Source organism: Ornithorhynchus anatinus, chromosome 6, assembly GCF_004115215.2.
Source record: "Ornithorhynchus anatinus isolate Pmale09 chromosome 6, mOrnAna1.pri.v4, whole genome shotgun sequence".
Lineage (NCBI taxonomy): Eukaryota > Metazoa > Chordata > Mammalia > Monotremata > Ornithorhynchidae > Ornithorhynchus > Ornithorhynchus anatinus.
Window position 1 is genome coordinate 49722996 of NC_041733.1, and position 72089 is coordinate 49795084.

Sequence of the window (72089 nt, forward strand, 5' to 3'; positions counted from 1 at the left end):
CCCATTTTTTCCCTCTGCTCCCTCTACGCCCCTTCACCTCTCCACAGCTGAACTCTCTTTCCCCTCTTCTCCCCTCTTCCCTCTCCTCCTCCCCCTCTCCCATCCACCCCCTCAGCACTGTACTCGCCGCTCGACTGTATATATCTTTACCCACCCTATTTATTTTGTTTATTTTGTTTAATGAGATGTAAATCGCCCTGATTCTATTTAGTTGCCAATTGTCCTTTTCGAGATGTTCTTCCCTTGACTCTATTTATTACCATGTTCTGTCTGCCTGTCTCCCCCGATAGACTGCAAGCCCGGCAGGGACTGTCTCTATCTGTTGCCGACTTGTTCATTCCTAGCGCTTAGTACAGTGCTCTGCACATAGTGAGCGCTCAATAAATACTATTGAATGAATGAAAATGTATTTTGCTAGCTCAGAGATAGCTGCCATTTTTGTAGACTTGGATTTCATCAGCGGAGTCATTTCTCTTTTGGGTACCTCAGTTTCCTCATCTATAAAATGGGGATTCAATCCCTATTTTTCTTCCCCTTTGGACTGTGAACCCTGGGTGTGTTTGGGGGGGGGGGCGGTACAGACTGTGTCCAGCCTGATCATTTTGTCTCTACCACTGGGCTTAGGTCAGTGTATTATTGGCACATAACAACGACCCCAGTTATTACCTAAACCTTGAAATACTAAAAGAAGAAGGAGAAGAAGCTGCTGCCCCTTAAATGGCAACACCTGTGGATCCTGCCTGCCCCTCCCCACCCCACCCTATATAAGTTCACTGATTGGCTGGTCCACTACCTTTAGCGTTGGTTCAATTAATGGCTTTGATTGAGTGCTCCTTGTGAGCTGCAGAGCACTGCTTTAAGCAGTTGGAAAAGTTCAATACAACAGTGAACAGACACATTCCCTATCTGCAACAAGCATGCACTCTACAGCCTCCTCTTTGCTGAACACTTTTAATGATCTGCTGCCCGAGTCAGGTGAGCAAGTGTGTGGGGGGTGGTGTCCGGGGGGAGGGGGGAGGACAAGGGAAAGGGAGAGGGAGAAAGAGGTGCAATGGAGGAGGGTAGGGGGCAAAGAAGGAGGAGGAGGTAAAAGAGGAAGAAGCGTTAGGGAAGAAGGGGGGGCAGGGAGGAGGAGGGGGTTAGATGAGGAACTGAGTCAGGAAGTAGAAGACAAGGGAGGAGAAAGAGGGGGCAGAGAAGGAGGAAGGGTTGGGGGGCAAGAGAGGAGAATGAGGGGCAGAGAAGGAGGAAGGGTTTGGGGGCAAGAGAGGAGAATGAGGGGCAGAGAAGGAGGAAGGGTTGGGGGGGGCAAGGGAGGAGAAAGAGGGGGCAGAGGAGGAGGAAGGGTTGGGGGGGCAAGAGAGAAGAATGAGGGGGCAGAGGAGGAGGAAGAGTTGGAGGGGCAAGGGAGGAGAAAGAGGGGGCAGAGGAGGAGGAAGGGTTGGGGGGGGCAAGGGAGGAGAAAGAGGGGACAGAGGAGGAGGAAGGGTTGGGGGGCAAGGGAGGAGAAAGAGGGGGCAGAGGAGGAGGAAGGGTTGGGGGGGCAAGGGAGGAGAAAGAGGGGGCAGAGGAGGAGGAAGGGTTGGGGGGGGCAAGGGAGGAGAAAGAGGGGGCAGAGGAGGAGGAAGGGTTGGGGGGGGGCAAGGGAGGAGAAAGAGGGGGCAGAGGAGGAGGAAGGGTTGGGGAGGGCAAGGGAGGAGAAAGAGGGGGCAGAGGAGGAGGAAGGGTTGGGGAGGGCAAGGGAGGAGAAAGAGGGGGCAGAGGAGGAGGAAGGGTTGGGGAGGGCAAGGGAGGAGAAAGAGGGGGCAGAGGAGGAGGAAGGGTTGGGGAGGGCAAGGGAGGAGAAAGAGGGGGCAGAGGGAGGAGGGAAGGGTTGGGGAGGGCAAGGGAGGAGAAAGAGGGGGCAGAGGCGGAGGAAGCGGTATGGGGAGGGCAAGGGAGGAGAAAAGAGGGGGGCAGAGGAGGAGGAAGGGTTGGGGAGGGCAAGGGAGGAGAAAGAGGGGGGCAGAGGAGGAGGAAGGGTTGGGGGGGGCAAGGGAGGAGAAAGGGGGCAGAGGAGGAGGAAGGGTTGGGGGGGGCAAGGGAGGAGAAAGAGGGGGCAGAGGAGGAGGAAGGGTTGGGGGGGGCAAGGGAGGAGAAAGGGGGCAGAGGAGAGGAAAGGGTTTGGGGGGCAAGGGAGGAGAAAGAGGGCGAGGAGGAGGAAGGGTGGGGTGGCAAGGAGGAGAAAGAGGGGAGGGGAGGAAGGAGGAGGTGGGAGGAAGGGGGTGAGGAGGGGGGCAAAGGGCAGAAGAGGAGGAAGAGAGGGGAGCAAGGGAACAGCAAATCACACTGCAAACAAAGGGCATTGTTGGGGGTGGAGAAAGCCCAGGGCCTCTGACTCCCAGTCCCTGTGTTTTTTTTCCACTAGGCCACGCTTCTTCTTCCGCACTGCTAAGGACCATAGTCCAAACCTGCTTGCTTTAGTCTTTGTGGAGCACTTCCAGTGAACTGTTCCCTGAATCAGGTGAGCAAATGTTTGTTGGAACTGGGGGAGGGAGAAGAGACAAGGGTGAAGGAGATCTAGTACAGATAGATGCCAACATTGAGACAACTTGCCTCAGTGACTTGTTTTCCACTGGTAATTGTAAATATCTCCTCCAATTTTTAGTACCTTCTAATGCTGTAAGCCATTATTTGCTTTCCATAACTCCAGAAATGGTTTCTTTACTATTTGCTTTTTCCCCCATGCACTTGCTTGACATGTTGCTTTCAATCTGCAATTTAATCAGGTAGATATCAAGTCAATTGATCAATCAGTGGTATTTATTGAGCACTTAGTATGTGCAGAGCACTGTACTAAGCTCTTAGGAGAGTACAATACAACAGAATTAGCAGACACATTCCCTGCTCATAAGGAACTTTCAGTCAAGGATGAGGGTAGGATGGCATCAAACTTGCTATTGCTTAATCTCAAAGTAATTGTTTGGGGCTAAGACCCCATTTTAGGTATTAAGTGGAATCCTATCATCACCACAGCATCTTCTTGCACTTCCCTCTTGTCTCTTATCATTTCTTATACATATGTGTATTTTTCTAGTGACCCTTTGACTTGTAGAAGTCTCTGGTGTGTGTAGGTTGTGGGAATCTTGCAGAAGGAGTTGGTGTGGTTTTTGGTGGTTCTTTTGACACTGCTGAAAGTGAAGGGAGAACTGTAAGACAGAGGAAGTGGGTTTCATAGGGCTGTAGGCCTGGCTTGGCCATGGTCCTCTGGTTAAGGTTGATTAAAAGGTGTAAGATTGATTACCAGCTTGGGAAAGAAGCTCTGTGGGTGAAAAACTTTGGCTGGTGTTTGGAGATGTGCTGAGGCCCTGTCTGCTGCCTTACTCTTGAGCTTGGATTCCGGGGCTTCTACTGGCAGGGGTGGGATAAGGCAGTAGTGCTGAGCCACCTGTGGATTCTCTCATTAATTTCTCCACCTGGATTGTGGGGCCCAAAACCCAGGTGGTGTTCTCAGTCCTCTTCTAGGAATTTCTCTTGTGGTGGTGGTGGGGTTTTTTTGCTTTTTTTGGTAAATCACTGAATTATTTCCTCAGCTCTGCAGCTGATGAAGTGCTTCCCAACTCCATTGGCTCCAGGCCACACCAATCAGGGGTGAACTTTTGCAGTGAATTATTTTTTTCTGGCAAAAACATGCAGGCCATATTTCCCCACTCCACAAGAAACTCCACTGATTTCCCACCCACCTTGGCATTACTGTGAGCCCTTCATTGGGCAGGGATTGTCTCTATCTGTTGTTGATTTGTACTCTCCAAGCATTTAGTACAGTGCTCTGCACATAGTAAGTGCTCAACAAATACTATTGAATGAATGAATCAAACTCCTCCCCATTGGCTTTAAAACATTCAATCACCTTAATAATAATATTAATAATAATAATGCTATTTAAAGTGTTTTACTATGTGCTAAGTGCTGGAGTAGGTACAAGGTATTCAGGCTGTCCCACGTGAGGCATTAATCCCATTTTTCAGATAAGGGAATTGAGACTCAAAGAAGTGACTTGTCACAAGGTTACATAGCATTCAAATGCCAAGAAGGGATTAGAACTCAGTTCCTCGGAGTCGCAAGCCCGGGCTGTTGCCACTAGGTCATGCTGCTTGCCCCCTCCTACCTCACTTGGCTGCTCTCCTACTACATCCCAGTCTGCACATTGAAGGTGCTTTCAATAAGGCTTTGAAAGAGGGAGAGCAAGTGTCTGTTGGATTTGTGGAAGGAGGGGGTTCCAGGCCAGAGGAGGAGGTGGGTGAGGGGTTTGCAGAGAGACAGATAAGATGGAGTTACAGTGGGAAGGTTAGTATTAGAGGAGCAAAGTGTGTGGGCTGGGTTATAACAGGCGAGTAGCGAGTTGTGGTAGGATGCAGCTAGGTGATTGAGGGCTTTAAAGCAGATGGTGAGGAGTTTGTGTTTGATGCGGAGGTGGATGTGCAACTACCGGAGTTGGTTGAGGAGTGGGGAAACATATCCTGAACTTTTTTTTGCAAAAAAATGATCTGGGAGGCAGACTTGAGTAAAGCCGGGAGTGGGGAGAGACCGGAGACTGGGAGGTCAGCAAAGAGGCTGATGGAGTAATTAAGGTGGGATGGGATAAATGATTCTATTAACATGGTAGCAATTGGGATGGAGAGGAAGGGCAGATTTTAGAGAAGTTGTGAAGTTGGAATGGCCAGGATTCAGGGACAGAGTGAATATGTGGGTTGAATGAGAGAGGAGTCGAGGATAATACCAAGGTTATGGGATTGTGAGACAGGAAGGATGGTCCTGTTGTCTACAGTGATGGCAGAGTCAGGGAGAGGACAGGGTTTGGGGGGGAAGATGAGGAGTTTTATTGTGGACAATGTTGAGCTTGAGATGATGGAAGGACATCCAAGTAGAGATGCCTTGAAGGCTAGAGGAAATGAGACAAGCAGAGAGGGAGGGAGAGAGATGGGGACTGGAGATGTAGATTTGGGTGTCATCAGCATAGAGATGGTAGTTGAAGCCATGGGAGCGAATGAGTTCTCCAAGGGAGTGGGTGTAGATGGAGAAACGAAGGGACCTAGAACAGAAGCTTGAGAGATCCCAAAGGTTAGGGGGTGGGAGGCAGAGGAGGAGCCCGTGAAAGAGCCTGAGAATTTAATCCCCACTTTAACAGATAAGGGAACTGAGGTACAGAGAAAGCAAGTGGTTTATCCCAGGTCACACAGCTGACAAGTGGTGGAGTGGGAGAGTACATATCTGTAATTCGTTTCATTGTCTGTCTCCTTGCTTCTGCCCCCCCTGGACTGAGTTGTGCGGGCAGGGAATGTGTCTATTGTTGAAGCAGCAGCATGGCTCAGTGCAAACAGCCCGGACTAGCGAGTCGGAGATGATGGGTTTGAATCCGGCTCTGCCGCTTGCAGCTAGTGACTGTGGGCAATTCACGTCACTTCTCTTGCTTCAGTTTACTTCATCTGCAAAATGGGGATGAAGACTGTGAGCCTCATGTGGGACACCTGATTACCCTGTATCTACCCCCAGTGCTTAGAACAGTACTCTGCACATAGTAAGTGTTTAACAAATACGCAACATTATTATTTCTCCCAAGCACTTAGTACAGTGTTGGGCACACCAGTAAGTACTCACTAATACAACTGAATGAACCCAGGTCCTTTGACTCCCATTCCTGTGCTTTTCCCACTTGGCCAAATTGCTACCCCCTGGGTTCTGCAGTACTTGCTGTGTGACCTTGGCAAGTCACTAACTTGTTTGTGCTTTAGTTTCCTCAAGTGTAAAATTAGGGATTCAATACCTGTTCTCCCTCTTACTTGACTGTGAGCCCCATGTTGGACAGGGAGTGGGTCTGCTTTGATGAACATGTATCTAGCCCAGTGCTTAAAATAGTGCTTTACCCATAGTAAGTGCTTAACAAATGCCATAAAAATAGTAGTAGTAGTAATAATCTGTTCCTCTTTCCAATGTGGAAATGGAAGACAGAGTTGCCAGAAGTTGATAGAGTGATACAGAAGGGATTTGGCTTGTGATGAGTATTGTATGATGCTGTATTAGTGGCAAGGATAATAATGCTAATAATGAATATTAGCACTGGGATGGAGGAATGATCAGGTCTCACATGGGGCTCACAGTGTAAGTATGAGAGACAGGTATCTTATCCCCATTATGCAGGTGAGGAAATGGAGGCCCAGAGAGGTGAAATGATTTGCCCAAGGTCACACAGTAGACAAGTAGTGTAGCAGGGATTAGAACCCACCTCCTCTGACACCCAGTCCCGTTTCTATCCACTAGGCAACCCTGCTTCCTGAAGAGACTTGGAAAGTGTAATCCTATATCATTATTTGGGGAATCAAATCACTCAATTGTTATTTACACAACACTTACTGTGTGCAGAGAATTGTACTAAGGCCCTAGGTAGGAGTACAGTACAGTCGTTAATTGATACTTTCCCTTCCTATAAGCAACTTAGAGTCTAGAGGGAGTGTCAAATAAAGAAATCCTGAGACCTCTCCTTCAGGTTTTTCTATGTTTCTACCTTCCTGGGTAGATTACTGTGGGATTTTTACTATTTAATATATACTACTACTATTATTACTGTGGGATAGCAGCCATTATTGGGCTGCACAGTTGTGCTGAGCAATTGAAGTTCAGAATGAAGGCATCACCCATTTCCTGCCCCCAGGGAGCTTGCATTTTAGTCAGTTAAGAAAAGAAACATGGTAGGGAGGTAAAAGTAAGCTCGTTGTGGGTAGGGAATTTTTTTTTTTTTTTTGCATTGTACTCTGGCAAACACTAAGGCACTCAAAAACAAAATGTGCTTGATTTGGCCCTAGTCATGGAGCCAGAACACTGCATTGGATGGTTCACTTATTTTTGGCAGATGAGGCAAGTGTAAAAGTTATTGTCATGGTATTTGTTGAGCACTTCTTTGTGCAGGCACTGTTTTAAGCACTGGAGTAGATGGAAAGTAATCAGGTTTGACACAGTCCATGTCCCACATGCGGCTTCAGAGACTACATCCCCATTTTACAGATGAAGGAACTGAGGCTCAGAGAAGTGAAATGATTTGCCCAAAGTCACACAGACAACATTACAGGGCCAGGATTAAAACCCAGGTTCTTCTGTCTCCAGGCCGGTGCTCTCATCCAATAGACCACACTGCTCCTCTAAAGTATTCAATTTTGAAGGGGAGTACCTTTATTTTCTTACCTCTCCTCATCCCTTTGGCTCTCCTGTGAAAAGAAATCATCTTGTTTTACGCAAAGCCAAACTGGTTAGGAAAGAATCTCTGGGTGAGAGATTGTCATCTATTCACCATAGTATTTGGGAGTAGTCTCCTGATTGGTTGAACATGGATTTCAGCGTTTTTCCCAGGCTGAAGAGGACTCCCTTTTTAACAAAAAAGGAGAAAAATTTTAAAAAGAAAGTAATCAATGCAACAGCAGTGGCCTTGCTCCCCGAACTGATGTTGCTAATCAATCTGTCACATGGGTATAGGTGGTTTATGAGGTAAAATGCTGAGGAGTTAAACTTTGCTGTGGAGAATCAGAGTAGGGTACCTCAGTCACACTTCAGTTACTTGTTCTGACCAGATTTTTGCGGCCTAGAGGCTTGGACAAGAATAAGGAGTAGTAGAATTTTTTTTTAACGAATTCTGTGGTCTTGTACTTTGTGAATTGCTGAGTACAGTGCTCTACACGCAGTAAATGTTCACTAAATATCATTGGAAGATTGATAGGATAAACCAGCTTAATGTCCTTCCTTTGAAGCTCCCCACTTTTTTTTTTCGGTACTTAAGGCACTGCATTCATTCATGACTTAATGAGCGCTTACTGTGTACAGAACACTGAAACTGAGCACTTGGGAGAGAACAATACAACAATGCACAGACACATTCCCTGCTCACAGTGAGCTTAGAGTTGAGGGGAGACAGACTTAATATAGAAATCAATTACAAATATGTCCATGAGTGCAGTGGGGCTGGGAAGGGGGGAAGAACAAAGGGAGCAAGTTGGGGTGACCACAGAAGGGAACAGGAGAAGAAGAGGGGGGGCTCAGTAGGGAAGGCTTCATGGAGATGTGCCTTCATTAAGACTTTTAAGTGGGGTGATAGTAATTTTCTGCAAAATTTGAGGAGGGAGGCGTGTTCCAGGCCAAAGGGTGGAGGTGGGTGAGGGTTCGGCAGCAGAAATAGGTGAGATGGAGGCACAGGGAAAAGGTTAGCATTAGAGGAGCAAAGAGTGAGGGCTGGGTCATAATTAGGAGAGTAGTTAAGTGAGATAGGAGGGGGCAAGGTGGATGGAGTGCTTTAAAGTCAATGACAAGGTGTTATATTTGAGGGTGGATGGACAACCACTGGGGTTTTTTGAGGAGCAAGGAGACATGTTATGAGAGTTGGTTTAGTAGAAAAAGGATCTGGGCAGCGAAGTGAAGTATGGATTGGAATGGAGAGAGGCAGTAGGCTGAGAGGTCAGCATGGAGACTGATGTAGTAAAGCAGGCGGTTTAGGATGAGTGACTGTATTAATATGGTAGCAGTTTGGATGGAGAGGACAGGGTGGATTTTAGTTTTGTCATGAAGGGAGGACCGACAGAATTTAGTGATGGATTGAAGGAGAGAAAGGAATCAAAGACAGGCCAAGACTAGGGCCTTGTGAGGCAGTAAGGATGATGGTGCCATCTTCAGTGATGGGAAAGTCAGGGGGAGGTCAAGGTTTGGGTGAGAAGATGAGGAGTTTTGTTGTGGACATAGTAAGCTTGAGGTGACAGGAGGACATCCAAGTAGAGATACCTTGAAGGCTAGCGGAAATGCGAGAATGCAGACAGGGAGAGAGATCAGGGCTGGAGAGAGAGATTTGGTGATCATCTGCTTGTTTGAAAGCAATGGGGAAGAAGCCATTGGAGAGTGAACAGTTAGAGACGGCTGTTAGGGAGGGGGCAAGTATTTAGATAAGGTACAAAGGAATGGGGTCCGATGCAAACTGTACTACACAGTGCAATAGAAGCTAATCAAGTTGCACACAATTCATGTACCACGTGGGGCTCCCAATTTTAATCCCCGTCTTGCAGATATGATAACAGAGGCCCAGAGAAAGGAAGTGACATGACACCCCTAAGGTCACATAGAGAAGTAGAGGAGTCAAGATTAGACTTCCAGGCCAGTGCTCTATCCACTAGGCCAGTCGGCTTCTCATTTCTCCAAAGACTCGGATGTGGGCCGCGAATATGTCCACCAGCTCTTTTATATTGTACTCTTCCTCACACTCCTAATATAATCTCTACATAGTAAGCACTCAAATATGATGGATTGACTTAGCTTGGCCCTAAAGGAACAGCTGGATTTTTTTTTTAAGGGGACTGCCAATCAATCAATGAAGGATATCTATTGAGCCCTTATTGTTGGCACTGTACTGAGCCAGAATTGGAAAAGAATCATACAACATAGTTGGCAGAGAGAAATGCCAAAATAGTAGACTGCAAGCTAGTTGTGGGCAGGGTATGTGTTGGTTATATTGGACTTTTCCAAGTGCTTAGTGCAGTGCCCTGCAAACAGTAAGCACTCAGACAGTAATGAATGCAAGACTAGATGGTGATATAGACTGTTTTGCTTCCCACCATGATGATGGCTCTGGAGAAAGTTGACTTGTGTGTTGCGGGACCCTGAAAAATCCATTTTCAGGGAACTTTTCCCAAATCATGTGGATTATTTCAACAGCCACCTGGGAAATGAATGGCATTAAATGAGTGCTTACTATGAGCCAAGCACTGTACTAAGCACTTGGGAGAGAAAATATGACGTTCCCTGCCCACACTGAATTTATAGTTTAGAGGGGAAACAAATATCCAAATTAGTGAAGGATCTACCATGTGTTATCCATAGGCCTTCCAACTAAAGGCTCATATTCTCTTATCTCACTTCCTCCTGCAACCCCCTTGCACTTGGATTTGCACCCTTTACCCCAACTTCAGCCTCACAGCCCTTAGGTCCATATCCATAATTTTTTTTATAATAATGTCTGTCTCTCCCTCTGAATTGTAAACTGTTTGCGGGCAGGGATTATTTGGAATAAGTCTGTTATATTACACTGTCCCAAGTGTTCAGTGCAGTGCTCTGCACACAGTAAGTGCTCAGTAAGTATGATAGGGGCTGGGGTAGGCACAAGGTTATTGGATCAGACCAAGTCTCCATCCAAGAGTGGTTTCACGGTTTGTCTTCTCCCTGTTTTACAGTTGATAACAGAAGGCCCAGAGTGTGCAAGTGTCTTGTCCAGGGGCACACAGCAGGTTGGGATGTGTTACTACTAAAACCAGCTTTCTTCTGATGTCTGGTCTCGTGGTCTTTCCATTAGGCCAATTCACCTCCCCTACTGAATCATTTTGCTAAAGAAAAGGGTTTTGTTTTTTTAAAAAAAAGTTATACATCGCCCTCTCGTAATTTCACAAACTGTGCCCATGCTAATTGCTAGCAATCAAGAAGAAAATGGGAGAGGGGGAGAAATGGAATGGAGTTTACTTTTGTTTGATATGTTTCTCAAAAAGGGATTTAAAAAAGAATGTAGTTCACCTGCCTTCCATAAAAGGCTAATGGATGGTGTCATTAAAATGCACCAACCTCAAACTTTCTTGTAATAAAGATGAGAGCTTTAATATATGCTTCAGTGTATTAATTTACTTGTAATTACTGTAATCACCAAGATTTCCACACGGTTGAGTTCAAAAGCAGATAATACAAGTCGGCTCCTTGGTATCTCATGTGGTCCTGACTAATTTCTTCTGATGAAGCTTGTCTTAAAGGAGCAGGAGCCCTCTTAGAAACTTGGGGGATTATCTTCTAAAATCCGGCCTAGTAATGTTTTCTTGTATGCAAACTATGCTAAATTGCTTAAGAAGAAAATCATTCTTAACCTTATTTTAAAGGAATAGTGCCATAAACTCTCTTTGCTGATTTGCCTTATTATTGTGATTGGACAGTATGGCCTAATGGAAAGAGCCCGAGCCTGGGGGTCAGGGGTCCTGGGTTCTAATCCCACCTCGTCAACTCATCTTCCAGTCTCTTCACTGCTCTGTGCCTCTGTTATCTCATCTGTAAAAGGGGGAATAATAATAATGTTGGTATTTGTTAAGCGCTTACTATGTGCAGAGCACTGTTCTAAGCGCTGGGGTAGATACAGGGTAATCAGGTTGTCCCACGGGAGGCTCACAGTCTTAATCCCCATTTTACAGATGAGGTAGCTATGGCACAGAGAAGTGAAGTGACTTGCCCACAGTCACACAGCTGACAAGTGGCAGAGCCAGGTTTCGAACCCATGACCTCTGACTCCCAAGCCCGTGCTCTTCCCACTGAGCCACGCTGCTTCTCTAATAAGGGGAATAAGACGATGAGACCCACATGGGGGCATGGACTGCGTCCAACCTGATTGGCTGGTTAATAAAGGTTTAGTTCAGTGCCTGGCACATAAAAAGCACTTAAATTCCATTTTTTAAAAATTTCCATGGAACATTTGTTGGAAGGGGTGGGTTGGAATCCTTTTCCAGGAAGGAGTCTTGATTGGATTGCAAAGAATGAAAAGTCCTCAGGTGGTATCTTGCCAAAATAAATATAAAGTTCCTCTTTGACAGTTATTCTTAGTTCCTACCATGAATACCAACCATTTGTCTCAAAGGTGCTGACTCTGAGGAATAAAAAGTCTTTGGCAAGCATTCTCCTACATGTCCACTTCTGACACTGCATAGGTACTAATTCAATTCTCAGGCACGAGGTGGAGATGCGAGGGAAACGACAAGACCTTTAAGTTTCATGTTTTTCCCTCAAAGCTTTTATTCCTGCCCAGAGCAGTGTGGTCAAGTGGAAAGAGCATGGGTCTGAGAGTCGGAGGAAGTGGGTTCTCATCCAGGCTCCTCTAGACGGTAATAATGTTGGTATTTAAGCGCTTACTATGTGCAGAGCACTGTTCTAAGCGCTGGGGGTAGATACAGGGTAATCAGGTTGTACCCCGTGGGGCTCACCGTGAATCCCCATTTTACAGATGAGGTAACTGAGGCACAGAGAAGTTAAGCGACTTGCCCACAGTCACACAGCTTGCCACCAGTGGCAGAGCAGGGATTCGAACCCATAACCTCTGACTCCCAAGCCCGTGCTCTTTCCACTGAGCCACGCTGCTTCTCAACGGTAAACTCATTGTGGGCAGGGAATATGTCTGTTTATATTTTACTCTCCAAGCACCTAGCACAATGCTCTGTATACAGTAAGTACTCAAATATGACTGACTCTGCCAATTGCTTGATATATGACCTTGAGCAAGTCACTTAAGGTCTCTGGGCCTCAGTTTCCTTATCTGTAAAATGGGGATTAAATTCTTGTCCTCCTTCTTACTTAGACTGTGAGGTCCATGTGGGATAGGGACTGTTTCCCACCTGATTAACTGCTCTCCACCCCAGTGCTTAGAACTGTCCTTGAAACATAGTAAGCGCTTAAGAAATGCTACCATTATTGTCTTACCTTGTGACTAAAACTACATTTTACATGTGAAAATTTGACCCTTTCATGAGTCAATATGACCTCAAATATGTTTTGTGCTGGCTCACTCTGTTTTCAAACTAGGCCCCTAAAGGTAATGTTGAGGACTTGCTTGTCACACAGCAAGCTGTGAATATCATGGTGATAAAATGAAAAAACACAACTAACTTGCCACTTGATGAGATGGCTTTAGGCTCATCAACTGCAAACTATATTTGGGAGAGAGCTTCTCTAAGCTCCACCAAAAAAATTAGACAAAAGGATGGAAATGTTTTTTTAAGAGGAAATGATGAAGTAGCAAGATGGAGGGGAAAGCATGGGACTGGCAGTCAGGTCAGCCGGTTTCTAATGCAGGCTTAGCTACTGGTTTGTTTTATTTTTCAAGTTGCCACAGCGGGGGGGAAAGAACAGGTTTTTGTCATGTGTTTCGGAAGTTTTAATAATAGGCCAGAATCAAGCCAATACGCAGAATCCACCAGACCAACAATGCCCACACTCTATGGTCTTTGTCGTTGGCTCGTTTCTTTCCCCAGGGAGAGTGTACATTCGGGATCCTCATGGTACAGGAATGGGAAATGATGTTTTCACTCTTGGGGTTCACAGTGTCCCCCAAGAACCGCCATGTCTGTAGGGGTGAATGAGTGAGGGGAGGCCAACTCTGCCCATCTTGGGACAACCTGCTTATTGAAACAGGTGGCTCAATCAACAGATGTTACTTTTTTTATGTTATCGGTTAAGCGCTTACTATGTGCCAAGCACCGTACTAAGATCTAGGGTAGATAGAAACTAATCAGGGAGGACACAGTTCATGTCCCTCATGGAACTCATAGCCCTATTGCTCATTTTACAGGAGAGGTAACTGAGGCACAGGGAAGTGACTTCACTTCCCAGTTCATGCAGCGGACACAGGCTGAGTGAGGATTAGAACCCAGATCTAATTGACGACTGATTATGTGCAGAACACTGTGTTAAGCCCGCTGGAGAGTACCGTACAACAGGCTGGGGAGATGGGATGGTGCTTAGGAGAAGCAGTGTGGCTTAGTGGAAAGAGCACGGGCTTGGTAGTCAGAGGTCATGAATTCTAATCCCAAATCCACCATTTATCTGCTGTGTGACCTTGGGCAAGTCACTTGACTTCTTGGTACCTCAGTTCCCTCATCTGTAAAATGGGGATTAAGTATTTGAGCCTCCCTTGGGACAATCTGATTACCTTGCATCTACCCTTGCGTTTAGAACAGTGCTTGGCACATAGTAAGCGTTTAACGGATACTATCATTATAAGGACCTTCCAGGCTAGAAGGGAGCTTAGAGTCTAGAAAGATGACGGCTCAGTTTTTGGAATATTCCTTTGTTCGTTTATAGAGAAATATTTCCCTGGACCCAAGCTGGGTGTCCAACATCGTGCTGGGCACATGGAGAAGCGATGATGGATTGTCCTCCCGATGGGGGTGCAGCTCCGAGCAAATGACACACTGTATACGTGCGGTGGGAGCAGATGGGAAAACAAAATTATACACAGTGACGCCAAAAGGGAGATGTAAACAACTGGATAGATGGGGAAAAAATTTATCTCTACATCGGAGAGGAGGGTGTCTGAAATGATGGGACATGTGGAGGTGCTAATTAGTTGCCATTATATTGATTAGCTGCTACTCTAGTGCAACTGAGAGAGGCAGTATCAATCTTTCACCAATGGTTCCCACAGTGATTGGAGCGGGTTTTTAGTGAGTTTTAAGTGGCATGTTTCACTCTGATCCATGAAATGGGCCTATAATGTTTCAGCTGATGAAATAATTGATGAGACCTAAATAAATAGCCTTATTTTGTAATTGGGTGCCAAGCCCTGGTTGGTAAATGAGAACTGATTCCTTTAGCACACAGACTGGACATAATAATAAGAATAATAATAATAATTATTTAAGTGCTTACTATGTGCCAAGCAATGGTCTAATTGCTGGGGTAGATATGAAGTGATCAGATCAGACACAGTCCCTATTGTATCTCAGTCTTAATCCCCATTTTAGAGATGAGGTAACTGAGGTACAGATAATTAATTATGGTATTTGATAATTACAGTATATTTTTAAACACTTCTTGTGTGCCAAGCTCTGTTACTAACTGAGGTAGATAGAAGGTAATTAGAGGGAAGCAGGGTGGTTCAGTGGAAAGAGCCCGGGCTTGGGAGTCAGAGGTTATGGGCTCGAATCCTGGCTCTGCCACTTGTCAGCTGGGTGACTGTGGGCAAGTCACTTAACTTGTCTGTGCCTCAGTTACTTCATCTGCAAAATGGGGATTAAGTGTGAGCCTCGTGTGGGACAACCTTATTACCCTGTATCTACCCCAGTGCTTAGAACAGTGCCCTGCACATAGTAAGCGTTTAACAAATACCAACATTATTATTATTATTGTCTCATGAGGGCTCACAGTCTTAATACCCATTCTACAGATGAGGTAAAGGAGAGGTGGAGAAGTTGGGTGGCTTGTCCAAGGTCACACAGCACACAAGTGTTCTTCCCCTTGATGCTGTTTATTGCCATCGTTCTTGTCTGTCCGTCTCCCCCGATTAGACCGTAAGCCCGTCAAACGGCAGGGACTGTCTCTATCTGTTGCTGACTTGTTCATCCCAAGCGCTTAGTACAGTGCTCTGCACATAGCGCTCAATAAATACTATTGAATGAATGAATGAACACAAGTGACGGAGTGGGGATTTGAACTCGTCCTCTGACTCCCAAGCCCGTGGTCTTTCCACCAAGCCATGCTGCATCATGATGTGTGATTCCATGTCAATGCCCAGAGACCAAACCCTTGAAACCAAAGGTTCTGGTGGGGAAAAAATGCAAGGATCCTGTATGGGTGGATGGTCCCTGTCACGACTTAATGGAGGAATGAAGCTTTGTTCTCTATTTGCTAAACTCTGAGTTTTGTTTAACAAATTTGGAACCGTGATTTGATAAATCTTAAAATCATTACTATTTTATGACAGCTTACCGAGAAGAGATCACTGTACTAAGTACTTGAGAGAGTGCAATAAAGTACAGTCTAGTGCTCGAGATGGAGGCTAAAATAAATTAGAAGTAAGGGGAAGCAATAGAGTAAGAAAATTCATTCAGTCATTTTGAGCGCTTACTGTGTGCAGGGCACTGTACTAAGTGCTAAGGAGAGGACAATACGAGAATAAACAGACATATTCCCTCCCCTCCTACAAGCTTACAGTCTAAAGGATGTGCTGCTCCAGAGGGGGTGTAAATAACCCAGTCCTTAAGTGACTTGGCAGGATGAATGGCAGATGTAAAATGCGAGGATAAATCAGGGAAAGCCTCTTGGAGGAGTTGGGATTACAGAAGAATTCTGGACGGATGACTGACGTAAAGCCCACCCTGCATAGTGTATCTGCTATGCAGTGTTAGGTTAAGGCTGAAAAGGGATCTGATGGAGCAGTATGGCCTTGTGGAAAGAGCCAGGGCCTGGAAGTCAGAGGACCTGGGTTCTAACTCCTGCTCTGCAATATTCAATAGTATTTATTGAGCACTTACTATGTGCAGAGCACTGTACTAAGCTCAATATGCCTACTGGGTGACCTTGGGTAAGTCACTTTACTACTTTGTGCTTCAGTTCCCTCATGTGCTAAAAGGGGATTCTTGTGAGATTCATATGGGATATGATTATTTTGTCGCTATCCCGGTGCTTAGCACATAAGAGCTTCACAAATACCACAGTTATTGTTACTTATCATCATTATTATTGTTATTTAGACAGCTCCTTGAGACACAGATTGTCTACCCCAATACTTACAAAACTCTGTGACAAATAGTGCTTAAATACCATAATTGTCAGTAATAAAAATAATTACGGTATTTCTTAAGCACTTACTATGTGCCAAGCACTGGGGTTGATTAGTTTATCAGGTTGCCCCACGTGAGGCCAACAGACTTCATCCCCATTTTACAGATGAGGTGGTAATAATAATAATAATAATAATCATGGTATTCAAGTGCTTACTATGTGCCCAGTACTGTTAGAAGAGGTGGAGCAGACACAAGGTAATCAGGTTGTCTCACGTGGGGCTTAATCCCCATTTTTCAGTTGAGGTAACTGCGGCACAGAGAAGTGAAGTGGCTTGCCCAAGGTCACACAGCTGTGAAATGGTGGAGTTGTGTTTAGAACCCCCATCCTCTGACTCCCAAGCCCCGCTCTTTCTATTAAACCACACAGCTTCAATAACTATTACGGTAAGGTGACCTTTTTCTCTTGTCTGTATGGTCATATTGCCTTTTGCTAAAAACCATCCCTAATAATAGTAATAGCAGTAATAATGTTTGAGTGATCATGTGTAATAAGCACTGTACTAAGTGCCTGGGAAGACAAAAGATATTCAGGCCAGGCATAATCCCTGAGGAAGCAGGAGAGAGCAGGTAACAAAGAATCAGTGATGTTTAGTGAGAGCTGTGTGTAGAGTAGTATATGAGACAGCTTGGGAAAGTGGGAAAGGACACTGTAACAGAGTTGATAGACAAGATATCTCCCTAAAAGGAACCTATAAGTGAAGTTAGGTGACTTGTCCAAGATCACAAAGGAAGTAGGTGATGAAGTGGGGATTTAGAACCCATGTCTTCTGACTCCCAGGCCCAAGCTGTTTCCACTAGCGCAAAGAGATTTTCCTCCCTAGCAGAAGATGGATTGTTGGAATAGGGTCTCTTTCTTCCAGATCATTTGGGGAAATGTTCATTAAATTGGCCCTACCACCATCGAGGGATCCCAATTATTTACACAGAGGCAAAGTGGCCTAATGGATAGAGCAGGAGCTTGGAGGGTCGGGGAGAAAAATATTGGTAAAAATGGCTCTAAACAATCTAAGGAGAAGTTAAGATTCTAATTTGGACATAACCTCTCTGCCGAAGGGCCACAAACCGGCACTGACTATTGACTACGGCTCGGGACAGAGACCTGTGGCCTGACCGTCCAACGGAACTTTCATTCATTCATTCAGTAGTATTTATTGAGCTCTTACTATGTGCAGAGCACTGTACTAAGCGCTTGGAATGAACAAGTCGGCAACAGATACAGTCCCTGCATTTGACGGGCTTATGGTTTAATCGGGGGAGACGAACAGACGAGAACGATGGCGATAAATAGAGTCGAGGGGAAGAACATCTTGTAAAAACAATGGCAACTAAATAGAATCAAGAACAGCCTACCGTCCATCTAGACGTCCTCCAGGACTTGAACATTTCATCCTCCATCTCCTGTGGCCCAAAGGCTGCTACTGGTTCACTTGCTTCACTTTCTCCTTTGGTCTGCAGCCGGTCCTGAATCCACAAGTGGAAAACACAGGTCAGGTGAGTCTGCCTAACCCCCAGGAGACAACCATCCAGATTTTTACATATCAACAGCTGCTTACCTGCACGGTCACCCAGCCCAGGCTTTATTTAGGTTTATTTGTAATCTCTTTTCTCTTGATTCTCTACGACCCAAGGACGGGCATACAATTCTAATATTCATTTAGGAAACAATGGGATTAAGCAATTATTGCTGTTGTTAATCTCACCTGTGACCCTTAAACTTTCCTAACCTCATTAGGACACCTCAATTCCTGCCTTCCAGTCAGCCTGCATCTCCCCACACCCCCAATCCCTGTCATCTTGTCCCCGTGTTTAAAACAGTGCTTGGCACATAGTAAGTGCTTAAATATCATCATCATCATCATCACCACCTCTGAAATCCCTCTATCTGACCAAAACCTCCTCCCCCATCTTCTATCCCACATAAGGCCTCCCCACCAATCTGTCCTGTTCCCCCACAGAAACCTCCAATCATTGGACCCCAACCAATTTTCTCAAGACATTTAACCCCTATGTCTAAACTATCTTCCTTCCATGACTAAATGGATGCCCTCAACACCACCACCTCTCCTCAACTCAGCTCACTCTCTCCCCCATTCCTTTTTTGGTCTCATACGGTCCACTTCCTCCACGGTCCACTTCCTTTACTCCTGTGCACGAGCCACAGAGCACGGCTAGCAGAAATCTGGATATCGGGCCGATCTTGTCCACCTCTAGTTGATCTTGTTGTGCTTTAATTCTGCCCTCTTCACCGCCCAGCAAAATCATTTCTTCATCCTTATTGACATCCATACCTGTTGTCCTTGCCACTTGTTCCAGACGTTTAACTCCCTGACTAAATCCCCTGTCCCCCCCCCAACCTCCTCCATTCCTTGCGCCTAATGACCTGGCTACCTACTTAATTTGAATGTTTTCTGACATCAGGCATGATTACTCTAAAATCTCTCCTGCCCCTACCCAGTCGCACTGCCCTCCTGCCGCTTCTTGAACTCTCCCATCTTTTCCAGTAGTTTCTCTAGAGGAGATCTCTTGCTTTCTCTCAAAATCCACTCTCTCCTCCTTTGGCATCCTACTCCATCCCTTTGCACCTCATCAGAACACTTGTCTCCTCTCTCCTTCCCTCCCTGACCACCATTTTCAACTGTTCCCTCTCCACTGGCTTCTTCCCAACTGCTTTGAAACACCCTTGTGTCTCTCCTATCCTAAGAATACCTTCCCTCGACCTCACTGCTGCCTCCAGCTATCGCCCCATCTCCCTCCTCCTATTCCTCTTCAAACTCATTGGGGGAGCTCTCTACCCCCTCTGTCTCAAGTTCCTCTCCTCCAACTCTCTCCTCAACCCCTTTGGATCTAGCTTCCATTTTCTTCACTCCACAGAAACAGCCCTTTCTAACTTAATCAGTGACCTTCTTCTCACCAAATTCAAGAGCCTCTACTCCATCTTGGACCTCTCAGCTGCCTTGGAGCACTCTTTTTCCATTAAACCTTATCTCAAACTTGGATTCACTTTGACTGTCGTCTCTTGGTTCTCCTTATATCTCTGACCACTCCTTCTCCATCTCTTTTGCGGGCTCTTGCTCTGCCTCCCACCCTCTGACGGCAGGAGTCCTTAAAGGCTCAGTTTTAGGTCCCTTGGCTTTCTCCAACTACACTCATTCATTTGGAGATCTTGCTCAGGGTCACACAGCAGACAAGTGGTAGAGCCAGGATTAGGACCCAGGTCCTTCTGATTTCCAGATTTGGGCTCTATCCACTAGGCTGTGCAGCCTCCCAGAATCCCACGTCATGAAAACCTAGCAGCCATGTCCTAGCATGTGCTTTTTATCCTTGGCACCTTGGTCTATGTGTTAATTTGGCTGCGCATTTAATTTTGATGTCTCCTTTTGTATCTGTCATCCCCTATTAGATTGGAGGCTCCTTGTGGGCAGAGAATGTGTACCTTGCTATTTTTCTTCCCAAATGCTAAGTACAATATGTGGTACTTATTAGATGCTGTTTATCGCAGCAGCTTCTTATGGGCTGTTAGAGGGGAGATGGTTTGCTCTAAGAATATTATCCCACTGAGAAGACTTACTCTCTAAAAGAAACCCTTTCCACCAACACTTGATATCAGGTTTTGTTTCTGTTCTATTGCATATGCCTTTTCAAAACTTTATTTGAAGAGTAAAGTGCCCCTACCTTTTTGTCATCTGTGGCCTCCTCACTCTCTCCCCATTTCCTCCTCCCCCTATCTCTCTCTCTGTCTTTCTCCCCGCCCCCCCCACTCTCCCTCTCTCCTTCTCCCTCCAGGAGTGCTTTAACAGTATGATACCAGAATGAGATGATCTAATTCTTCAACATCTGCACATAAGAGCTGGAGAGACTCATGCTTACAAGGCTGTTGATATTCTCTACTGTGAGAGGAATAGATGTTAGAGCAATTCTCAAAGCCTGAGGCATACTGAAGAGATGTTCTAATCAGGGCAGAGGAAAGGTGAATTTGAAGGGGTGCCTTGGTTAGAATCAGGGATGGGTAGTGGGAAAACCCACAGATAAAATGTGAGATATCTGACCCAGTTGAGGTGGTGATAATACTAATTATTAAGATATTTGTTGAGCGCTTACTAGGTTCCAGGCACTGTAGATTTTACCTGTGTTTGTAGCTTTAAAATTGAAAACAGTCTCATTAAAAATGAGTGGTTTAGCAAGTAAGAGAAAAATCTACTAGAAAGCAAGAGCACGGATCAAAAATTATCCATCACAAAATCTGCTGGGAAGCACAGTCCACAAGCAATCTTCTACTTAGTAAAAATCCTTTCTGGAGGTTTGGTTATGGTAAATATGAAGATCTACTGATTTTTTTTGGATGCAAATGAATAATAGTACTAATGAAAATAATTGTAGTATTTATTAAGTGCTTCTTAGGAGCTAGGAACTGTGTTAAGCGCTGCAGTAGATAAAATACAATCAGATCAGTCACAGTCCCTTTCCTATCTGGAGTTCACAATTTAAGGGAGAGGGAGAACAGATATCAAACCACCTCTTTTCAGGTGGAAAAGCTAATTCATTCATTGATTGAATAGTATTTATTGAGCGCTTACTATGGGCAGAGCACTGTACTAAGCACTTAGAATGTACAAATGGGTAACAGATAGAGATAGTCCCTGCCCTTTGATGGACTAACAGTCTAATTGGGGGAGATGGACAGACAAGAACAATAGCAATAAATAGGCCCAGAAAGGTCAAGTGACTTGTCCAAGGTCCCAGAGACAAGTGGCAGAGTGCGGATTAGACCCCGGTCCTCTACCTCTCAGGCCTGTGTTCTTTTTAATAGGTCATGCCACTTCTAAAAATCCATATTTGCTTCTATACCAGAACAGGAGTAGGTAAAATGTAGTTATAGGCTGAAATTTAGTTACGCGGTGAAGAAAATTCATAGAGAAAAGAAATTTATTTATTCTTATTCTTAATATACCTTTTTTCTAAGGAGCCCAGAGAGGCATATAGTATTAAACTTCTAACTCAGTTACTTTCAGAACATCCCGTGGGACTTGCTGAGCAGAACAGGAAAACGTCACACGCGAACCACAAATTCCACGGTGGCAATGGAAGTGTAAAAGCAGTATCAGGTCTTTTCTTTTTTTAATTTTTTTTTTAAGTACTTATGTTTCAAACACTGGTCCAACAACTGGGATAGCTACCCGTTAATTGGGTCAGACACAGTTCCTGAACCACATGGGGCTCTCAGTCTAAATAGGAGGGAGTTTTGACCGTCTCATGCTGGTTCTCAGCCAAACTAGCGATGGCATTTATTGAGCACTTAGTGGGTGCCCAGTGCTGTACTCTTTGGCGAATAAAAGATAAAAGATTTGCTAGAAAGTTTTCTGCCCACAAGGAACTCACGGTCTACAGGGGCAGACAGGCAATAATATAAATTATGGATAAGGGAGAAGAGTAGAGCATAAGAAGAGGTATGTGCTTTGGGACTGGGGTGAAGATACAAGTGCTTAGTAATTAGGATTGTGGTATTTTGGTGCTTAATATGGGCTAAATACTGTACTAAGCCCTGAGGTAGATATAAGTTTATCACTTTAGATATAGCCCCGTCCTACATGTGACTCACAGTCTTAAATGCCATTTTACAGATGAGGTAACAGAGGCACAGAGAAGTGAAGTGACTTGCCAAAGGTCACAGAGAAGCAGTATGGCTCAATGGAAAGAGCCCCGGCTTGGGAGTCATAGGACATGAGCACTAGTCCCGGGTCTGCCACCAGTCAGCTATGTGACTTTGGGCAAGTAACTTCTCTGTGACTCAGTTATCTCATCTGTAAAATGGGGATTAAGACCATGAGCCCAATGTGGGAAAACCTGATGACCTTGTATCTACCCCAGTTTTTAGAACAGTGCTTGGTACGTACGTAAGCGCTTAACTAATACCCTTATCACTACAGAGCAGACAAATAGAGCCAGAGGCGAGGTCAGGTAGCTTCCCCCAATAACCGGGAGCCAATCAAACCTTCTCTGAGGTAATCAATCAATGGTATCCATTTATTCAATGATATTCATTCAGTGCTTACTGGGTGCAAAGCACTGTACTAAGTGCTTGGGAAAGGACAATACAACAGAGTTGTAAGATATGATCTCTGCCACAAGGAGCTTAGAGTTGACAGGAAGAGATGGTCATTAAAATAGAGTAATAATAGGGGAAATAGGTACATGTGTTTTTTTGAGACAGGAAGAGTATCAGAGTCCCTTAAATTGTCCCACGGCCAAGGAGCCAATTCATGCTGAGGTTGAGGGCAGCCTGCCAGCCGTGGGTCCAGGTGAGAGAAAACTGTGATGGGAAATTGGAACACTTGGGTTCCCATCCCTGTTCTCCCTGCTGGGGCCATGCCCTGGTAGCTGGAGGCTTCTGAAAAGCAGCAAGACCTAGTGGAAAAGAGCACAGACTAGTGAGTCAGAAGGACCTGGGTTCTAATATGTGCTCCACTACTTGTCTGCTGTGTGATCTTGGGTAAGTAGCTTAACTTGTATGTGCTTCACTTAACACATCTGTAAAATGGGGATTGAGACTGTGAGCCCCATGTGGGGCGGGAACTGTGTCCAGCCTAATTAGCTTGTATCTACCCCTCTGGTTTTTTTGTTCATTTTTTGGTTTGTTTTTTTTTTTTTTAAACCAAGAAACTTCTATGGATCCACTACCAGAAGAATTGCAGATGGAGTTGGCATTCTGGGAGAGATGTGTCCATGGCGTCTCTATGGGTCTTAGGAGACTTGACAGTGAAAGACGACACCAGTGCTTAGAACAGAGTTTGACATATGGTAAGCACTTAATGAATACCATTATTATCATTATTATTCTGAGCCAAAGTCGTTGGGCAAAGTGGTTAATCTACCAGGGGTTTTGCAGAATCACTTACTAACATGGGCCACGAATCAAACTCTTCCTATCACAGCCGTTGTGTCTTTATATTTAAACTCTACTGCATCTCCTTTCCTGTTTCTTCTGTTACATGGTAAAGACCTGGGTTCTAATTCAGGCCCTGCCCCTCATCTGTGGTGCACCCTTGAGCAAGTCACTTTTCTTCTCTGTGCCTGTTACCTCAGTGGTAAAATGGGGATTAATGCTGTGACCCATATGGGACATAAACCGTGTCGAACCTGAGGAGCTTGTACTTCAGCCAGCGCTTAGTAAAGTATGTGACACATAATATGAGCTTAACAAATACCAGTAAAAAAAAAATGCTCCTTGAGGCCGGGAGTCATATCTGTTCATTCTCACGCACTCTCCCATGAGCTTAGTGCCGTGCTTTGCCCCCAGTAGACTAAGATCTTTGAGAGCAGGGATCCTGGCTATTCACACCATTGCACTCTCCTAAATACTAAGGAGCAGTCAGCAGACGGTAAAGTCCTGGAGGGCAGGGGATGTATATGCTAAATCTACTGTATTCTCCCAAGTGCTCAGGACAGTGCTGTGCACAAAGTAGATTGAAAGCACTTGGAGGATCTTGTTTACTATCTGTTATACTTTTGCAAGTACATATTTGAGCGCGATGCACGCAATACATAAGATCCTTGAAGGCAGGGGATTGTCTACTAAACCTAGTGTACTCACCCAAAAATTCAGTAGTGATGTGCACGTAGTAGATTGTCATCTCCTGGAGGGCAGGGATTGTGTGGACTTAGAGAAGCAGCGTGGCTCAGTGGAAAGAGCACGGGCTTTGGAGTCAGAGGTCATGGGTTCGAATTCCGGCTCGGCCACTTGTCAGCTGTGTGACTGTGGGCAACAGTTCACTTCTCTGTGCCTCAGTTACCTCATCTGTAAATGGGGATAAACTGTGAGCCTCACGTGGGACGACCTGATGACCCTGTATCTACCCCAGGGCTTAGAACAGTGCTGTGCGCATAGTAAGCGCTTAACAAATACCAACATTATTATTATTATAACTCTCTTGTTCTCACAAGTGTGCAGCGCAGTTTGCTCCATCCCACTGATTGCAGGCACCTGGAGCGTGGGAAATATCTATTGATCTTTCGTGCTCTTTCAAGTGCCTAATACAGTGCTCGTCATACGGTAGACTCTCGACAGACAACGCTCCCATTATTTTCAGGATACATGTTGAATATAAACTAATAGGGTGGCAGAGAAAACATGTGAAACTGAACTTTGACGAGCTGCTATTAAACAGGTTCTTTAACCCAAGTTTGGTATAAACCGCCTTTTGCTTAAAAAATCAATTTAAGGATTCTCCTGTACATTATGAAAGTAGACTGCTTTGCAGAATTTAATAGGATTATGTTATCGATTCTATCTGTACAATGCATACTGGTGTTGCAAACGGCAAGATAGCGTGTGATTGAACGCCAGACAGGGATTAGTTATGAACAGAAAAAGAGACTTTGAGTTGGGTCATGCTCACACACCTGTTAGCCGGGTAAGCTTTGTAGCTCTGGAAAAGAAAGACTGAGAAACCAAACTGGCATCTGGTGTCACTTCTTCTTCTTTAAAAGGGCTTTGTTGGGGGATTGAGGCAGAATCTGGAAGGGAAAGGTCAAGGGTGGGAAAAGTCCAATCTTTCCTTATTTATAAAAATGAGGAAGAACAGAGTGGTTGGTCTTCTCATGACAAGTGAAATGTGGAGCTGATGGTGCTTAATATTTACTACACCTGCTGCTGTTTACCTTCTGCTTTCTCGCCTCTTGTTCCTTCCAAAGATTTTGTTCAATGAGAACTGTTCATTTCTTTGTCCATATTGTGGTCCATCTTCAACAACTGAATCCCGGAAATCAACTGGGCTGCAGAACACTCTAAGGCTTTAACTACATTTTAAAAACATTTCTTCTGCCCTCCCGGCCTTCCCGATTTCAGGCCTCCATACAGTAGCTGTCTAGGTTGTGTTGTCAGTCAATCTCTTGTGTTTATTGAGCACTGTACTAAGCTTCTGGGGGGAAAAAACAGTCTAACAGACACATTTCCTGCTCACAGAGAGCTTAGAATCTAGACGGGGAGACAAACATTAGTAGAAATAAAATTACAGATATGTACATGATGGTGTTGTGGGAGGGATGAATAAAGGGAATAAGCCAAGGTGACCCAGAAGAGAGAGCAAGAAAAGAGGAGTGCTTAGTCAGGACAGCCCCCCTGGAGGACGTGTGCCTTCAATAAACCTTTGACGATGAGGGGAATGATCATCTGTTAGATATAAGGATGGAGGGCGTTGCAGGCCAGAGGCGGGATGTGGGCGAGAACTCAGTGGTGAGACAGACAAGATGGAGGTACAGTGAGTAGATTGACATTAGTGAGTAGGTGGGCATTAAAGGAGTGAAGTGTGTGGACTGGGTTACAGTAAGAAAGTAGCAAGGTGAGGTGGGGGGGGGCAAGGTGATGGAGGGCTTTAAAGCTGATGGTGAAGGATTTTCGTTTGTGGTGGTGGCTGGGCAATCAATAATGATGATGATGATGGTATTTGTTAGGCACTTACCATGTGCTTTGGCCCTGTACTAAATGCTGAGGTGGACACAGGCCCTGTCCCATGTCAGGCTCACAATCTCCATTTTTCAGATTTGGTAAATGAGGCCCAGAACAATGAAGTGACTTGCTTAAGGTCACCAAAGAGACAACTTGTGGAGCCAGCATTAGAACCTGTGACCTTCTGAATCCCAGGGCCATGATCTATTCACTACCCCATGCTGCTTCTCATGCTAGTAGTAGTAGTTGTTTTGATCAGTGCTTCATTCCTTCTTATATCAACTCCTTGTGTGTCCCCTGATTATCTAGGACCAGCTTGTTTGAGGTTCTTGGTTTTGTTTTTTAAAAGGCAGTAAGCACTTATGTATCAAACACTGTTCTTAGTGCGAGGGGAGGTTCAAGTTAATTAGGTCAGGCACAGTGCCTGTCCTGCATGGGGCTAACAATCTAAGTACATATCCATAATTTAAGTGCGTAACAAATAGCGTAAAAAAATGCCCCGATGGGCCCAGCCAACTCCATATCAGAAAGAAGACTCAGAGCTTGTTGATGGAAGCTTCCTTTATTCCTTAATTGTTAAACCTTTTATTCATCCCCCCACTTCCAGCCCCACAGCACTTAAGTACATATCTGTAATTTATGTATATTGATGTCTGTCTCCCCGTCTAGAGGATAAACTCGTTATGGGCAGGGAATGTCTGTTTGTTGTTATATTGTACTCTCCCAGGCACTTAGTACAGTGTTGTTTACACATTAAGGGCTCACTATGATTGACTGACTTCTTGAGAATGAATGACTGAGGACAGGATTATGCTAGCCGAGAGGGCGGGCTGTTTGGATTTTCTGGTGTCAGATTCAGTGTTGGGACCAGAGGGACCTCATTAATACCTTAACTATCCCATTTTCTAAAATTGGAACAACATTCCCCACTGCTTATTCCTATTCTGGGAGGGTGCACATTCCTAATATAGAGAAGGAGAACAAATAGAAAAGTGTTAGAAACAGCTCACTTAGAAATTTGCAACATGAAGAAAAATCGTTTTCTAAAATAGAGTTCTTTGCCCGCAAAGACTCCACCCCCTCAAGTCACCTCCCCAGAAACATCTTCCGGCTGCGACGTCCCATTCAGTGATCCCTGATGAAGTGAAAGTCTCGCGAATTTTGGGCTCGGAAAGAATATTAGAAAGCGAGTTACCGGGTCCCAGAAAGAGGCTGGGGCTGGCCCAATCTTATGACTTTCCTTTTTATAGAATCCAGTTATAATGTCATCTGGATGACATCTGCCCATTTACCTCTCAATCAATCCATGGTATTTATTGAGTGTTTACTGTGGCAGAGCACTGTACTAAGCACTTGGGAGAGTAAAATATAAAAATTAAACGGACACGCTTCCTCTCTGTTTAGAGGGGGAGACGGAAATTAATACAAATAAATAAGTTACAGATACATCAGTAATTGTTGTGAGGCTGAGTACGGATGTGAATTACGGGAGCAAACTGGTATGATATAGAAGGAATTGCTAAAAGAAGAGAGTGCTTATATTTATCCTATGGCTTAGTACTCTGGCACATAGTAAGCACATAACAAGTACCTTTAAAAAGAAACCAAAAAAACTTGTCATAACCCTTTCAGGATTGTTAGCCCTAGCTGAAGATTTCATACTTAAATGTACAAAGATGAAATGATCAGGCAAATAGACTGCTTTAGAATTTCCCTCTCTCTCTCTGTGAATTCCCTCCTTCTCTAGACCTAGAGTTCCATATGCATTATTATGTAATGAGACGCACTGTCTGGTGTTTATGCTTTTGACCCTCGGGATTCTGTAGCCACTTGGTTCCCCGAGGATATGGTGTAATGGTGGTTAAGACAAATGGATGTTTTCAACACAAACTCAGCTTCCTCACCCCTCTGCTAGATTACATCAAATAATAACCCTCCATCTCCTAACGCACATTCTTTGCTTTCTGCTTTCATTAAGTATGGGGAGAGAGAGAGAGAGAGGAAGAGTATTAATAAATGACTCTGTCCTTGAAAGAGCGCTTCCCCCTGGCTACTGGGAGGGAATGTTCAAAATGGTCCCAAGTGCTTTGTGGGCAGTGTCCCACGACACCAGGGGCAAGGAATATATTTGCTATACGGTCACTGAAGCAAAGAGCAGCGCCAAGATTGATAGCGGTAGATGTCCTCCTTCCTAGCGATGATCATAGGCCTGGTAGAGAACACAGCAGCCTCTGATGGGGGACTGTTTGGGTCTGAAAAGGCAGAGATGATGTTTCCTACCTCGGATTCTGGTCACGATGGACTCCACCCGTGGCCCTCTGGGGAATCGAGGTGGAGGAATCATGCTCTCAACAGCTCTGCCAAGACGTGCGCGCCATGACAACTGGGGTTCTCTCTGGCTATCGGATCAGATCAGTTCCTGCTCCTGACGGTCAGCATCCATCATTGGCTTTTGAGTGCTTACTGTGTGCAGAGCACTGGACTGAGCACTGGGGTGAGTCCGGTAAAATGGAGTGGGTACACATGATTACTGGCCTCAAGGAACTTAGGCCCCTGGGTACAGAACATTGTACTGAGTGGTTGGGAGGGTACAGTACAATAGAGTTTGTTTTTCTGGTGTGTTTTTATGTTAAAATTTTAGTTAAGCATTAACTATGTTCCAGGCACCGAACTAAGCCCTGGGGTAGACACAAGTCAGTCGGGTTGGACACGGTCCCTGTCCCATGTAGGGATCCCAGTATCTATCCCCACTTTACAGATGAGGGAACTGATGCCCAGGGAGGTGAAGTGACTTGTCTAAGGTCACACAACAGACAAGAACAGAGTGGGTTTAGAACCCAGATCCTTCTGATTCCCTGGCCCAGGCTCTGTCCAGTAGGCCATGCTGCTTCTCAGTCACAGTCCTGCTTGCAAGTAGCTTAGGTTCTTAGCCTGTTGTTAGGTAGGGATTTTCTCTATTTGTTGCTGAATTATATTTGCCAGGTGCTTAGTACAGTGCTCTGCAAACAGTAAGTGCTCAATAAATACAATGGAAACAATCTGCCATCAGTTATATTCCTATATTTTATCTTCGCTCCTCTCTCATTGCACCCCAGCTTGCTCATCTTCAGTCAGTCTTCTCACTTTACCTCAGTTTGCTCTCTCAACAGCAAACAATCCTTCTCGCCGCATCCGGCCAAGAGCTCTGCTCCTTCTCCCGGTTGTCAGAGCCCTGGTCTACTGATGTCCAAGCCCCTTTGGCGCTCACATCTCCCCTGGGAGGTCTTCCTGGATTAATCCTCCTTCTCCTCTTTTAATGCCCCTCAACTCCACCTGAGCACTTTTGTATGACCAAAAGAGTTTAAGTATTCATTGTCAGTCATAGTGGTACATATTGAGCACTTGTGAGCAGAGCACTGTGTTAAGCGTTTGGCAAAGTACAGTACAATGGAGTCAGAAGAGGCTGTCCATTTGCATTTAGGAACTTGTCTTTAATTTGCAGTTAATACCATTCATTGATTGATATTTATTCAGTATGGCCTAGTGGACAGAGCTTGAGACTCAATCAGAAGGACCTGGGATATAATCCTGCCTCCCACACTTGTCTCCTGTGTGACCTTGGGTAAGTCACTCAAGTGCTGTGCCTCGGTTACCTCATCTATGCAATGGAGATGATGACTATAAGTCCAATGTGAGACAGTTAATGTGTCCAACCTGATTAGTCTGTGTCAACCCCAGTGCTTAGGTAAGTGCTTGACATATAATAAGTGCTTAACAAATACCATGATAATCATTATCAGAGCACTGTACTACGTGCTTAGGAGAGTACAATGCAACGGCAGAAATGTTCCCTGCCCACCATTACCTCATACCTGATTTTAACTCAAGGGCCCAGTACAATGCTCTGTAGGCACTCAAAACACAGTGCAGGTAGATTGACCGTCCTAGAATGGATCATATTACATTCTGTACTGTTTTAGTGGTGTTAGATATGCTCTTAGTTTGCATCAGGCACTGTACTAGGCACTGGGGTAGATAAAAGGTCATCAGGTTGGACCCCGTGTTTCAGGTGGAGCTTAGAGTTTTAATCCCTGTTTTACAGATGAGGTAACCAAGCCGCAGAGAAATGAAGTGACTGGACCAAGGTTACGCAGCAGATAAGTAGGGAAGCCAGGATTAGAACCCAGGGCCTCTGAATTCCAGGCCCAGTCTCTTTCCGTAAGCCCTTGCAACCTCTGTTCTTTAAACTGAAACGTGATTGATACACCAAGAACAGAAAGCAAGAAATACTGAACTGGATGAAAATGAGGATAAAAAGTAACTGGCTTTATAGCCCTGAATCCAGTTGGAGGAAGACAGTGTGATGTAGGAGTGAGCACCGGACTGGGAATTGAGAGTCAGTAACTCTCTGTTCTGTCACTGGCCTACTGAGAGTTCTTGGACCTGTTGCTCAACTTCTCTGGGCCTTGGTTTTCTCATCTGTAAAATGGAGCTAAAGTACCCATTCTCCCATTTAGATGGTGAGCACCAAGTGGGATGGGGACCCTGTCCATTGAAATAATCCTGTATGGATATCAAACCTTAGCTCAGTCAGTTATATTTGAGTGCTTACACTGTGTAGAGCACTGTACTAAGTGTTTGAGAGTACTCGCTAACAGTAAGTAGACACATTCAATGACCACAGTGTGCTTACACTGTAGTGGGGGGACAGTGGCTCACTCTTAATCCTTCATAAATCCCCAGATTTCTATTACTGCTATGAACACCAGAAATTAAATCTTAATCCTCCAAGTAGTGACGATAGTAAATTTGGAAAGAGTTTTTCTTTGAAATAAACATGCTCAAGTCAATATCCAGATCAAAATCCAGACATCAGATCTTGATGGTCTATTAGGGTATAACTAGTTAGCCTACATTTTTCCCTTGGATAAAATCTGAGTTAGCCGAGAGGTTTTAGTTATCTTTATTTCATGCTTCTCCCCTTCCCCCCCCCACACAGTAAGCTTTGTGGACCACCAGAGTTGCTAGCGGATTTTAATGATCAAGTGTTTTAGCTGACGATTTGCCCTTGGAAATGGCTGATAATAATAATTGCGGTATTTAAATGCTTACTATGTGTCAAGCCCTGGAGTAGATAGATCAGATCCCACCTAGGGCTCCCACTTGAAGTATGAGGAGAACAGATATTCAATCTCCCATTTACAGTTAAGGAAACTGAGGCATAAAGAAGTTGTGACATGCCCAAGGTCACCCAGCAGGTAAGTGGTGGAGCTGGGATCAGAACCCATGTCCTCTAACTCCAAAGCACAAGCTCTTTCCACTACAGCACTGAGCTGCTCTAAAATAATCCTTATCTAGAGTGAGCTGATGTGAGTCCAGTTCCAGTATGGTTCTTGGATAAGGCAGACCATATAACTTGCTCAATTCCCATCATCCTCTACTCGTGCCCTCGGACTCATAAAATATTCCATTCTTTCCTGCCATTCCCTCAGGACTTGTTGATTCCACAGAAACGTCAGAGCGCCTTGGCCGACACCTTTTCACCCCCTGGACAAAGAGAAGCAAAATTTCTTTGCCTGAGTCTGCTGTTAGCTTTTTATCTCTCTGGCACTTCCCAAGGCAACGTTGATTGGGTTCTGTAGAATTTCTCTCTGCTCAGGAACAGTTCTGAACCCCGTGGCAAACTTGGCTTCACGGAACAGCAGGAGAGGCTTTAAAAAAAGAAAATGACGGATTAGGGCTCTATGGGCTGACACCCTGCTTCACACAGGGAAGAATCTCCACTTTTCTACTGTGTGAACTTGAGCAAGTCACTTAACTCCCCTGTGCTTCAGTATCATCAGTTAAAATAGGAATTAAATCCTATTTACTTGTATTTAAACTGTGAGCTCCATATGGGACAGGGAAAGTTTTTATCTATCTACCCCAGCACTTAGTACAGTGCTTGACACACAAGTACCATAATAATTACTATTATTATTAATGTATTAGCAATAGAGATAGTGTAACCTTATGGAAACCTCATGGTTCAGATGACTGTAAGCTCCTTGTGGGCAAGCATCAGGTCTCTTGACTCTGTCATGTGCTTTTCTAAGCACTCAGTACAGTGTATTGCTCACAGTGAGGGCTCAAACAATGCCATAACAAAGCAATAAGTAATACATGAATAGGAAATATAATAAATTAATTTATTTTTGAGGAACAGTGCCACGAAAGGACTAAGGCAGGAACAAGGCCTTGTTCCCTGACTGGAAGAAGCCCAGGCAGTCAGTGGATGGGCTGATGGCAGGGAAGGAAACGGGGGACCTTTTTTTCTTGAGTGACCTTTCAGTTTGGACCAAATGAACTCAAGCTTCTTTCTGAAAAGTGAGAGCCTAGTGTTGAGGACTTGCCTGGGGAAGGAGAATTTCTTTTTCAATGGTATTTCAGTGCTTACTCTTTGCCAGGCATTGGACTCAGCAGCACTGTGATAGATATAAGCTTATCAGGTTGGACCCGCTCCCTGTCCCACATGGTCCTCACAATCTTGATCCGCACTTTACAGATGAGGTGACTGAGGCATGGAGAGATGAAGACTTGTCTGCTGGGTGGCCTTAGGCAAGAGGTGGAGCTGAGATTAGAATCCAGGTCCTCTGACTTCCAGGCCTGGCCTCTACCCACCGTTACAGTTTCTCTAAAGTTAAAAGATCCATCTGACTCTTCACCAGGGAAGTGTGCAATTTGGACAAAGGATTTCATCAACACCTCAAAAATGAAAGCCGCTACCCAATTTTGCTATCTGGGCAGCTCTGGGTGGGGTGGAGAAGGTGGCCAGGGGTTGGGGAGGAGGGGGAAAGGTATGGGTGTACACACTTGTACGGACACCAGCCTTTCAGGTTTTGAAGGTGATGTATTTTATTTTAGTTTTGCCATACATTGGATCGTAACTGGACACCAAGTTGTGACACGCACGATGCGTGACAAAAACTGTCCCTTGCCAGGGCTGAAGTGTTTGCTGCAAATGCCAAAGGAAACAAGCTTGGATCCATTTGCCTTCTGGAAAGAATTTTTTACTAAAAATTTTTTGTAAGAAAAAAAGCAACAGGATTTTTTTTCTGAGAAATTATTAAAGCTTGGCGTTGGAAATATATTTACAGAGCTTTTTTTTAAATTAAGATTTAATAAACTTGCTTGGCTAAAACTGTGTAGAAGTAGCTGGGACCTCTCAACAGAGGTACCAGCTCCCTGAGAACTTAGTAAAATGGGGCCTCCATTGGTGAATTTCTAGAACATGTTTGTAAGTGGGGATAAGAAGGTCTTTGATCTGTTGTAAATGTCAAGGATCTATTTCTTATGCTAATGTCTGACCCACCTAGTAAGAAACTTAAACTGTATGCATATTCTATCATGCCTTTTTTCTCCTTGCTTATCCAGCCCAGTTCATATCAATTGATCCATCAGTCAGTGGTATTTGAGCACTTACTATTGGGAGAACACTCTATTAAGCCCTTGGGAGAGTATCATACAATAATAGTAATGTTAATAATGTTGGTATTTGTTAAGCGCTTACTATGTGCAGAGCAACGTTCTAAGCACTGGGGTGGACACAGGACAATCAGGTTGTCCCATGTGAGGTTCACAGTCTTAATCCCCATTTTACAGATGAGGGAACTGAGGCACAGAGAGGTTAAGTGACTTGCCCACAATCACACAGCTGACAAGTGGCAGAGCTGGGATTCGAACTCATGACCCTTGACTCCAATGCCCAGGCTCTTTCCACTGAGCCACGCTGCTTCTACAACAGGATCCCTGCCCACCAGGAGCCTACAATCTGCCTGTATAGAACTATACTAAGCACTTAGGGTACAATAGAGTAGTCGTGATCCCTGACATTAAGGATTTTACTTTGTCCTCGTTCATTCAGTCTTATTTATTGAGCGTACTGTGGGCGGGGCACTGTACTGAGCGCGATGTGCAGAGAACTGCACCGAGCACTTTGAAGAGCGCATAGAGTTAATAGGATCTCTATACTCCAGGAGCTGAGCACTCACCGAGCGTCAGTTCCCGGCCGACCATTTAATTCCCATTTCAGAGATGTGAAAACTGTTCAAGAGGGGTCAAGTGACCGGCCCAAGGTGGCCAGGCACGCTGGAGGACCCATCCACATCTCATGTGCTGGTTTTCAAACAATGAATTAATGATATTTATTGAGCACTTATTACATGCAAAGCAACTTAGTGAGAGCTTGGGAGAGGAGAAGGTAGCCGAGTTGGTGGACACATTCCCTGGCCACAACAAGCTTACATTCCAGAGAGGAAGACGAGGGGCTTTGTTAGAACATTATTGCTCATTTCTGCTACCAGTTGGCTGGAAATATGTTTAGACATTTTCAGTTGGTGGAATCTTTTTTTTTTTCAAAAGCAATTCATAAGATGTGAGAAAACGGATTCCTATTTATCTAGCTTGTCCAGATTTCATCCCCATCAACTGGTGCTACAAACTCGGAGAAATTTGGAATAGAGTTTCAGAAACACCGAAACTGCAATGCGCTTCTCGAGGGTGGCGTAGATTCGAGAGCTGATGAGCACGTCTGTCCGTTCGGATCTATTTGTGCATTCGATTATTCAGTTCTTTCCTCCTGTCGGGCTTGTGGTGCTGGCTCTGTCAATGCTTTCTCTTCCTCTCGGTCCCCCTTTGACAAATTCCACTCTCAAACTCCCCGTCAAATCCCAATGACTCCTGGCTGATTTCCATCCTTTCACGCTTTGAGCCCTATCTACCTTTGTCTTTTCCCAACTCTTTACAGTAAATCAATCAATGGGGAAGCAATGTGTTCTTAATGGAAAGAACATGGGCTCAGGAGCCAGAGGACTTGAGTTGGAAAACCGATTCCCTCATTTGCCTGCTGTGTGACCTTGGATGAGTCACTTCATTTCTCTATGCCTCAGTTATCTGCAGAACGGGGATTAAATCTTCTTCGCTCCAACTTAGATTATGAACTCCATGTGGGACTGGGTCCAACCTGACAATATTTTATCTATTCCAGCCCGTAGACAAGGGCTTGACACCTGACCCCATCTGTAAAATGGGGATTAAGACTGTGAGCCCAAAGTGGGACAACCCGATAACCTTGTATCTAACCCAGCGCTTAGAACAGTGCCTAGCACATGGTAAGCGCTTAACAGATACCATCATCATCATAGTAAATGTCCTCTAGACCATAAGCTCCGTGTAGATTGACAACTTGTTATGGTCTGGGAATGAGTCTGGTAATTCTCTTGTAAGGTACTCTCCTAAGTGCTTAGTACAGAACTCTGCACATAGTATGAGCTCCATAAATACCACTGAACAGGGCTTAACAAATACGATAAAAAAAGACCTTAAAGTGTTTAGGGAGAGAAGGATAATAGAATAATTCAAAGATGGGGAAAGAGAGTATTAGGATATGGATATAAGGGGGAAATGGAGTAGAAGAAGATGGACATAAAAGGAGAAATGGAGGATTAGGAGGTGGACGTAAAGGGGAAATAGAGTATAAAGAGGTGGACGCAAAGGGAAATGAAGCATAACGAGGTGGATGTAAAGGTGAAATAGACTATAAGGATAAGGGCATAAGTGCAGAAGGGCTGGGGTCTATTTAGTTGCCATTGTTTTTACGAGATGTTCTTCCCCTTGACTCTATTTATTGCTATTGTTCTCGTCTGTCCGTCTCCCCCGACTAGACCGTAAGCCCATCAAACGGCAGGGACCGTCTCTATCTGTTGCCGACTTGTTCATCCCAAGCGCTTAGTACAGTGCTCTGCACATAGTAAGCGCTCAATAAATACTATTGAATGAATATCAAAGCGATTAAGGGGTCCGTGGCCAAGAGCGGCGTTGACGCAGAGGGAATGGCGAAGAGGGGAAATAAAAGGCTTGGTCTGGGGAGGAGATATGATTTCAGTAGGGTTTTGAAGCGGGGGAGAGTGGCGGTCTGTCAGATGTGAAGGGGGAGGGCGTTGCAGGCCAGAGGCAGGATGTGACGAGGGGTGGGCGGTGAGATAGATGAAATGGAGTTACAGTGAGTAGGTTGACATTAGAGGAGCGAAGTGTGTGGGCTGGTTGTTTTCCTCTAGTCAGGCTGGTCTCTCCAGAATTTTTTTCATCTCTCCCTGCTCCTCTTGCTTCTGTTCCCTGGAGATGTCACTCAAAGACGCCTCCTTGCCGTGCAGCTCTTTCTCAGGGCTGAAACGGTAGCCGGTCTTTGTTTTTCCAGGTTGTTCCTTTCTCTCCTAATTTCAGACATTTCAGATGATGGCATGACAATCCAAAATGCCGATACTGATTTGATGGAGTGAGGAGGTAAATCGATTCACGGTGTTTGTCGGGGCAGGGAATGGGTCTACCAACTCTGTTATATTGTGTTCCCCCAAACGCTTAGGACAGTCCTTGGCACATAGTAAGTGCTCAATAAACATGACTGGCAGAGAGCACTGTATTGGATGTTTGGGAGAACGCAGGAGAGTTAGTAGACACTCTGTCCTCAAGGAGTTTAACGTCTAGTGGGGGATAGAGACAGTAAAATCAGTTGCAGGTAGGAGAGAAAGAAAATTATAGATGAACATGAGTTAGTGCTTAGGTAATGCATGATGGTGGTGAAGTGAGAACCAGCTTTGGCTAAGAGAATAAGAGAAAAGACGGAAGTTAGGGGACCGGGTTCCAATCCTGCCTCTACCATTTGCCTGTCATGTGACCATGGACAAGTCAGCTTAACTTCTCCATGCTCTGATATCCTCACCTGAAAAATGGGGATTCAATACCTGTTCTTTCTCCCTATTGGACTCTAAGCTCCAGGAGGGGCAGGGATTGTGTCCAAACTGTTTATATTGTGGTTTTTTTCAGTCAGTCGTATTTATTGAATGCTTACCGTTTGCAGAACGCTGTATTAAGCACTTGGGAGAATATAATAGAACTATAGAACAGACATTCCCTGCTCACAACGACCACACAGTCTACAGTTTTTCTTTAGCACAGAACCTGGTATGTAATAAGGGCTGTGGTATTTGTTAATTTAATTTTATTAAGATCTGATATGTACGTACAGAAGTGCTTTAAACAGGTGGGTCTCTAACTTGGAATGAACTGCTACTAGAAATATGTATTTCAAAGAACATGATTTGGCAAGTCCAAACCAATCATCAGGAAATATTATTTATTTTTTTAAATGGTACTAAGTGCTTACTATGTGCCAAGCACTATACTAAACACTGGAGTGCTAGTCCCTGTCCCACACAGGGCTCCCTATCTTAATTCCCATTTTAAAGGAGGTAACTGAGGCACAGAGAAATAGAGTGACTTGCACAAAGTCACACAGCAGACAAGTGGCGGGTCCAGGATTAGAACCCAGGTCCCTCTGACTCCCAGGCCCGGGCTCTAATCACTAGGCCATGATTATTTTCCAGGCTATGATAAAACGGGACAGCAGTCTAGTAGAAGGATAAATCCAGTTTCTGTGTAATTGATAGCCACGGTGTTTGATGCCAGAAACCTTCATTGCCTCAGTAATCAAGGCTCCAAGGTTCTGACATGAGATTTAAGTCAGTCTCAGTTTCTCCTCAAATAAGAGGAAAGCGAGGGCTTTTTCAACTCTTCTTTCATATCCCTCTCCACATCTCATGCTAAGGATGCCGGTAATGCGAGACTCCCCTTAATTAAAGGCAGTTCAACTAGGTGCCTTCCTAAAGGTATGTAAAAGAGACTTTGAAATGCAAGCACAAAGCTTTTCCTTCTCTATTTATAATTCATTCTCCACTTCCCTAACAGGGTTCACCCTTGCTTATTCAGCCGGCTGCCCCCTCTGCGGCCAAAAGAGTTGCTCGGGAAGGAGATCTGAGTAACGAACTCCACGACAAAATAGCTGTGGAAAACGGGTAAACCTTTAGGATCCATCTTCTCTTTAATTTCCTCGAGGACCCAAAATGTCATTCTGGGGGAGAAGCAGGAGTCAAGAACGGACATTCTAGCTGGAGGCCAGGTGGGAAGAGGAAGAGCACAGGTCGGTTTTCTTTTGAAGAGGGAAGCTGGATGAAATGCCCGGCGTGATCAGATGAAGCACAGCAGATGACAAAAATGATATTGGTATTTGTTCAGCACTTACTGTGTGCCAAGCACTGTAGTAAGTGCTGGGGTAGACAGAAGCTAATGAAATTAGACACAGTCCCTGCCCTCTTGATGCTCCCATTTTAGAGGGAGTGGACTTAACTGGGAAAAAAAGAAGTAAAGAATTCAAGTCAGTCTTTCTGTTCCCTTGATGTTACATTTGCAGGGGTTGGTTGTGCTCTCTCTCAATCGATCAGTGATATTTAGTGAACTCTTAATATTTACAGAGCACTGTACTAAGTGCATTCCTTCAGTCTAATTGAGTATTTACTGTTTGCACAGGACTGTACTAAGCACTTGGGAGAGTTCAGTATAAGAATAAACACCCACATTCCCTGCCCACAATGAGCTTACAGTCTAGAGGGGAAGACAGACATCATTATTAATAAATAATTACTAATGTCTAATTTAAATATCTGATCACAAGTGCTGTGGTATAAGGATCATATGTCCAGAGGTCATAGATTCTCCCCCTTTATGCTCTAAGCTCACTGAGGGCAGGGAATATATCGGTTAACTCTTATACTCTTCCAAGTGCTTAGTACAGTGCTCTGCACACACTAAATGCTCATTAAATGCCACTGATTGGTTCAAGTGCACAGATGATGCAGAAGGGAGAGGGAGCCAGGGGAAGGAGACCTTGATTAAGGAAGGTCATTCGGAGGAGACGTAGACTGAATGAGGCTTTGAAGGTAGGAAGAATGGTGGTCTGGCTATATGGACGGGGAAGCAGTTCCAGGCTGGGGGAAGAAAAACGAAAGGGATCAGAGGCAGGAGAGATAAGATAGGGGCCTAGCGAGTGAGCTGGTGTTAGAGAAGTAGAGGGAATTGCATTCTGATGCTGTGTTTGCTGATGCCTCTTGAGTTCATTTGTCTCTCTTCCTCACATTCAGCTGTCTCCATGTTTTTCTCATGAACAGAAGCTGGTGTCCCTGGTCACATTTGGTGACCAAAGAACGAAAAGGCCCAGCACACTTTGTCCACCCTTACCCTTTGTGTCGTCTAGTGAGGAGCAGCGTGGCTCAGTGGAAAGAGCACGGGCTTTGGAGTCAGGGCTCATGAGTTCGAATCCCAGCTCTGCCACTTGTCGGCTGTGTGACTGTGGGCGAGTCACTTCACTTCTCTGTGCCTCAGTTCCCTCATCTGTAAAATGGGGATTAAGACTGTGAACCCCACGTGGGACAACCTGATTCCCCTATGTCTACCCCAGCGCTTAGAACAGTGCTCGGCACATAGTAAGCGCTTCAATAGCAACATAATTATTATTATTATTTATTAATAGTGGTTGGTGCACACTGGAGCCATAGGAAATGTGATACTACAGTGTCAAGCACCGTTGCAAGCATTGGGGTAGATAGAATAGGAGATGTCGCCATAAGAGACACACTTGGGGGGTGTGATTGTGGGATACATAATAATTAATGGGGAGTCCTTGCCTTAGAGGGAAGAGCACAGGATAGGGAGTCAGCAGATCTGGGTTCTAATCCTAGCTCTACCACCTGCCTGCTGTATGGTCATACTCAAGTTACTTCTCTGTGCTCAGTTTTCCTCATAGTAAAATAAATCGTTCAATTGTATTTATTGAGCATTTACTGTGAGCAGAGTACTATACTGAGCGCTTGGGAGAAGACGATACAACAGAGTTGGTAGGCACATTTCCTGCCCACAAAGAGTTTACAAACTGAGGTCGGGAAGACTTTAAAATAAATCATATCATGGACACAAGGGCTGCCGCTGACCTCCTAGGTGATGGGGACAATCACGGAAACTCTTCTGGGCCTCAGTTGGTTGATCTGTGAAATAGGGTTTAAGATGAATGTCCTCCCTCCCCATTAAACTGTGAGCTATGATGGGACAGTGACTGTGATTCATTTATTTCATAGTACCTATGTCCGTACTTAGCCCGGTGCTTAGAAGTGTTAAAAAAAAAAATGACAGTATTATTACCATTATTATTATTAGTTTGAGTAATAACATTATTACTATTAGATTAATAAAAATCCCTGCTCTGGTTCTAATACCAGTTGAGTTGGTCACTGCTTTGTACTGTGTCCAGACAGTTCTGGTTTTTTGGTTTTTTTTTTTTTTTTGTTTGGTTTTTTATAAGTGCTTATTACGATCCAGCTACTCTACTAAGCTCTGGGGCAGATAGCAACTAATCAGGTCAAAGTCCCCATCTCACGTAGGGCTCCCAATCTTCATCCGTATTTCATGGATAAGGTAACTGAGGCCCAGTGAAGTGACCTGCCCAAGGTCACAGAGCAGACAGTTGGCAGAGCTGAAATTAGAACCCAGTTCCTTCTGACTGCCAGGCCTAGGCTCTGGGGTGTTTCTGCTCTCTGTATTTCTTTTGGTTCCGAGGTTGTCATCGGATCCATTTGACAACTGGGTGAGGGATTAGGGAGAACGGTGTCTCACACCTAATTCTAGTCTTTGGATTTTGTTTTTTCTGAAACGATTTTTAAACCATTGTCACATTTTCTAGGTACCATTCTCACGAAGTCTAAAGTTTTGCGGTTATAACATTTACAAATCCTGTCTGTTTGACCTTATAAGATAACTTAGACTTGTGTCTGGGGGCTTGGAGAATAAATGTTAAGCACAAGCTTATGCTAATGTACACATTAGTGTTCCAGTTAAATGCTAAGGTAATTCTTCAAAATCCAAATCAGAAATAGGAAATATTATGGAGCAGGGACTGATCAAACATGTGAAGCTTAACGCACTGGATTTATTTTTTTGTTACCGTTTCATCGCTAGCGTGTTTGGGGAATCACCAAACATTAACATGGTAGCCGCAATGTCTAGTGGTCAGAGCACAGGTCCTGGGAGTCAGAAGATCTGGATTCTAATCCCACCTCTGCCACCAGTCTGCTGCATGACCTTGGGCAAGTCACTTCACTTCTCCGTCTCTCAGTTACCTCATTTGTAAAATGGGGATTAAGAGCCTGAGCCCCAGGTGGAACAGGGACTGTGTCTATCCTGCTGAGCTTGTAACTCACCCAGTGCTTAGTACAGTGCCTGGAGCATAATGAGGGCTTAAACACCACAGTTATTATTAAAAGCACTCCCTGAGGAGGAATAAATCCTCTCATTGTAAATATCCCCACCCTGAAACCCTACTCTTTCAATCAGCCAGTGCTATTTATTGACCATTTACTGTGTGTAGAGCACTGTATTAAGCACTTGGGGAGAGTATGATCAACACATTTGGTAGACAGATTCCCTGTGCACAATTACAGATAAATGACTTATTTATATTAATATTGGTCTCCTCTTCTCGACTGTAAACTCATTACAGGCAGGGAATGTGTCTACTAATTCTGTGGTATTGTCCCCTCCCAAGTGCAGTCCAGTGCTCTGCACGTAGTAACTGCTCATCAAAAACCACTGATTGATGGATAAGGAGCTCAGAGTCTAGAAGGAACTATTCTGATGTTGTCAACGGGAAACTTTGCTAATTTTAATGCCGTGCTAGGAGTGTAACCCAAAGATAGAATTTTTAAGTAAAAAAAAAAAAACATAGAGCACATCTTATTTTGAAACTACTTTACCGTTTCTGGAACTCTAACATTCCCCTGCTCTTTATTCTGAGTGAAACAGGTGGAATCAAAACGACCTGGGTGGGGGCCAGGAGAATTAGCGACAGGAAGCAATTTAGATTTGATCCGGTCAAAAGCAAGGGCTCATGGATTTCTTTCAGCTCCTAACAAGGACTAAGCTTTCATTCGCCTCTGAAGAGTAAATGGAGACATGAGAAAATTCCACACCTTGGCAGCCAGTTTTGGGGGAAGACTTCTGGCATGAAAGGTAGAGACCAGTTTGAGTCCAAACTGTGCTGGCTGCATAACTGTGGGCAAGTCGCTTAACTCTCTGTACTTCAGTTTCCTCATCTAGAAAATGGGGAAAATCTTTCTATCCCGTGGGATTGTTGTGAGGTCAATAAGAAGAAGAAGAAGAATTATGGTACTTGTGAAGTGCTCATGTGCCAAGCATTGTTCTAAGCACTGGGGTAGATAGAAGTTAATCAGGTTGGACACAGTAGCCTCATATGTAAAATGAGGATTGATTTCCTTTTCTTGCTCTTATTTGAGCTTTGAGCCCCGTGCCAGACAGGTACTCTATCCCACCCATTTGACTTGTATCTGCCCCAGTTCATAGAATTGTGTTTTAGACTGCTTAACTAATGCTATTTCAAAAAAACAAAATTCCCCTGGAGTCTTGCTACATAGTACCAACGCAATGGTATTTACTGAGCACTTTATTCTAGCAGAACCTTGTACTTAGTGCTTAGGAGAGTACTATGCAGTAGAGTCATTGACATGATCTCTGTCTTTGAAGATGTGACAATCCTTTTTTTTTTAATGGTATTTAAGGCCTTTTTGTGTGCCAGGCACTGTACTAAGCACTGGGGTAGATAGAAGCTAATCAGGTTGAACACAGCTTCTGTCAGTCAGACGTATTTATTGAGCATCTAGTGTGTGCAGGGTACTGTATTAGGCACTTGGTAGAGTACCATATAACAATAAGCAGACTCTACATGCCCCCAAGGAGCTTGCAGTGGAGAGCAGGAGACAGGCGTGGCTCAGTGGAAAGAGCACGGGCTTCGGAGTCAGATGTCATGGGTTCGACTCCTGGCTCTGCCACTCGTCAGCTGTGTGACTGTGGGCAAGTCACTTAACTTCTCTGTGCCTCAGTTACCTCATCTGTAAAATGGGGATTAACTGTGAACCTCACGTGGGACAACCTGATTACCCTGTATCTCCCCCAGCGCTTAGAACGGTGCTCTGCACATAGTAAGCGCTTAACAAATACCAACATTATTAAATCAATAAATTACAGGCATGTACATAAGTGCTGTGGGGCTAGGAGGGGCCATTGAATAAAGGAAAAAAGTCAGGTTGATGCAGAAGGAAGTGGGAGAACAGGAAAGCTCCACATGGCGCTCGCAGTCTTAATCCCTATTTTACAGATGAACTAAACGTGTCTAAGGTCACACAGCAAGCAATCGGCAGAGCTGCGATTCAAACCCAGGTCTTCCTACTCCCAGGCAAGTGCCCTTTCCACTAGAATTTGCTATATTTGCAATGAGTGTCGAGAATGCTTTGTCAAGATTAGAGGAGCCGTGCTTGTCTGAGGAGAATTCACACCTCGCATCCTACAGGGCCGTTGGACTGGAACGGTTTTGTTTTTCGTGGTCATTCAAGCTCGCCGGGTGGATGTTAATTTTCCACCTCTAGTCTGTGGTCTCGGAGCATAGATTGTGCGTGGCTAGAGTGGTCAAGTTGATCCCGAGGGAAAGCTAGGTTAGGAAACATTTTCACTCCCGCATGTTTTAAAGCAACAGTTTGGAAATGAATGAGACAATCAACAGCTCATCCCCCCCAAAAAACCCCAACAAAAAACAGAAACACCACAAGCAAAGGAGCAAACAATGAAAGGCTCACAAGAAATACATACCAAGCATCTCTGAGGCAAGGTGAAGTAAATGTAGGAAGCTCCCCCTGTTCTAGACTCGAAGTCCGGTGTGGGAAAGGATTGTCTCTATTGCTGAATTGTACTTTCCAAACACTTAGTACAGTGCTCTGCACACAGTAAGTGCTCAATAACTTCGATTGAAGGAATGAAAGATGAGGGAATAGCTGAGGCTTTTGTGCAGTGATAAGACTTGAGAAAAGTTTAATATTTTGAATCGTTTATGCAGCTGCCTGCACTTGGTCTTGAACCTGTTTCTCCCAGGACTGTCTCTACAGTGCATTTTATCTAGTGAACGCTCAGTAAGTACTGTGACTTTCTCTTCCAATCCACTTCTTGTTTATTTGACATGATGGGAGTGCAGATAGCTCTGAAAATGTCTCTCCCTATTCTGAAATTCCCTCAACTTGTCAAAGCCAGATGCATGTGGAACCTTTTTTTTTTAATGGTACTTAAAGCCCTGAATATGTCAGGCCCTGTTCTAAACGCTATGGTACATACAAGATAATTAAGATGGACACAGTTTCATCCCCATTTTAACCCATGAGTTGAGGCACAGAAAAGTGAAGCGTCTTGTTTAAGGCGACAGAGCAGGGAGGTGGCAGAACCAGGATTAGAACCCAGGACCTATGGCTCCCAGGCCTGAGCTTTTTCCACTAGTCCACACTGCTTCTCTTGCGGTGACGGCTGTTGAGCAGGGATTGAGACAGAAGGATGGGTCTTCTTTATAGGTTCAGGGCTAGGGGCGGGAAAAGCCTCTGCCAGGCTTTGGAACCCACAGAGAAATTAATGGCAATTGATGCACATAATTAAAAGAGTTGCTTGCCTGTAGATTCAAAGGGGTCTGTGTACTGTAATTTCCTTGTGGGCAGTGATCACATTTGCTACCTCTCGTATTTGCCCAGTCACTAGGTCAGTAATATTTATTAACGATTAAAGAATAAAACACAGCACTGTTTTAAGCAGTTGATAGAGTATAATACAATAGAATCGATAGCCACGATCCCTTGGCTTTAGTATCTGTTAAATATTCAGCATGTGTCAAATGTAACTAATCAACGGATTAATCATAGTAATTGAGCACTTACTGTGTGCAGAGCACTCAACTAAGCACTTAGGAGAGGACAGTAGAAGAGAGTTGGTGGTAATAATGGTGGTATTTGTTAAGCGCTTACTATGTGGAAAGCACTGTTCTGAGCGCTGGGAGATACAAGGTGACCAGGTTGTCCCACGTGGGGCTCACAGTCTTCATTGCCATTTTACAGATGAGGTAACTGAGGCCCAGAGAAGTTGACTTGCCCAAAGTCACACAGCTGGCAAGCGGAGGAGTTGGGATTTGAACCCATGACCTCTGACTCCCAAGCCCTTGCTTTTTCCACTGAGCCACTCTGCTTCTCTGATAGACACAGTCCCTGCCCACAAAGGGCTTCCAGAGGAGGAGATAGATATTACTATGAAAAATAAATGATGAATACGGACCTTGGTGCTGTGACGCTGAGGCTGGGTTGAAGAGAGGGTACGGATCCAAGTGTGTTAGGCCTGTGGGAGATTAAAGATCATCAGGTGAGACACAGTCCCTGTCCTGTATGATGATTAAAATCTTAGGAGGTAGAATAGGTTTTGCGTCCCCATTTGACAGATGAAGGAACAGAGTCCCAGAAAGCGGAGTGACTTGCTCAGGGTCACATAGCAGGCAGCTTGGCAAAATGAGAATAAATCCACTGTCCTCTGACTCTTAGGCCTGTGACATTTTCGCTAGGGTCACACAGAGTTCATGGGCAGTAAAAATCATTTCTAGAGAAAGCAACAGTGAGTAGGTAGGTGAGTGCTACCACCCCTCTGCCATCCCCCCTTTACCTCTCCGCAGCTAAAGCCTCATTTTCCCCTTTTCCCTCTGCTCCTCCACCTCTCCCTTCCCATCCCCACAGCACTGTACTCGTCCGCTCAACTGTATATATTTTCGTTACCCTATTTATTTTGTTAATGAATTGTACATCGCCTCGATTCTATTTAGTTGCCATTGTTTTTACGAGATGTTCTTCCTCTTGACGCTGTTTATTGCCATTGTTCTCGTCTGTCCGTCTCCCCCGATTAGACTGTAAGCCCGTCAAACGGCAGGGACCGTCTCTATCTGTTGCCGACTTGTTCATCCCAAGCGCTTAGTACAGTGCTCTGCACATAGTAAGCGCTCAATAAATACTATTGAATGAATGAAAGTGATAACCAAATATTACTGATCATGGTGGTATTTGCTAAATGCTTACTATGTGCCGAGCTCTTTCCACAGCACTGGGATAGATAGAAGTCTAATTAGGTTGGACACAGTCCATGTCCCATATGGGACTCAGTCTTAATCCCCATTTTACCGATTAGGGAACTGAGGTTCAGAGAAATGACTTGCCCGAGGTCACACAGCAGGGAAGTGGCAGAGGTGGGTTTCGAACCCAAGTTGTTCTGTAGTAGCGAAGGTGTTTTGGCATTTATGGAAATGTGGGTAGTTGGAAAGTTTCAAGACCTGGGTGACATGTTAAAGAAAATACTGGATATGTGAGGCAACATTGCATATTGTACTCTTTGAGCATTTAAAACAAAAATAAGTGATATTATGATTATTATTAAGGACTTTCTGTGTTCTTAGTGTGTTGCTGAATGCTTGATTAGATACAGATAATCTGAAGAAAAATCAGATTGAGGGTGTGCCCTTATTCTCTGCTCTCTCCTGTGAGCCTGGATTGGATAGGGACTATGTCCACTCCAATATAGCTGTTTGTACACCAGTACTTGGCACATAGTGAAAGCTTAACGAGTGTTCTTAACTAACCAGTCAGTGACTCAGTTGGCTCTGAGGACAAAAGAGCTGAATGGCTAAAACTTGGAAGAGTAAATAGTTCATTTAATCCAGGCTGGTGTTTGGTTGGGTAAAACCAGGAAAACTTCTCAGATTGCAATGGGAAGGGGTTTCGGGTTTTCCAGCAAAAATCACAGGTCTCTGTAGGTCACGGAACGTTTCGGATGGAAAAAAAAATGTTCACTTCCAGACCGATTCAGTATCGTCCAATAAAATGGGCAAGGGAATTCAGTAGATTTAGGATGAAGGCCTAATAAATAGCAATGATTTTAAATATGATTACTTAGGCAAATGCTAGAAATTTGCATTTCTTATGAAATCATGCATGCCCAAGAGATAATTTTTCAAGTTTATGGTTGTGCCTTTTGAGTATCAAAGGCAATTAGATTACATTTGGCTTTCTTGAATTGCACTGAAGAGAAAAGTTCTTTTTAAGTTGAAGGAGCAAAGTGGGATGAATGAAACTACTCACATGCTGAAAGAATCAGTCCAAAATAACTAATAATAATAATAATGATAATAATGTAATCTGCTAAGCACTTATAATGAGCCAAGCACTAGCATCGATTTAGGATAATCAGATGAAACACATGGCTCAAGGGCTTAACAGTGAGGGAAAACAGTCAACCAAACAATAGTACTTGTTTAGCATTGAGTGCAGAGCACTGTACCAAGCACTTTGGGAAGTGCAGCACAATAGTAATAATAATAATTATATTGGTATTTAAGTGCTTACTATGTGCAGAGCACTGTTCTAAGCACTGGGGAAGATGTATCAGGTTGTCCCACATGAGGCTCACAGTCTTAATCCCCATTTTACAGATGAGGTCACTGAGGCACAGAGAAGTGAAGTGACTTGCCCACAGTCACACAGCTGGCAAGTGGCAGAGCTGGGATTCGAACCTGTGACCTCTGACTCCCAAGCCCGAGCTGGTTCCACTAAGCCACGCTCTGCTAGATATGATTCGTGCCCACAAGCAGTTTAAAGTCTACAAGAGCAAGACAGACATTCAGGTGAATTCAGGATAGGGAAAATAGTAGAGTGTTAGACGGTTTACAGAATTTTTGTGGGGCGGGGTGGATATCGAGATGGTTCAAGTCGACACAAGTGAGGGCAAATAGGGAATTTAGTCTCTATTTTACAGATGAGGAAACTGAGGCATAGAGAAATGAAGTCACTTGGCCTAGATCGTACGGCAGGTAAGGGCCGCGTCGGGATTAGAATCCCGGTCTTCTCTCAGACATATGCTTTTCACTAGGCCTGGGAGTAAGACTAGTTGTTCTGTAAAATCAAAAACAAAAGCTCTGTTTTTCAGTTAGATTTTCCAGTCAACCTTATCACCTGAGCCCCTACTGTGTGCAGAGCACTGGACTAATTGAAGGGAAGGTAGGAGAGGGCAAGCAGCACGGCCTAGTGGAAAAACCCGGGCCTGGGAGTCAGAAGGACCTGGTTTATAATGCCGCTCCGCCACGTGTCTGCTGTGTGACCTTGGGAAAGTCTCTGGGCCTCAGCTTCCTCATCTGTAAAATGGGTGTTCTCCCTCTTAGGCTGTGAGCCCCATGTGAGACTCAGTCCAACCTGATTAACTTGTATCTAGCTCAGCGTTCACAACAGTGCTCGACACACCCGAGGCTCACTGTCTAAATGAGAGGGAGCACAGGTATTTTATCCCCGTTCTACAGGTAAAGAAACGGAGAGAGATTAAATGGCATGCGCAAGATCGCACAGCTGGGATTGGAACCCAACTCCTGACTCCTAACTAGCAACTACAACATTATATCCCCAAATCGGGGACATCTTATCAGTCCTTCTCAATTTGTCATTCTGAACGAATAACTGCTTGCCTTGAACTTTATCCCTTGGAAAGTTTCTATAAAACGGTGCTCCAAGGAAAAGCTCTGCTTTAATAATATTCTCTGATCACTTGGGAAACCAGCACAATGCTGTGACAATTTGGGACCGAGGTTCTAATAAAGGTGCTAATTATGAAAATTGGAGCATCAGCAGAACATTGCACATTTAAGACAAAAATGAAATATTCATTCACAAATATTTCTTCTACCTGTCCAATAAGGAGTCGGAAAAATTCAATAATGTTCATTACATACATAAATGTGAATATTAAAAATAAAGATTTTTCCCTTGTGATTTATTATACACCATCTGGAAGGCCTAGTGGGGAGAAAGGAGTCATTATGTGGCATGGAATGTGTTCAAAAAAATGGTTAATTATATTGTAAAATCTGAGGTAAACAAGCGAATGTCGGGGCTGGGGAGGGGGGGAAGACTTCTCGTTGGCTCTCAGCAACTTTATATACAAAAAGTTGTCCTGAAATAATCCGCAGAGTGTAATGTGGATTTTAAAATGCAGTTAGGTGGAAAAGGGGTTTTTAATTTCAAATGTAAAATAATTAGTTTGCCGTAATTGAAAACCTGGGAAGATGGGTTTGAAATTTTAAGCATTTTCTCTGTCTCCCATGTGAGACTGGAAACCAACTGAGGGTGGTTATTATTACTGTGTATAGAGCCCTGTACTTCATGCCTGGGAGAATAGAGATTTGGTAGACACATGGTCTGCCCAAGGGAGCCAACAGTCTATGCAGCTTCTATGGGCATAATCCCTGTCAACAAGGAGCTTAGTCTACTGTGAGTAGAATACAGTACTAAGTGCCTAGAGTATGTTGATATCATCCCTGACTTAGAGGAGCTTGCACCTCCCGGGCGTTCAGTACAGCGCATTGCAACCTGTGGGTGTAAAAGCCAAGCCGTCAGTACTAGGACCGGAGGCAGTGCTTGCTTGCTCCATCAGTCCAGCACACATACTAGGGGAATTTATCTCCTCCTTTGTGCCAGGAGATTGCAGGATTAGGGGTCTCATGGTGGGCTTCAGCATTGGTGCAGGATCTTTCATTTGCTGTCTGTGAAGAGAAAATGAGGTGGCCTATTGGTTTCTAAGCTCTCAAAAGCATGCAGGAGACTTTTTACATTTTAAAGGCATTTGTTAAATGTTTAGCATTTGCCAGGCACTGTACTATGGGCTGGGGTTGAAACAAGTTACTCTGGTTGGACGTAGTCCATGTCCCACATGGGGCTCACAGTCTAAATTCCCATTTTTTAGATGAGGTAAATGGAGGCACAGTAAAGAGAAGGGACTTGACCAAGGTCACAGAGTAGACAGTGGGCAGAAGCAGGATTGGAACCTGGTCTGTCTGACTTGCAGGCCTGTGCTTTATTCACTAGGCCATGAGGCTTGCCCCCTCCTACCTTACCTTGCTGTTCTTACCTTACAACCCAGCCCGCGACTTTTGATTGTGAAAGTGTTTGTGCATCAAGAAGATTTGGGAAAGCTTAAAAATTTCACCTATATTTGTCTCCATCTTCCCTTCAGTCACCGGTATTTGACACAAATAGGGAACCGGCATGACCTGGTAGGAAGAGCACGGGCCTGCCACTCAGACCTGGGGTTTAATCCTGGCTCCTCCACTAGTCTGCTGTGTGACCTTAGGCAAGTCACTTCACTTTTCTGGGCTTCTGTTCCCTCATCTACAAAATGAGAATTCAATATCTGTTCTCCTTCCTACTTAGACCGTGAGCCCCATGTGGGACCTGATTATCTTAGTGTGGAATGCAGTGCTTTGCACATAGTAAGCACTTAATAAATACTATCATTAACATTATAATAATAATGATAATTGTGATATTTAAAAGCTTACTCTGTGGCAAGCACCATTCTAAGTACTGGGGTAGATTTTACTACAAAAGCATCGGCCGAGAACTTCCTCTCTCCCCTGGAGGAGAGAAATCAATCCCATGATTCCCCTGTTAACAACTTGACCGGCCCTGTATTCCATCCTTGGCTACTTGCACATTTATTTCTCCCAGGGCAGCGGTGTGGGAAATAAATAGAATTGAAAGACTCGGCCAAAGAGCTTTTGCAACACATAGACCTGGAGTGGTTTTCTCCCTGTGGAAAAGCAAGGATTTTCATTCCCCCATTCAGAGAGCAGCGGGCCTTAAGGGAGACTTTTAGGACTAGTCACTGTGGTTGAGTTTGGCCCGGGAATGTAGAGAAGCAGCGTGTCCTCGTGGGCAGAGAGAGGACCCGGGAGTCAGAAGACCTGGGTTCTAATTCTGGCTCCTCCACTCATCTGCTGTGTGATCTCTGAGCAAGTCATTTTGATTCTCGGTGCCTCAATTTCCTCTTTGTTAAAATGGGGATTGAAACTGAGCCTCATGTGGGACAGGGACCGTGTCCAACCCGATTTGCTTACATCCGCCTCGGGGCTTGAAACAGTGCCTGCCACATAATAGTAAGGGTATTTGTTAAGCACTTACTGTGTGCCAAGCACTGTTCTAAGCACTCTCCTAGATAGAAGGTAATCAGGTTATCCCACATAGGGCTCAGTCTTAATCCCCATTTCACAGATGACGTAACTGAGGTCCAGAGAAGTGAAGTGACTTGTCCAAATTCACACAGCTTACAAGTGACAGAGTTGGGATTAGAACCCATGATCTCTGACTCCCAAGCTCGTGCTCTTTCCACTAAGCCAAGCTGCTTAGTAAGCGCTTAACAAATACCACAGTTATTAATTATTAGGACGCACGTCAGAGTTGCTGGTGAAATACGTTCCCATGCTGATCTCTACTTAAAAGGGTAGAAAGAGGAAAAAATGAGAGGGCTATATTTGGGGAGGGGGGGCACCTGCTCCCTGTTTTCTTCAGTAGTGGTAGCATTTTTAAGCACTGTACTAAGCACTAGAGTGGAGGTAAGATAACCAAGCTGGACACAGCCTTTGTCCCACATGGGGCTCGCAGTCTAAGGGGAGACGAATCGATCGTATTCATTTAGTGCTCATGGTGTGCAGAGCATTGTACTAAGCGCTTGGGAGAGTATAGTATAACAGAGTTAATGGACATGTTCTCTGGCCACAAAGAGCCCTGTGGTCTAGTGGCATGAGCACAAGCCTGGGAGTCAGAGAACCTGGATTTTAATCCCAGCTACACCACTTGTCTGTCGTGTGACCCCGTGTAAGTCACTTTACTTCTCTGGCATCAGTTCCCTCATCTGTAAAATGGAGATTTAGACTCTGAGCCCCATATTAAACATGGACTGTGTCCAATGTAATCATCTTGTATTCATTCATCCAATAGTATTTATTGAGCGCTTACTATGTGCAGAGCACTGTACTAAGCACTTGCAATGTACAACTCGGCAACAGATAGAGACACTCCCTGCCCATTGACAGGCGTACAGTCTGATCGGGGGAGGATTAGACTGTATCCACCCCAGCACTTAGTAGTGCCTGGCTTATAGTAAGTGCTTAACAAATATGTATTTGAAAAAGGGAGCACACTTTCTAGACAATGAGACGGGCATTAATATAAAGAAATTAAGGCTATGGACTTAGACTCTGAGCCCCATACGTGATAGGGACCGTGTCTGAACTCATTAACTTGTACCTTCCCCTTAAGAGAGTGACTGACACCTAGCAAGTGCTTAAATATTATTAGAAAAAAGTGTTTTGCTACTGAGGGGGTGAATATCAAGTGTCTCAAGGGTACAGATCCAAGCCAGTATATGATGTGGAAGGGCAAAGAGTAAGGGGAAAGACGGTTTAATGGGGAAGGTCACAGAGCACTTTATGGGCACTTAAGTGAGGATGCCGGCTAGCTCTCGAGCTTCTGGTAGAACTTCCTTGAGCCATTTCTCAAGGCATCACCTCTGCCTGTTCATTTATTCCTTCAATCGTATTTACTGAGCGCTTACTGTGAACAAATCATTGAACTAAGCATTTAGAAGAGACAGTAGAAGGGTAAGCAGACACATTCCCTGGCCACAAGGACCTAGGGTATAGTGGGAGACTTTGTGGGGTAGTTGGAAGGGAAAAAAGGGTTGGGAAAGGGGCAAGCTGAAAACTTAGTTGGGAAGGACTTTCGGAATGGTTAGGAAACCCCGAGGGAGAAGGTCTGTTTGTCATTTGCACCTGTGCGCTCTTTCCCAGTGCTTAGTACAGTGCTCTGTACCCGGTAAGCACTTAATAAATACTATTCCAATTGCTCCTAGTCGATGGACTGACTGAGCAATCCAGATCCAGATGTGTTTTCCCTTTAGTTACAAGGTAATTTGGACCCCAAGGGGGCTGGGAGCTTCTCCAAGGTCAGCGGAAAGAAACAGATGTTTCTGGCTCACTACATTTGGGCTCGATTTTTTAAACTTAGAATTACAGGTCCCAAGGAGTCTTTATATATGTATGTGTGTATATATATGTGTATATATATGTGTGTGTATATATATATATGTATCGTATTGTATGTATAACTATATAGTTAAGCGTTTACTATGTGTAAATCCATCAGTGGTATTTATTGAGTGCTTACTATGCACAGAATTATACTCAGTGCTTGGGAGAGTATAATACAAGAGAATTAGCAGACATGTTCCCTGCCTGTAGCAAATTTAGTCTAGAAGGGGAGACAGATATTAATTAAAGTAGTACTTTATAATATAGAATTTAAAATACAGTGCCAGGCACTCTACTAATCACTGAGATGGTTTCAGGTTAATCAGGTTGGATACCATTCATGTCCCATGTAGCGCTCAGTCTTAATCCCCATTTTGCAGATGTTAACTGAGGCCCAAAGAATTGAAGTGACTTGCCCAAAGTCTCACAGCAGGCAGATGGTGGAATCAGGGTTAGAACCCAGGCCCTCTGAGTCCCAGGCCCGTGCTCTTTCTGCTAGGCCATCCTGCAGCTAGGGTTCTTTCTGAGAGATCGTGTTCCAGTGGGGAATAGCAATTAGTACTGAAGAGCTTATTCTATGCCAACTACTGTACCAAAGAATTAATTCAAGAGAAGCAGACCAGATCCAGTCCCCGTCCCCTCAGAGAGTTTACAATACAAGGGGGAGGAAGAACTGGTTTTTAATCCCCATTTTATAAATGAGGAAACCGAGGCCCAGAGAATTGAATTGACTTGCCCAAAGTCTCACAGCAGGCGAGTGGCGGAGCTGGGCCCAGAACCCAGTTCCTCTGACTCCCAAGCCCGTGGCCTTTTTCCACCAAGGCACGCTGCTTCTCCTCCACTCCAGGGAAGAAGAAGAGATGAACCGCTCCACAAAACTGCCAACACGGAAGGGAGAAGTGTTTCAGTATTAAAATCCTAGTTGCGGTCTGGATTCTTAAACCGTAAAGAGAGAGGATGACTATTGTGTTATTTATGGTGTATATGACACCTAATTAATTAACCAAATTAATAATGAACGATGGCCTTGTAGAGGCTAGCCAATTCATTTATTATAATAGAATACAGGCTAACACTTAGGGAAAGTGGTCAGTCATTATTAATGTACCTACTGTTGGTTGTGATAACATTAATCAGATTCAATTAATGTTGTGTTGCTTTTATCTTTGGCTAGCTTTAATGAACGCCTGATTATTGCAAAACCGCGACATACCGTCGGAATATCTCGCGTGAGCCCTATTTTTCACGGTGAAATAAGCGGCTCCGCTTGGCGATTGTCTTCCTGTTGATTTGGTTGAAGGATGGCAGGATGTTGGAAAGTTGCCTTGTGAGGTACGAATATGATACCGGTGGATATCTCAGAAGCGTGACGTAGTAAAATTCTCAAAAATCATCAGTTGTTGCCCATCAACCTGCATACCTCAAGCAAAAACTCCTCACTGTTGACTTCAAATCTCTGCATCCCCTTGCCCCCTCCTACCTCACCTCCCTTCTCTCCTTCTACATACCACCCCGCACACTCCGCTCCTCTGCTGCTGACCTCCTCGCCGGGCCTTGTTCTCACCTGTCCCCCCTGACCCCGACTCCTGACCCATGGCCCACGTCCTACCTCTTGCCTGGAACACCCTCCCTCCTCAAATCCACCAAACAATCACACTTGCCCCCTTCAAAAGCACACTGAAAGCTCACCTCCTCCAAGAGGCCTTCTCAGACTAAGCCCCCTTTTCCCTCAGCTCCCCCTCCCCATCACCCTGACTTTCTCCCTTTCTTCTACCCCCCTTCTCCACCCCACAGCACTTGTGTATATATGTGCATATCTATAATTCTATTTATTTAAATAAATACCTGTTACTTGTTTTGATGTGTATGTATCTGTAATTCCATTTATTTATATTGATGCCTGTTTACTTGTTTCGATGTCTTTGTCCCCCCTTTTAGACTGTAAGCCCACTGTAGACAGGGATTGTTTGTCTTTATTGATGAACTGTACTTTCCAAGTGCTTAAACAGTGCTCTGCACACGTTAAGCACTCAAATACGATTGAATGAATAGTAGAAACATCTTGGTTGTTAGAGGACCTGAGTTCTAATCCCAGCTCTGCCATTTGCCCACTGTGTGACCTTGAGCCAGCTACTTACTTCACTTTGCCTCAGTTTCCTCTTCTGCAAAGTAGAGATTCATTGTCTGTTCCCCATCCCTCTTAGTTTGTGGGGCCTTATTTCATCAATCGGTGAATCAATTGTTTTTACTGAGTGCTTACCTTATGCAGAGCACTGGACTAAGCGCTTGGGGAGTAGAGTATAAGAGAGTTGGTTCACAGGGGGATTACAGTCTAGAGGGGGAGGCAGACCTGAAAATAAGCAAATTTCGTATATATACACAAGTGCTGTGGAGCTGAGGGTGGTGTGAATCAAGGGTGCAGACCCAAGTGCGAGGGCAACGCAGAACAGAGTGGGAGAAGAAGAAATGAGGCTTTAATCTGTGAAGGACTCTTGGAAGAGGTGTGTTTCAAAACCTCTTTGATGGTAGGGACGGTGATCATCTGTCGATTACGAAGGGGGACGGAATTCTTGCATCTACCCCGGCATTTAGTACAGTGCTTAGCACATAGTAAGCGCTTAACAAATACCAAGATTATGATAAAGAGAAATTATTCAGTAGTTTGACACTGATATATGTCGGCTATAGCATCCCTGGTCTCCTTTACCTGAATTGGTTTTGTTAGAGGAGGAGTGTGGTACATTGTGTCTTTGGTAGGAATCTACATATATTTTGAGATGAACCAGACAATCAGATCCTCAGGCATCGAAGTCTTTTTTTCTCCCAGAGGAGACTAGATAAAGCAATAGATCATATTCTCCACCTCCTTCTACCCCCACTTTTTCCAAGTACAATTTTATTCGTGAGTGAGAACTCAAATTTTGAAAAGTGTCTGTGGAGCACTTATTATGCATCCGAGATACTGTTCTAAGCACTGGGAGAGTTCCAAGCTTGGGAGGAAAAGTAGTGTGACCTAGTGAAGCACAGGTCTGGAAGTCAGAAGGCCCTGGGTTCTAATCCAGCTCTGCTACCTGTCTGCTGTGGGACCTTGGACTTCACTTCTCTGTGCCGCATTTATCTCATCTGCCAAGTGGTGATTAAGACTCTGAGACCCATGTAGGACAAAGACTGTGTCCAACCCACTTTGCTTGTATCCACTCCACTGCTTAGTACAGTGCCTGACACATAGTAAGTGTTTAACAAATACCGCAATTATAATGGCTGTCATTTTAAGCTAATCAGGTTGGACACAGTCCCTGCCCCGCTTGGGGCTTACAGTCTTAATCCCCATTTTACAGATGAGGTAACTGAGGCCCAGAGAAGTGATGTGATTGACTGAAGGTCATACAACAGATAAGCGATGGCGTTGGGACTAGAAACCAGGTTCCCAGGCCTGTGTTCTATCCAGTAGGCAATGCTACTTATCTTCTCTGTGGTGCGTTTGGTTTTTTTTGGAGCTTGATTATGAAAGGAAATATTGCTGCTGATTATTTCTAAAATTAATTAACTAGGGATTCTTGTTTTATTGCATGACCTCCCCCCACAGATATCCTGCCTCATCACATGCCAATTCTCAGGGCTTCCGTTTCAGAGGCCAGGCCATCTTGTAATTGCTTGGAGAATGCTGGATTATTTATGCAAGGAATGGGGGTGGGGGGGTGGGGGGTAGTTTGTGGGGGGGGGGTGGAGGGAATTTGTGTATTTGGGGGGAGTTGTGGGGGGAATGCTCACACTAACACCAGTGAACCAACCTCTTGAGAATGCTTTCCTCCTCTTTTCATTCAATCACATTTATTGAACGCTTCCTGTGTGCAAAGTTCTGTACTAAGTGCTTGGGAAAGTACAACAACAACATAATAATATTAATGTTGGTATTTGTTAAGCACTTACTATGTGCAGAGCACTGTTCTAAGAGCCGGGGTAGTTACAGGGTAATTAGGTTGTCCCACATGAGGCTCACAGTCTTCATCCCCATTTTATAGATGAGGTCACTGAGGCACAGAGAAGTTAAGTAACTTGCTCACGGTCACACAGCTGACAAGTGGCAGAGCCAGAATTCGAACTCATTACCTTTGACTCCCAAGCCAAGGCTCTTTCCACTAAGCCAGGATGCTTCCCCCACAACATAACAATAAACGGACACAGTCTCTGCCCACAATGAGCTTACAGTCTTTTATTCACGTTAATGCCTGTCTCCCCCTCCAGATTCTGAGCTCATTCCGGGCAGGGAAGATGTCTGTTCTGTTACATTGTACTCTCTCAAGCTCTTTGTACAATGCTTTGCCCATAGTTAGTGCTCAGTATGTGTGATTGATTCCTCTAGATGGGGAGATGGTAAATGTGTGCTTTGTACCACAAGACACCCTTGCTGCCATGAACAGTACGTGACCTGGATTTCTGGGTTTTCGCAAGTGAGTCACCAGGAAAAAATCATTGCCAACATGGTAGAACCCTGTTGTTTGATTAGTCTGTCTCCCACTCGAGAGTTTAGCTTGTTGGGGGCAGAGAATGTGTCTGTTGACTGTTACATTATACTCTCCCAAGCACTTAGTTTAGCTCTGCTTGCAGAAAGTGCTCAAAAAATACGATTGACTGGCATTTTTACAGTGCTCCCTGTTCAGTCTTATTTCTTAAAGGGACAAAGACCGTGTCCCATCCGATGATCTTCTCTCTCCCCCTTTCATTTTATCTTTGTCTTTGTATCTTTATCTTTGTATCTCTCACTTGAACAGCACAGTGCTGGACGCATAGTAAGTGCTTAATAATTATCGTCATCATGCTCAATCTGAATCGGGGTGACCATAAGAGAGGAATGGAAAATGATTTGTGAAATCCACCTCAGTCTTTTTAATGTGCATATTACTAGAGGCCTGAGCTCATAAGCCCTTTAATTCTCAGCCAGCCCAACAACACGAGTGCAGACTTTTATATACTACCATTTCCCCTATCTGTAATTTATTTTAATGACTGTCTCCCCTCTGGACTGTAAGCTCCTTGTGGTCAGGGATTATGCTCACTCACTATTATGTTGCATTCTCCCAACCATCAGCACACTGCTCTGCTTGTAGTATGTGCTCAATAAATAACTTTGTGGCAGGTCAAATATTGATTGGGTGGTTTATTTTTTTTCAAAAAAAGCATTTACTACTAGAGTTGCCAAAATAAATTATTAAACCCATATATATTATATTAGTGCTGAGGCGGGTATAAATAAATTCATGCCCCTCTCAAAGAGAATGTCATTATGACACTCAGCCCAGCTTCACACTCTTTATGTAAATCAGTCAATCATATTTATTGAGTGCTTACTGTGTGCAGAGAACTGTATTATGCACTTGGGTGAGTACAGTACAACAGAGATGGTAGAGATGATACTTTGCTTGCCCACAGAGAGCTCACAGTCCAGAGGATGCTTTTATATTCTTTTATTCCTCTAGCTGTAATTAATGTAAATGTCTGACTCGCCTCATAGCCCATAAGCTCCCTTCTCTGCTGTATTTTCCTTAGAGGAAGTGGGTGGTCATTTTTAACGTGGCTGCCATTGATTGTGATAGCCTTGATCAGATTGAATTAATGTAGTTCTGCTCTTATCTTAGGCTAGGTTTTAACACACACCTCCTTATTTCCAAATGGCATTGCAACCTGGTATTGGAATACCTCATGGGAGCCTCAGCTGTTATGGTGAAATACAGTGTTCTTTACACGGTACCATTTATTGGTTCACCGATTTTTTTTAAAACCCTATTGCTTCCTTCTATCCACAGTTGATTTTAGTGTCTTTCTCCTATGCTACATGGGCAGGGATCCTGTCTGCTAACTCTACTGTACATGCTCAAGTGCTCAATATAATGCGCCGCTCATAGTAGATGGAAAGATCCTGAAGTTATCGTATCCTCTAATTATAGTCTATGCTTCTAAGTGCTCAATACAGTTCTCTGCACTGTGTGGTGGTAATAATAATTGTGGTATTTAAGTGCTTACTATGTGCCAGGCACTGCTCTAAGCACCAGTGTTGGACATAGTACCTGTCCTATAATGGGGTCACAGTCTTAATCCCCATTATTCACGAGGGAACTGAGGCCCAGAAAAGTCAAGTGACTTGTCCAAGGTCAAACAGCAGACAAGTGGAAGAGCCAGGATTAGAAACAATTTCCTTCCGATTCCCTGGCCCAGGATCTTTCCATTAGATCATGCTGATTCTCTCTTGAACATTTTCATTAAGGATGCCCATGGGCAACCATAGTGGTTGGCAAAACTGTTGTGCCCCTCAGCTGCTGTCTCCTGCTTACCAAGACACTCTGGTCACCCTCACCTTCCAGTTTCATGACTATGGCTGTCTCTACCACTCATGGTAATAACTGTAGTATTTGTTAGGTGCTTATGTTGGACTAAGAACTGTACTAAGCGCTGGGGTAGATATATAAAACATTAGGTCCCACTAAGAGGAAGAACAGGTATTTTGCAGATGAGGGAACCGAGGTACAGAGAAGTGAAATGATGTGCCAAGATTACACAGCAGATAAGTGGAGCCAGGATTAGAACTCAGGTCCTCTAACTCGGGGCCAGTGCTCTCTCCACTAGACCACCCCTCTTCTATGCTACTGCTCCCTCTGTGATGGACCGAGAAGTTCCCAAAGATAACAGCACAGAGGAAGACTAGTGGAAGAGTAGAAGAGACCCTGATAGCAATCAATGATATGTACTGCGCGCTTACTATGTTCAAGGTACTGTACTAAACACTTTGGAAAATAAAATAGAGATGGTAGATATGCTCCCTGACCACAAGGAGCTGACAGTCTATTGGGAGAAGCAGGCATTAAAATAGATGACAGAGAGGGGACAGAGCAGACTTTGGTCATTGAGTACAAGAATCAAGCTTCAGCAAGCTCCCGTCTGGGGAGTCTCAAGCTAATTATGACTTGGTCTTGAGTTCTCTAGACTGTAAGCTCATTGTGGGCAGGGAATGTATCTTATATTGTTGAGTCATAGTCTCCTGAGAGCTTAGTACATTGCCCTGCACACAGTAAGTGCTCACTAAATACTGTTGAATGAGTGAGCCATCCATCCATCCCATATATTTTTGGTCCCCAGGTGAAATTACTGCAGGAAACTTATCCTGAATAATGCTGCTGAGCCTGTGTAGGTGAGACTCCAGCCCAAGCTGGAGATATTTCATACTGTAAAATGTCTCAATTCCTGGACAGATAGGACTTGATAACATGAATCAATCCTATTGATTGAGTGCTTATTGTGTGCAGAGCACTGTACTAAGAACGTGGGAGAGTACAATATAACAGAGTTGGAAAAGCCTGTTCCCTGCCCACAGGGAGCTTACATTCCAGAGTCATTGATCATTCAGTTGTATTTTTTGAGTGCCTACTGCGTGAAGAGTAGTGTTCTCAGCACTTGGGTTAGTACACTATAACACAGTTCATAGATAGATTATCTGCCCACAGTGAGTTTACAGTCTAGAAGAGAGGCATCACGTTTCCTTCCTGATTCCGGGTCGAGTTCTAAGGAAAAGAATCACTTGCCCTCGTGGCAAAAAGATCCTGCAACCCACTTATCAATAAACAATCAACGATATTTATTGAGCACTTGCTGTGTGCAGAGCACTGTACTAAGTGCTTGAAAAGTGCACTTCAGCTACAGAGGGAATCCCCGCCTACACTTGGATTACAGTCTAGAAGAGGGGAGACAGACATCAAAACAAGTAGGCATCAATATAAATAAACAGAATTAGAGATAGATATACACATCAAAACAAGTATAAGGATATGGACAGAAGTGTTGTAGGGCAGGGGGAGGGTCAAAGTGCTTGAGGAGTATAAGGCCAAGAGTGTAGCCAATGCAAGGGGAAAGGTTGATACTAATCGATAGTATGTATTGAGCGCTTAGCGCATGCAGAATGCTGTACTAAGCGCTTGGGAAAGCACAGTCCAACAGGGTTGGTTGCTCTCTCCGATCACAAGGAGCTTACAGTCGCCAGGGGAAGCAAGAGAAGCACCAGAAGTCCAGGTGCAGAGATGGGAAGGAAGGGAGTATTCACTGAATCATTTAATCGTATGGATTGAGCACTTACTGTATACAGAGCACTGTATTAAGCGCTAGGCAGTGAAGATCAGAAAGACACAGACCCATACCAAGTATTAAAGCAATAATGCAGTTGATTAGACACTCCTGTACCTCCCAGAGGAATAAGGGTCATAATAGTCCAGAGACCTTCCTAAAAATCCTATCTCCTCCAGGTGGCATTCCCCGACTGAGCCTTGGTTCCCGCCCCCAGAGTCACAAATTCTTGTCTCTGTCTTAGGGAAATGGTGCTATCATTAAGGGAAATAAGGATCAGTCAGGGATCTTGCAGTATAGACTAGTGGACAGAGCACATGCTTGGGAGTCAGAGGACCTGGCTTCTAATCCCAGCTCTGCCACAAGTCTGCTGTGTGACCTTGGACAAGTTAGCTCACTTGTCTGGGCCTCAGTTCCTTCATCTGTAAAATAGGAATTAAGATTGTGAGCCTCCAGTGGGACTGGGACTGTCTGAACTGATTACCTTGTATCTACCCCAGTGCTTAAAGCAGTGCATAGAAAGTGCTTAACAAATACCAGTGTCGCTATTATTTAAGGATGTCAGGAATAAGGGAAATGAAGGATCAATCAAGAAAAGTTCCCTGGAGGAAATGTGATTTAAGGAGGGCTTGGAAGGTGTGGAGATGATGGATTGTCAGATAGAAAAGAGGGGAGGTCATTACAGGTCTGTAGAGAGAAAGATGAGATGGAGCTCCATTGAGTGGATGGGTGTTAGAGAAGAGATGCGTGACGGCTGGGTAGTACTAGGAACCCTTATTTTTCTCAGTCAATCAGAGTTGCTTACTGAGTGCCTGAATGGGTGCAGAGACCTGAACTAAGTCGTTCAGAGAGGGCTGGTAGACATCATCCCGGCCCTCAAGTCTAGCACTGCATTGGAATCGGTTTACACCATTGCAGTACTTAAAACAAGACCATAATTTTTTTCCCCAATATCTAACCTGAGGTTTTTGTCTGGACATTTTAATCAACCCTTTTTCTCCTCTCCCTCTCTTGATGATTTTTAGTGCCTGTTCTCATTTCCATCATCTACTCTTTCCGTCTCATAATTATCCTCGTCTTCCTCCCTCCCCTACTAACTGTCCTGCCTTCCCTCCCATTACTCTTAGCTTTCTTCTCCTTTTTAAAATTCTTCTCATCTTCCTCTTCCTTTTTCTCTTCCTTCTTGTGTACCATTCTTACCGCCTTCCTTGTCCTCCCTCTCCTTCTCTTCTTTCCCCTGCCTCACCCTTCTTCCCTTTTCCCCCACACATTCTCGTCCCCCTCTCATAATATCTCCTCCCCTTCTTCCCCCTTCTCTTCCTCCTCCACCCTCCTCCTTCCCCTCCTCTCCTGCTCCCCTTCTCCTTTGTCCTCTCCTCCCTCTCCATTTACTGAACAATCCATTTTCTACAGAGTTGAATACATGCACACTCGTGAGATGTGTCCTTGGTAGTTGCAACACGTCTCACATCTCTCCATAAAGCCAGACTCCAGCTTTACACACACCTTCAACTTAGTATGCTGTAAGACTCTTCTAGGGATTTCAGCCTTTCCTTCTAACCTCTATTTTCCACCATTTAATAATATTCATTGTTCTGCTTTTGAACTACCTCCAAGTTTCATTCATTTTGCTGAAGTTGCAATGTCCGAAACTTGATTTAGTACCCAAAGAAAGACCAGATCAATCCAGAGAATAATGGGTTATTACCTCACAGTTTACATTTGCTTTTCTCCTACTTTGTCATTCCAGAGGGGTGAGATGGGAAAAGTTGAGACCTAACATGTGGTCCTCTATGAACTCCTGCCTTGTTTCTGGTGGAAGCTTCTCCTCCTCTCATCTCTCTTTCCTTCCATAGCCGTTTCAGGTTCTACTTGATACGGATGATAATAATTATGGTACTTGTTAAGCACTTACTATGTGCCAAGGGCTCTTCTAAGTGCTGGGGTAGAGACGAGTTAATTAGGTTGGACAAAGTCCCTGTCCCACATGGGATTCAGGGTCTAAGTAGGAGGAAATAGGATTGAATCTCCATTTTACAGATGAAGTAACTGAGGCACAGAGAAGTGAAGGGACTTGCCCAAGGTCACACAGCAGACAAGTGGTGGAGCCAGTAGTAGATCCCAGGTCCTCTGACTCCCAGGCCTGGGCTCTTTTCACTAGGCCTTGTCTGTTACTGAAGCAGCGTGGCTCAGTGGAAAGAGCACAGGCTTGGGAGTCAGAGGTCATGAGTTCGAATCCCGGCTCTGCCACTTGTCAGCTGTGTGACTGTGGGCAAGTTACTGAACTTCTCTCTGCCTCAGTTACCTCATCTATAAAATGGGGATTCATTGTGAGCCTCACATGGGACAACCTGATTACCCTGTATCTGCCCCAGTGCTTAGAACAGTGCTCGGCACATAGGAAGCCCTTAACAAATACCAACATTATAATTATTATTATTAAGCAGCATTGGCAGGAGTGAGAGGGGCAGGAGGAGGGGGAGAGATATTAATCCTTGGCCCAGCCTGGGCCTCATCTAGAGGGAAATTGAGGCAGCCACCACCCCAGGTGATGCTGGGAATGGAGCAGAAGAGCTAGGGCAGGTTGGTGGGGATGAGATCAAGCCTTCATATTTACTGAGCCCTGACTCTGTGCAGAGCACCATAATAATAATAATAATAATAATAATAATGATATTTGCTAAATGCTTACCATACCAAACACTTGGGAGAGTACAATATAACAACTTTGGTGGATATATTCTTGGTGGATACATTCCCTGCCTACAACAAGCTTGCAGTCTAGAAGTGGAGATAGACAATGATATGAATAAAGAAATTATGAAGATAATAATAATGTTGGTATCTGTTAAGTGCTTACTACGTGCCAAGCACCGTTCTAAGCTCTGGGGTAGATTCAAGGTAATCAGGTTGTCCCACGTAGGGCTCACAGTCTTCATCCCCATTTTACAGATGAGGTAACTGAGGCATAGTGAAGTGATTTGTCCAAGATGACACAGAGGTATTTAATAGTGTTGATTTTGTGCAGAACACTGTACTAAGTACTTGCAAAAGTACATCGTAGAGTTGACAGACACGTTCCCTGCCCACAGAGAGGGCAGCGTGGCCTAATGGATAGAGCACAGGTCTGTGAGTGGGTTCTAAATCCGGCTCTGCCACTTGTCTGCTGTGTGACTTGGGCAGATCACCTCTCTCTGCCTCGGCTGCCTCATTTGTAAAATGCCGATGAAAGCTGTGAGCCCCGTGTGGGACAAGGTCTGTGTCCAGCCTGATTATCTTGCATTAACCCCAGCGCTTAGTACAGTGCCTGGCATGTGGGCAGGGATTGTCTCTGTTTACTGCTGAGTTGTACTTTCTAAGCACTTGGCACAGTGCTCTGCACACAGTAAGCACTCAACAATAATAATAATAATGCTATTTGTTAAGTGCTTACTATGTGCTAAGCCCAGTGTTCTAGAATATGATTGAATGAATATGGTAAGAGTGTAACAAATACCATAAAGCTTACAGTCTAGAAGGGGAGACATAATAATATAAGAAAATGACAAATGCGGACATAAGTGCTGTCGGGAGAGAGAGGTCATTTCGAACCCCTGATTTGGGGGGAACAGGTCAGCTGCTTTAATGTTGGTATGTGTTAAGTGCTTACTCTGTGCAGAGCACTGTTCTAAGGCTGGGGTAGATACAGGGTGATCAGGTTGTCCCATGTGACCCTCACAGTCTTCATCTCCATTTTACAGATGAGGTAACTGAGGCACAGAGAAGTTAAGTGACCTGCCCACAGTCACACAGCTGACAAGTGGCAGAGCTGGAATTCGAACCCATGATCTCTGACCCCCAAGCCTGTGCTCTTTCCACTGAGCCACGTGAGCCAGCTGTAGGAGAGGCAGGGAATCACCCTGGCCCTGCCTGGAGGAAAGAGGGAAGCAGCGTGGCTCAGTGGAAAGAGGCTGGGCTTCGGAGTCAGAGGTCATGAGTTAGACTCCCGGCTCTGCTGTTGGTCAGCTGTGTGACTGTGGGCGAGTCACTTAACTTCTCTGTGCCTCAGTTACCTCATCTGTAAAATGGGGATTAACTGTGAGCTTCACGTGGGACGACCTGATGATCCTGTATCTACCCCAGCGCTTAGAACAGTGCTCTGCACATAGTAAGCGCTTAACAAATACCAACATTATTATTATTAAGAGTTGCAAGAGAGGTGAGGGAAAGACATGTTTTGGTTGTCCGCTGACTGGCTCGGCCTTCCTGACTGTAACAGGGTAAGCAGCATAGCCCAGTGGCAAGAGTGTGGGCTGGGAAGTCATAAGGACCTGAGTTCTGATCCTGGCTCTGCCACTTGTCTGATGGGTGACGTTGGGCAGGTCACTTCCCTTCTCTAAACCTAAATTACCTCATCTGTAAAATGGGGATTAAGACTGGTAGACCCATGTAGGACAGGGACTGTGTCCAGCCAAATTCACTTGTTCTCATCCCAACGCTTAATACAGTACCTGGCCCACAGCAAGCACTTAACAAATGCCACAATTTATTGTGATTATTATTATGATTACTATTAATGATATTATTTTCCCCTTTTTAAAATTCTCTCTATGGCTTTGTTCATTTTACTCCGCACTGATCAATTCACAAATGAGATCTGCATTCCATTACTAATCAGTAGTATTTACTGAGGCGCTCACTATAGTACGGAGTAGTCTACAAAGGGCATGGGGAAGGGCGATACAATAGAGATGATAGACGGGATCCCTGCCCAAAAGGACCTTGCAGTCTTGTTTGTGAAATTCTGAAATCCACACCCCTGTTCAGTCTGAAACTTCAATCGTATATTTTGCCCGTGGGTCTGGTATGTATGAGAGGGAAGGAGAGAAGAAATTGCTGTTCCTTGATGACAGAGCTCCTGATAAACTATAGTTGTGACTTCAAAGGCTGTCAACAACTCCTGTGCGTATTATTAGTGTGTAAAAATTGCTCTTTTCTCCCCCCATCATTTTTTTTTAATGGTACTCGTTAAGTGCTTACTAGGTGTCAAGCAATGTTCTAAGTGATGGGCTAGATACAAGTTTCCCATCCACTGCAGCATCAAACAAAAACTCCTCGCTTTAACCTTTAAAGTTCTCAATCACCTTGACCCCACTCCCTCACCTGGCCAGTCTCCTACCACAACCCAGCCCGCCCGCTTTGCTCTTCTAATGCCAACCTTCTCACTGTACCTCCATCTTGTCCATCTGGCCACTGACCTCTCGCCCACGTCCTGCCTCTGGCCTGGAATGCCCTCCCTCTTCATAACCCGCAGACAGTGACTCTCCCCTCTTCCAAAGCCTTATTCATTCAATAGTATTGAGCGCTTACAAGGTGCAGAGCACTGTAGTGAGCGCTCGGGATGTACAGTTCGGCAACAGATAGAGACAATCCCTGCCCAGTGACGGGCTCACGGTCTAATCCGGGGAGACGGATGGCAGAGCGAAACAGAATGAAACAAAAACAAGACAACGTTATTGCGATAAATAGAATCAAGGGGATGTGTGCCTTATTGAAGGCGCATCTCCATGAGGCCTCCCTCGACTAGGGCCTCCTTTTGTCTTCTCCCACTCCCTTCTGTGTCGCTTTGACTTTCTCCCGTCATTCATCTCCCCTCCCAGCCCCACGGCACTTATGTATATATCTGTTATTCATTTATACTAAAGTATTTCTCCTCTAGACTGTAAGCTCGTTGTAGACAGAGAGTGAGTCTATTGCTATTTTTTACTCTCTCAAGTGCTTAGTAAAGGGCTCTGCACACAGTAAAAATATTCAATAAATACAACTGAATGACTGCATGAAAGTTCATCAGGTGGGATACTGACGCTGTCCCGCGTGGCCTCACAGTCTCTGAAGTGAATTGTGACTGAATCCCCTTTTGACAGTTGGGGAAACGGAGGCACCGTGAAGTTTATTAACTAGCCCAAGGTCACTCAGCAAGCAGTTGGCAGAGCTGAGATTAAAACCCAGGTCTTCTACCAAGCCCATGCTCGATCCACTAGACAACACGGTTTCCATGTATTATCGTGGAAAAGTCATTTCACTTTTGAGTGCCTCAGTTTCTTCATCCTCAAAATCAGGATTCAGTACCTATTTTTCCCTCCCACTGAGACTGTGAGCCCCCATATGGGATGGACTACATCTAACCTGATATACTTGTACCTACCCCAGCGCTTAGAACAGTACTTGACACATAGTAAACCCTTTAATGTACACCAAACAGCATGGTGTAGTGGATAGAACCTGGACCTGGGAGTCAGAAGGTAGTGGGTTCTAGTCTCGACTCTGCCACTTGCCTGCTGAGTGATCATGGGCAAGTCACTTCACTTATCTTTGCCTCGGTTACGTCATCTGTAAAATGCAGCTTGAGATTGTGAACCCCATGTGGGACAGTGATTGGGTCCAACCCGATTTGCTTGTACCCACCTCAGCGCTTAGTACAGTGCCTGGCACATAGTAAGCATTTAAATGCTGTTATTATTATTATCTAATGAATCCAAGTTTCCCAGCCATATACAGTGTTAGATACCACTCAATTCTGCCACCTCTTTGCATCATCAGTGGTATTTATTGAGTTGTTGTTATATGCAGAACACTGTACTAATTGTTTGGGGCAGGGCAGTAGGAACGTTTTCATTCTCATCTGAAGCTGTCAACTTCATACACCTCTTAAACTCTGGGGTGATTGAAATGTTTGTTTATGACCTGTTTGTCCCTTTTGAATGCTGGGACGTATTTCCATTAGACCATTTTCCAGGTACGGGTCCTTGGTTTAGAAGTTTGTTGTCTTGATGATTTTTAAAAAAAAATTTTGTTTTACACAGTTCATTTCAGAATGTTTTCCCCGAGTCCGGAAACCTTATCTGATCATTTAGAACTGGCTGCTTTTATCCGTTGGCTAATTTCCTCTGCTCTGTTGGAACACTGATTAGAATTCAATCACAGTCATTTTATGTGTTCAAGTTCATGCCTGTATACTATATTTTTCAATTTCCCAAGCAACGTCCTTGAACCTGGATGCCCCTGAGCATCTAAAAACTATGCAGTTTGGGCCATTAATTGAAAAGAAAAAGTCATTTTTTCCAGGATGTGTTCTCCTTGAATTATTTTTGTTACTTAGCTTGATTGGAGTTGGTTGTGATTTCAGTCATGAGATCCCAGACTAAGACTAGGCAAGTAATTAAACGGAGATGGTTGGAATTGCCCAGCTATTAAACCTACAGATTCCATCTCTGGAAAAAGACTGGAGTTTTTGAATCTTCCAGATTCCCATGCTAGATTGATCAAAATACTAGATGTGGATCACTTTATTTGCTGCCAGTTGTTTATGAAATGATTCAGGCAAATATTTCAATCAATCATAATTATTATTAAGATGAGTGGTATTTACTGAGCACCTGCTGAGGACAGAGTGCTCTCCTAAGCACTCGGGAGACAAGAGTGTCAGTAGACACGAGCTCTGATGTCGGGGAGCTTATAGGAGCTGGGTTCTAATCCCAGATCCACCACTTACCTGCTCTGTGACTTTGGGCAAGTCACTTCAATTGTCTTTGCCTCAGTTCTTCTGTAAAATTCATTCAGTCATATTTTTTTGAGTGGTTTCTGGGTGCAGAGGAATTAAGACTGTAAGCTCCCCAAGGGACAGGGACTGTCTCCAACCTGATTTGTTTGTATTCACCCAGTTCTTAGTACAGTGCCTTGCACAAGTAAGCACTTAGCCAATACCACATTTGTCATTGCTCTTGTTATTATTCTGATGGTCGGGGAGGCAGATAAAATTAATGTCAGTAGTATTTATTGAATGCCTTCTGTATACAGTGCTCTGTACTGAATGCTTGGGAGAGAACAGTAGAGTTCCTAAATATGATCCCTGCCTTCTAGGATCATATAGTCCACTGTTGGCAGAGCGATCATTCCTATTTTTTGAGTGCTTACGGTGTGCAGAGCACTGAACTAAGCACTTGGGAGAGTACCAAATAGTAGAATCGGCAGACATGTTCCCTGCCCACAATGAGTTTACAGTCTAATAATAATAATGATGGTATTTGTGAAGCACCCACTGTGTGCCCAGCAATGTTCTATGCCCTGGGGGAGATGCAAGGTCATCAAGTTGTCCCACGTGGGCCTCCAGGTTTTCATCCCCGTTAGACAGATGAGGTACCTGAGGCACAGAGAAGTGAAGTGACTTGCCCAAATTCACATGGCAGAGAAATGAAAGAGTTGGGTTTTGAACTCATGACCTCTGACTCCCAAGCCTGGGCTCTTGTCACTAAGGCACGCTGCTTCTCTAGAAAGGGAGAGGGTCATTAATATAAATGAATTAGGGATATGTATACAAGTGTTCTGGGGCTGCACATAGTAAGCGCTCAATAAATAGGATTGAATGAAGTACTGCACTGAGTGCCTAGGAGAGAACAATAGAGTTAGTAGAAACAATCCGCATGGCTTAATAATAATGGTGGTATTTGTTAAGTGCTTAATATGTGCAAAGCACTGTTCTATGCGCTGGGGAGATAGAAGGTGATCAGGTTGTCCCACATGGGGCTCACAGTTTTAATCCCCGTTTTACAGATGAGATAACTGAGGCACAGAGGAGTTAAGTGACTTGCCCAAAGTGACACAGCCGGTAAGCGGCGGAGCTGGGATTGGAACCCATGATTTCTGACTCCCAAGCCTGGGCTCTTTCCACTGAGTCACGCTGCTTCTCTAAGTGGGAAAAAAAGGCATGGACTTGGGAGTCAGAGGTTGTGGGTTCTATTCCCAGCTCTGCCACTTATCAGCTGTGTGACTTTGATCAAGTCACTTAACGTCTCTGTGCCCCAGTTACCTCATCTATCAAATGGGGATTAAGAGTGTGAGCCCCATATTGGACAATATGACTTCCTTTTATCTACCCCAGAGTTTAGAACAGTGCTTGGCACATAGTAACCACTTGACAAATACCGTTATTATCATTGTTATTATTATAATCACTGCCCTCAAGGAGTTTACTGTTTACTGGGTGTGGAGCACAATACAGAGTGCTTGGGAGAGAACAGTAGAGTTAGTAGACCTGATCCCTGCTCTCAAGGAGGTTTGAGTCTTGTAGATCAAAAACAGATCCTTTGGATTAAGAAGCAGAGAGTTTGAGATTAAGGTCCTGAGCCCCCGAGACAACCTGCAAATTGAAGTTACCCTATTTTCCTTCCTACTTTTCCAGGATGCCAAATGGGTGGATGAATACCCTCATCTCTGAAAGAGAAATTTGGATGTACTTTCCCGCCTAGGCAACTTTGAATTCGAACTCGTGTCTTTGGAGTAACCAGCCTTGACCAAAGCCACGTGAGGTCCAGTGGGTACGGAAGCAACCTGGTGCAGTCCTGGGTCAGAACTCACATGACACCGATGCCTTGCAAGCTGATGTGAGGTGAGGGAAGGGGTTAACACCAGAGTTTCTCTTTGGTCAGTTCCAAATTTTATACCCCAAAGTGTCACCCACTTTGCTACCTACAGTCAATTAATCCACGGTATTGTGCGCTTACTATGTGCAGAGCACTGTATAAGCACATGGGAATGAACAGAAACACTACTAACTGAAAGAAGCAAAATTAGCTTCAGAGCCACTTTATGCTCCCTACAGAGTGACTACCAACTCTCTTATACTGTACCTTCCCAAGTGCTTAGTACATTGCTCTGCACATACTAAGCACTCAATAAATATCACGGATTGATTTTGGCCTAGCAGCTGGAAGCACGGGCCTGGGAGTCAAAAGGTCGTGTGTTCTAATCCCTACTCTTCCACCGGATGTGACCTTGGGCAAGTCACTTTACTTCTCTGTACCTCAGTTACTTCATCTGTAAAATGAGTTTTGAGATCGTGAGCCCCACGAGGAACAGGGGCTGTGTCCAACCCAATTTGCTTACGTTCATCCCAGCACTTATTACAGTGCCTAGCACATAGTAAGCCTTTAATAAATACCAGTACAGGCACTTAGTACTGTGCTTTGCACACAATAAGCACTCAATAAAAACTACTGATTGAAGAGAATAAGGCTACTTCCTACCCTGATGTGTTGTACTTTCCTAAGTGCTTTGCTACAGTGCTTGCTAATAATAATAGTAATCGTTATGGCATTTAACGATGTGCCAAGCACTGTTCTAAGAGCTGGGGTAGATACAAGGTCATCAAGTTGTCCAACGCGGGGCTCACAGCGTTAATCCCCATTTTACAGATGAGGTAACTGAGGCACCGAGAAATTAAGTGACTTTCCCAAAGTCAGCAGACAAGTGGTGCAGCAGAGCTTAGAACCCACATCCTCTACATAGCAAGTGCTCAGAAAATACCACTGATGGATCGTTCGATTCTGAGTGCTTGTGTGTGGTCTGTGGTGGGAGAGGGGGCCAGGGCTGTCCAGGCAGGGACCCAGGAAGGACGGGAATTGCTGGCCAAAACCCCGGCCCGCAGACGGTAGCGGCTACCTGGGCCAGCGTTGGGGGACTTTGGGCATTTCTGGGACTTAAATGTCGAAAACCTTCAGCGCCTTCTGAGGTGGGTTGTGCCCCTGCCCTCCTGCTCTATGGTCGCCCCCTGGACCCCGGTTGGACAAAACAGTGGAGACAAGGGCCTGAGTGGACCCCCAAGCTTGCCATAAGCCCCCTAAGTATAGCCAGTTAATGATATTTTTTATGGTAATAGTTAAGTGCTTAGTATGTACCAGACATTGTTCTAAGTGCTGGGTAATAATAATACTAATGTTGGTATTTGTTAAGCGCTTACTATGTGCCAAGCACTGTTCTAAGCACTGGGGTAGATACAGGGGAATCAGGTTGTCCCACGAGAGGCTCACAGTTAATCCTCATTTTACAGATGAGGGAACTGAGGCCCAGAGAAGTGAAGTGACTTGCCCACAGTCACACAGCTGACAAGTGGCAGAGTTGGGATTCGAACTCATGACCTCTGACTCCCAAGCCCGGGCTCTTCCCACTGAGCCACGCTGCTTCTCATACAAGATAAACAGGTTGGACCCAATCCCGGCCCCACATACGGCTCGCGGTCCTAAACCTGTCTCTCTTTATTGCCGAATTGTACTTTCCAAGCGCTTAGTACAGTGCTCGGTACACAGTAAGTGCTCAATAAATACGATTGAATGAATGAATCCTCATTTTACAAAGGAGGGAACTGAGGCCCAGAGAAGTGAAGTGACTTGCTCAGGGTCACACTGCAGACAGGTGGCAGAGCAGGGATTAGAACTCATGACTTTCTGACTCTCAGATCCGGGCTCTATCCATTAGGCCATGCTGCTTTATTGAGCGCTTACTATGTGCAGAACACTGCACTAAGCACTTGGGAGAGAAGGCCCCCTCTAGAAAGAGGAATAGCAGGGTAGAATTGCCTCGGGAAAACCAGGTTTTAAGGATGTCGAGGAGGAGCTGTGAGTGAGTCGGGAACCAGTCAAAGAGGAAGGGAAGATTTATTCTTTATTATGGATTATTATTTCTTTATGGAAGAAGG

General features: G+C 44.6%; 1 long non-coding RNA gene across 2 annotated transcripts; it reads left to right on the top strand.

Moving 5' to 3' along the window:
• Window positions 1-797: 797 nt before the first annotated feature.
• Window positions 798-32917, top strand: LOC114812967. Of its 2 annotated transcripts, none has more exons than XR_003760579.2 (4): window positions 798-975; window positions 2408-2503; window positions 23022-23162; window positions 32692-32917. It is a non-coding gene; the product is annotated as an uncharacterized LOC114812967 (long non-coding RNA). The 2 variants fall into 2 exon arrangements; XR_005660143.1 differs by lacking the exon at window positions 32692-32917 and adding an exon at window positions 32333-32370.
• Window positions 32918-72089: the final 39172 nt, after the last annotated feature.